The 72,089-nt window shown below is 37.6% G+C and overlaps 1 protein-coding gene across 12 annotated transcripts; it reads right to left on the reverse strand.

Annotated features, from left to right (window-relative positions):
* Positions 1-12,769: 12,769 nt before the first annotated feature.
* Positions 12,770-30,706, reverse strand: LOC114259392 (uncharacterized). 12 transcript variants are annotated; one of them, XM_028199402.2, is made up of 10 exons: positions 30,334-30,686; positions 25,361-25,477; positions 24,828-24,891; positions 23,730-23,820; positions 23,561-23,657; positions 22,479-22,595; positions 21,081-21,129; positions 19,480-20,080; positions 13,164-13,281; positions 12,770-13,077 (listed from the first exon to the last, which is right to left on the reverse strand). In XM_028199402.2, the coding sequence occupies exons 2-8, from the start codon at positions 25,454-25,456 to the stop codon at positions 19,494-19,496; spliced, it is 1,101 nt and encodes a 366-aa protein (XP_028055203.2). In that variant the 5' UTR covers positions 25,457-25,477; positions 30,334-30,686; the 3' UTR covers positions 12,770-13,077; positions 13,164-13,281; positions 19,480-19,493. The 12 variants fall into 12 exon arrangements, with proteins under 12 accessions (XP_028055203.2, XP_082731678.1, XP_082731677.1 ...); XM_082875552.1 differs by having other exon boundaries at positions 12,770-13,067; positions 19,480-20,071; positions 30,334-30,684; XM_082875551.1 differs by having other exon boundaries at positions 19,480-20,071; positions 30,334-30,684.
* Positions 30,707-72,089: the final 41,383 nt, after the last annotated feature.

The raw sequence follows: 72,089 nt of genomic DNA on the forward strand, positions 1-72,089 counted from the left end.
CGCCAATAGCACCACCACTACTATCATTCACTACAACAAAAACATACTTTAGTGGCATTACACTAGTGGCATATTTTTATAAAATGCCACAAAAAATGATATTTAGTGGCACGTTTTTGAAAAATGCCACAAAACGACAAACATAAAAGGCTCTAGTGACATTTGAATGAACAAGTGTCACAAAACTACAACAAAAACATATTTTAGTGGCACTACACTAGTGGCATATTTTTAGAAAATGCCACAAAAATGATTTTAGTGGCACGTTTTTGAAAAATGCCACAAAACGATAAACATAAAAGGCTCTAGTGACATTTCAATGAACAAGTGTCACAAAACTATAACAAAAACACACTTTAGTGACACTATACTAGTGACATGTTCTTAGAAAATGCCACAAAAATAATATTTGGTGACACATTTAGATAAATGCCACAAAGCCAGAAACATATAAGGCTCTAGTGGCATTTCAATAGAGAAATGTCACATCAATTTTTTGGTATTTTATAAAATAATGACACAAAAAATTATGTTCGTGACATTTACCAACAGATGCCACTAAACTTTAGTAGCAATGGCATTTTTTAAAAAATGTCAGGACACTAGGTAGGTGCAAATTACTTTTTATGGCACTTAGGTGAAAAGTTTCATAAACAAATATTTTATAGCATTTTGAGAAATGCCATTAAGTCAAAAACTTTCCAAGCTTATAATGGCATTTTTGAAAAAACAAAAAATGTCAATATATTTTTAAAATTTTTACAATGCAGTAAATGATTAAAAATAAATAAATTAAACTCAATATACACTACAGGAAAAAGCATATTCGGCGACTAAATTTCCTGACCAAAAAAAATTTGGTCGCTGAAAGTATAGTTTTCAGCAACCAAAACAGCATTAGTAGTCAAAAGTAAAGCTTTTTGGCGACTAAACAATTTTAATAACCAAAAGTGTACAATTGGCGACCAAAACTAAGTTTCGTCGCTGATTATATGGGTTTTAGTGACCAAAAAAAATTTTAGTAGCCCAAGGTAAAGCTTTTTGGCAACTAAAAAAATTTAGTAGCCAAAAGTCAACAATTGGCGACTAAAAATAAGTTTGGTCACTGATTATATGAGTTTTACCGACTAAAAAAATTTTAGTAGCCAAAAGTAAAGATTTTTGGTGACTAAAAAAATTTTAGTAGCCAAAAGTCTATAATTGGCGACTAAAAAATAAGTTTAGTCGCCAAAAGCGGTTATTTTTAGCGCGGGAGAGCTAAAATCCTAAGGCGGGAATTAAATTTTTTGGCGATCAAAATTTTGGTAGCTGAAAGTGCATCTTCGGTGACCAAATCCGATTTTGGTCGGCAAAAGTTAAGTTTTTTAGCAACTAAAAAACAATTAGTAGCCAAAAATATAGAATTGGCGACCAAAAAATATTTTTAGTCGCCAAAAGTGGTCTTTTTTTATTTTACTAGTAAATAGTTTATTTTACATAAATTATGTTCAATAAAATAATTATGTTTATACATATACTTTTATATTAATATAGATGTATGTACTATATAAATAATATATGTTGCATATATAATCATATGGTGCTATAGAGGTGTAGTGGGAAGAGTGTGGTGTATAAGGTTTATGGTGCGGGAGGTTGGCGGTTCGAGTCTCTGCAAGAGCGGATCAAATTGTTCTACAACGAATTATCGTCACGAATGGCACTTGATAACGTCACGAATAGTGCCTACCATGACATTAAAGTGTCACTGAAAGGTTTTAGTCTTGATGGTGTAATGACACTTATAAGTGTCACTAACTCTTTTTGTAATGGCGCTTGATAGTGCCACAAATAATAGCTACCATGACATTAAAATGTCATTGAAAGTTTTTAGCCATGATGGTGCAGTGACACTTGCAAGTATATACCGTGGCACTCGTATCTACCGTGGCACCGATAGAAGTGGCACTTGTTCAAAATGCCACAAGACCAAAAAATGTCATTAGAAGAATAGTTTTGTGACACTTTCAAATGTCACTAAACTAAGAAAATGTTGTAGTGATTATTGTTACCACCACCAGTCCACCACCACCTACCACTACCATTACCACCATCCTGCCACCGCTACTATTACTATTTCTACCACCGTTACTGTCAGTACCTTCATCACAATTGTCATTATTGCCATAAGTATCACCACATTAAAATATCACTACTATCGTCACCTCTACCACCACCATGCCACCATCACCACCACCATACCATCACCACAACTATCACCAATACCAGCACAATACAAGAATTGAAATATACAATTTGAAAATAATAAATTTTAAATTTGATTTTATACATATCAAATAATTTATTTTTAGTTCAGAACTTAAATTTTTGTCAAACAGCTTTTCAATTTAAAAAATTGAATTTAATTAATGCTTAATTTTCAATCTTCATACTAATTTTCAACTTTATCAAACCTTACCTCATCCTTACACTTTTTGATATTTATAATTTATCACTTTATTCTCAAACACTACTGTATGTGGGAGCGAGAAAAAAAAAAAAAAAAAAAAAAAAAAAATTTCAACTTATTGGGGTTAACCCAAACAAGGTCTGACAATAGGCCTTACCCAAACAAGCAAGCCCACCAAACAAAGATCTACCAAGCAAATAGCATACCCCACATTTATATAAAATGAGGGCATCCCAAGGAGTAAGGAATGCCTCATCTCTCTGCCAGACAGCACACAAACACTCTTCATTTTTTTCATCTTCCTTCTCTGATTCTAGTAGCTAACTTTATCATCGGAATGCCTCATCTCTTTTGCAAATCTACAGGGGCAAAGCTCATCTCTTCGTTGGATCTCTACAATCCATGTGAGAGGATTTTCCTAGTCTTACAATTGGCGCCATCTATGAGAATCGTCTAAGAGAGCTCAATAAAGTAAAAAGCAAACATGTTACTGTTACTGTAAGTAAAAATTCAACTAACAACACTGTAATGGTGATCTATTTTCTCTTTAATTAAACTTATTATAAAACCACTTTACAATTTGTTCTTGATTTATATATACATATGTGCCTACTTACAAACTCTGTGAAAACTTTTGTTCATGGTGAATATTGATGGAAAAACTTTTAAACAAAACATAATTCATAAATCTCCTTTTGTGTCTTCATTTTCTCTCTTTAAAAATGGGGTTTACACTTTTTTGTATGAGAGCAGCTTTTCAGGAATATAACGTGAGTTGCTAGGCCAAACCCACCCTGGGACTTTCTTGGTTAATCTATTGCCTCACAAAATTTATTTTAAAGTTGATTCTTGAAACATGTGCATGTGCTAACAATTAACAGGAAATAAAGAATTGTGTTGTGGTTCAACAACTGAATGGTCGACTTGCCCCAACTTCAGTTCGACAACCCTGTAGCCATCCTTATGGTGACGTCGTCGTCCATATGAAACGGCTTAAGAACAACATGCATGGCCAATTCAAGGATCAACAATTAGGTCTTGCTCCTCAGAGAAGGGTTATCGGCAAGTAACAAAAAGTGTGATCGGCAAATGATTTTTAATGCATGCCAATCGAATGCCAAGTGTAGACACCCCATTTTTGACCGACCTTAAGACTTGGACGTCATCGACTGAGAGCTCAGTGATGGTGCATATTGTGCTCGTTCTGAGGTTACAGAGTCTCGACTGAGAGCCTTGCCTCCGGACTTCGGGACTCTTTTGTGCTTCGCCTCGGTTTGTGAATCAGGTTCTGTTTTATCTTCCCGAAGGGAGGGAGAGGTCTCGTAGACCATCTCTCAATGGCCGTAGGCTACGTTTCGTGATCGTAAACCATTGTTCCCGTTTGGACACCAATTTTCGGTTTTCGGAGCCGTCGACCGTGCACCTCGGTTCGGGACCGCTTAACTTTCTTCGTTTGCTCCGATTTTTGGCACACACCTTGTTTCCTCTCCCTAGATGGACACTATGGCCCGGGAGACCACCTTCGTGGTCGCACGCCATTTTCGGTGCTTGATAGTCAGTTTTCGGGGTAGCCGGCTGCGCGTTTTGACCCCCGAACCCTCGTTTTGCATCGGTGTGGGTTCATTTTTGGCATGGACCCTATTTTCATTGTTAAGAATGTGGTACAAGGGTGGGAGACCACATTTTCTTCTTGGAGACCACCTTTCTTTTTGCCGCCCGATTTTCTTGTTAGAGAGCTGGTCTCCCTCACTTTTGAGCCACATTTACTGGTCTCCCACCACACCACTAGCTTTGTTTCAGTGTGGAGACCACCAATTACCCTTGGAGACCAGCTTTCTCCTTGGAGACCACTTTTCTCTCTCCTCCAGCCAGTTTTCTTGTCGGGAAACTGGTCTCCCTCACTTTTAGGCCACAATTACTGGTCTCCCATATCACCACTGAGTTGTATTCACCTGGAAGATCACCAATATGGGCTGCTGACCACCTAGTTTTGAGTTGGACCTTTTGACCTGGCTGGCCAACCACAAAAAGTGGCTGGCCGACTACCTGGCCTGGTCGGCCGACCACTTGAACTGGTCGGCCTACTCCCTCTTATTTTGTCTTCTTGAGTTGCTTCCAGCTGTGCCAACTGGGAGGCATTTGCTGCATCCTCCATGTATGGAGGATCTTTAATCTTACTTCCAAGATTCCAAGAGAAGCTTTAGACCTCTTTGGCTATAAGAGAGACCCTCTCCCTCATTAGTAAGGGTTGAGAACCTGGTTTGAGGCATACATACACCTTTCCCTATATCTCTCTATTTCAAGCTCCAAAGACCTTTGTTCTTGGCCCATTTCCACTACACCTCTTAGCCTAACACCTCCAACACCAACCTAAGCTTCTTGGAAGGTCTTGAGAGGTCCTAAGGTCTGAGTTTTTGGTCTCAAAGCTGCTGGAGTTACTGAGCTTCAAGGGTAACGCTTCTTTCCCTCTTTTTAACATTATTTTGCTTCATATCTTAGCTCCATTTGTAAGCATATTTGGGCTTTGTCATAAACTGAAAAAATTCTTATTTTGAGCTTCTTAACATATTTGTTTAAGGTTTTTTTTTCTATTTGGGGTCATCTACCCCCTTACATGCTTCATTCCATCTTGTTTTGAGCTATGCCTTAGGGCCTTTGTGTTGAGATTTGTTGGCCTTTTTGACCACTGAAATCCAGCGGATTTTCAGTGGTTATTATGTGTTTTGAGCATCAAAATCAGAGAGGGGTGACCCTCTCACCCCTTGTCTTGTTTACTAGCTTTCTTGGCCTTACCAGGGAGCCCCTATTTGCATGTTTTCAAGCCATGTTTCAGGCCATTATTTGTGAGTTTTATGACCTGCATGAACTCTTTCCAGAGGTAGTTTTGCCATATAAAGTGTCTCTCTTGCATGTGTAGAGTAACCCTCTTCATGGCCTTTCAAAGGAGCCTTTACTTGTATGCTTCCTAGCCTCATTTCAGACCCTTTTTAGTGTGTTTTAGGGCCTTCATAACCTCTTTCCAGAGGTGGTTTTGCCATTGTGGGTGTCTATCATGCATGTGTAGAACAACCCTCTTTATAGCCCATCAAAGGAGCCTATCATTCTTGCATGTGTAGACCATGTTTCAGTAGGTTTTTGGGGTTTATTTGGCATTTTATACTTCTGAATTTTGCTGGTTTGGTGGCCACTTGATTGCCTCATATACTTGTAGTGCAAATCCTCTTTACTAGCTTGTGTTGCATGCTATGTTGGCTCTTGATTCTAGCACTTGTTTGGCCATGCCTTAAACTAATCTTGTGCATGTTTTGGACTGCCTTAGTTCTGTTTTTGGGTCTCATGGTCGAATGATGCCTGTTTTGCATGCTTATAGTTCAATATCCATGCCTAGCTTTGAGTTTTGAGGTCAATTGCATGCATATATTGAGGTGCTTTCATGTTTTAGGGCCATTGCATATTATATTTCAGAGCTTATATGAATGTCATATTCTCATATTTTCCACTCTTTAAATGCGTTTGAGAGTTGGGCTTGTATGCCTCATTTACCAACCATTGAATGAGCTCCATTTCTTTGCATGTTGAGCCATCATTTTAGGCCATTTTCCCATTGTCTTGGACCTGCCTAGGGTTTGTTTAGGGTTGGTTTTGCCGTATGTGCATTGCTTTGTATACCTGAAGTGTAATCCACTTCACTAGTTTTGGTATCCGGGTCATCTAGTATGCATTGTGTGACATATCTGCATGATTCGAGACCATCTTTTATGCCATTTCAGAGCTGGATCATGTGCCATTCTATGTCATATTTCATTCTTTGCCATGCTTTGTTAGAGTTGCATGTTGTGCCTTAGGATCGGTCCTTTGCATCCGTGCATGTTTGCATGTATTTCGGTTGTCTCATTTTCATCATTTGGCCACTGATTTGGGTGTGGTTGAGGCCCATTCATTTTAGTTTAAGTCCATCTTGCATTATGTATGCCATGTTCGTATTGTCGCATGGTTGATCGTCACATTGTGTATGCCTTGATTATGCCTTTGTGTATGTCCATCTTCATATATGTGCATTGCGTATGCCATATAGTCCTCATGTGCATTGAGTATGCCTTTGATCATTTCATAGTATTGTGTATGCTAGTAGCATGTTTGCGTATCATTACTTGCATGTTTGCATCATTTAGTGGCATTGCATTTAGGTTGCATGTTAAAGTTACATTCCTGCATGCCATGTATGTTGCATTGTGTTTGGAGTAGGGTTTAGTCCAAACACGAGAAACGAGGGACATTTCGTACTCCAAGTGACGAAACGTGTCTCAATTCTCGGTCGCCGACACTTTGGATTACCTATGATGGAGTCTAGGCCTTGTTGTGTTTATATGTACATTCGTTTCACATCGAGTCGTGCAATTCAATTCCTCGGCCATCATGTATCGAAATACGTGATATATGGCACGAGGATCGAGGACTACATTCCCTAGAGCTTGTGCAATGATAGGGAGAGTAGTCGTGCACACATATGTTGAAAATACTTTGTCATGCCCCTTTCTTGCTCTCTGTTGCAGTAAACCAGAAATCAGCAGCTTTCTAGAGCGTTGTACAGTGTTCCGGGATCAATTGCAAACAGAGGCAAATCGGGGCATCGCAAGGAATTTCCCGACAAGGCGACTTGAGCATGCATGCATCTTTCATCATTCAGAACAAAGCTGAGGCAGTCCATTACTTGTAGTATTACATGCTAGTTTATTCATTTTCCTAGTTAATTTGTTAATTAATTAGAGTTTTGTAATATTTAATTAGCTAGAGTAGTTAATTATTTATTCGGACTGTATTGTTTATTCGGACCCTCCGAGAGAGGGCCAATTGCTGTAACAAGTGTGCGTGTGTGTGATGTATGTCTTTCAACCCCACGTCTTTCTCTCTTTTATTTACTAGCTTATGATTGTTAGTTTAGGACATGTTTCAATTAGCATACTTATGATAGCATGTTTGCATTCACTCATCTGTTTTGCATGCATCGGGCTCGGCACATCATACTAACTGCATCGTATTTCAATTCCAAGTTGAATACGTGTATCAATTGTTGCATTTCATATGCCATCTTAAAATAGCCGAGCCTATCTTAGTTGCATTTTTACATGTGTTGCATTAGGTATTTCAGCATAGTTAGGATTCATGCATGATTTCTAATTAGTTTCTTTCTTTGGCTCGGAGTACTTGGTAAGTGTTTATGCTTTAGTATCCTTGCATGTGTGTGAGTGACTACCATGATAGCATGCTTACCATGAGGCTAACTGCTTATGTGATATAACTGCCTGAATGCTTGTGGGTGAAGGTTGGATTACTTGGATTGGAACAATTCATTGATTGCAAGTTTTAAACCCACTAGATAGTGGCAAAACCATGTTTTCTAAGCCCACCCGAGGGTGGCAAAATCTGCATTTTAAGCCTACTTGCGAGTAGCAAACCGCTTTCAAAAACAAACTTGAAATGTTTTGTTCCAATTCAGGCGATCCGGTCTATACTTGTATGCTGCACGCATCACATAGTAATTCTAGGCTAATAAACTGGAATAAGAACACATATGTTTTCAAAACTCGATATTATGGTTAGTAGAGGCCGATCTTTGATCGGGCGAGCTGGGGTGCTCACGAAGTGACCTTCCCCAATCGTACCCAAGTTCCCAAGCCGAGGCAACTTTGGTGATGACGGACACGTGGCCTTAGGCAACGAGTTAGGGTTTCCTAAATTTTCCAAAATAAAACATTTAGGTGGCGACTCTGTATCTGGCAAAGCAGTCCATGTTTGGCACTTCTTTCTTAAAAATCAGTTTTCAAAAACGATTTGCCGGATTTGGACTATTTTGTGTTCATCGGTCTTGCATTGCACTCTGCGAGATTAGATACAGGACCGTGACATTGAGTCTGAACTGTACTGAGCCCAAATGAACAGAACGGGATTTCCCTCCCGAGACGTTCGGGGACGTCTACACTGAGTAACTCTCACCTGGGGTGATCAAGGAGTTATGTGCCAAAAACACATAAGACCATCGTGGCGAAGATAGCGCAAAAGCAAAGTCACAAAACTTGAGCGCTCCGAATTCGCCAGGACCCCTCGCCGAAAAAAACGTCTGGGTTCTTCAGCGGAGCTCCGGACTTCTACATAGCAAATGGGTACACTGGAAGATCTATGGATATGAACAATCCACAAGGTTTGTACCCACTTTCCTCGGCTTCTCCGATCCTTCATCGCTGCCACTAATTGATCGGCAACCAATCTCTCACCGAGTTCCAATCTGATCAACAATAATTCAACAACTCCGACCCCAACCCATCATTCCTCAGTTTGTTACTCAATCGCACGACATGCCGCATAAGCACGATCCCAGGGAAACCCGCTTCTAAAATGGAACCTCTATTCTTTTCTCTTTGAATAACTATTGTCTTTAGTATGATTTCTATATACATATATGCCTATAACCTTCAATTTAATTAAAAATATTATGCCTTGCTAGAAGATGTTCACAAATAGAGTTCAGTAACCATCTCTCTGATGGCCGACTGCTGACCAATTGTTTCAACAAGCTAAGAAACTAATAGACGTCGTGTTTCGGCAAGCTAAAAGGAGTGTCGATCGGCACCAATTTATAGTTAGGTCAAGCTCAGCAAGCACCAAGAGGATGGTCGTGGAAACCGAAGTAATGTCAACACAACTAATCCACTTACCGACCGCAAAGCAGTTTGACAACACCATTGCCATGTGTAGTCGAAGAACAAGAAGACCCAAGTCTGGGCCTAGATTCTCTCTCTAGAAAGCTCATCAGCAACATCACTCAACAAGAAACTTGAACCCGAGCAGTCAGTGGTCGGGGTTGATCATCAAACTCATCCACAAAAACGAAAGCCCGAAGTTCATAGGCCATTACGTTCATGTGTTTAAAAACAAATGAAGCTGGTCGGCAACTCAACAAGGCTGATCGGCAGCATTACAGCCCCCATTTATATTCGGCGTTCGAGCCCATGCATATGTATTTCGACAGTGTCACGACTCATAGCAAATTGCTCGGCAAAGCTACACAACTACTCGATAGCCCTATAACCCCAAGCTCTATTCTTTGGCAGCGAGAACGGCCTCAATTATTCGTCGCCGAGTGCATATTCAACAATGTGTAACACCAAACTCTTTTGCCGAGCATATTCCCCCATCAAGCACATTCTTCCACTGACCACACTTTAGCAGAGGACAATCCGGAAAATAATAACAATAATTACTAGAACAATCTTATTTTTGGTCAACTTTTAGAGATACGACAGCATCCAAACAAAAATGGAATGAGGCATCTAAATGATGGAATGAATACTAGGTCGAGACATGAATCTGACGCTGCAAAAATTAAGCCAATCAAACTTATAAAGAGGGAGATACAAGGGCTCAAAGTCAGGAGTTTGAACCTAAAAATTCTACATTTCACGACCTGCTGCATGAAGAAGATGGCATTAGGATTTATTGCGCGCTTTTCAGCGTAAGTTGCTCCGTTACATCTTGGCGCGTTCGAGTTAATCGAGTGGTTCGATACCTTCAAGGATGTCTACCCTCGCATTTTTCACGGTTTAGAATTCATTTTTAGGGTCCAATTTTGCCAATTCTAAGTCTCGTATTGGGATATATAAACCGACCAATCGAGAACATTAAATGATATATCAACAGTTAGATTGTGTCTGATCAGCATGCAATTTTGACAACAGGCTCCTGGAGCTAGGCCACAATCATCCATCTTCACCGATCATTCATTCATCTCTCAGTCATCGACCGCCACCTGGGGCAAGACCCACAACTTGAATTTCTTTTGCATTCGGCTTCACACCATTTGTCATCTTAAAAATAATATTAAAAAAAAAAAGAAGAAGAAAGACACAATAGCTCAAGTACATTTAAAATTATTAATTCATCTATCTCTTCTATAACAATCTCATGATTTAATTCTCGAAAGTGCAGGAATATTGATCAGCGCTACTGTCTCGTCATCAAACTAGCATTTCGGCTTCAAATTTGTCAACATTTCGGAGGTGCCAAAATCAACATCCGAATATACCTGAGGATTCATATCAACTAAAAGAGTCCAACCCCACCAATCCAAGGAGTCAAGAAGTAACCAAAGTTCGCCAATAGTTGCAAAACGGACCACATTAGGTATTTTGGCCAAAATCAATTTTATTCCTTCCGAACAACAAATCTTATTTGCAAGCAATGGGGCAAATATACATTATATACAATATAGTACTAGCTTACTCCGACTTGGTACAACCATGATTTATACTAGCTCAAGGGTAAGAAATCAACTTAACAATCTGCTTCAACTTGCTCCACTCGGCAATTCCTTACAACGGAGTGTCTCTGGCCGGCAACCCCGATTGGGTAGCGCCGACTATGTTCATCTTTGCAGATCTACAGGGACAAAGCTCATCTCTTCGTTGAATCTCTACAATCCATGTGAGAGGATTTTCATGGTTTCACACTGCAACCACCACTACCACAGCCAACAGCGACCAACGGCGGTAATAGAAAATAAATAATAGAAGTGATATAATTTTTCAAATTATTTTTATCTTATGATCCAAAAGTTTTAAAATTGAACTTTTAATCGAGTAGCTTAAATATTTTTTTTTATTATTTTTTTCTTTAAATCCTTCGATGTATTGTCTCTGTGTTACTTTCTTCTCTTAGCCTCAATCCCGTGTGCTTTGTTCTGTTGAAATCATGTATTGCCAAGGCTGAGAGTTACACACACCCAAATTGACTCATGAGCTCAATCACCACCCAGCCATCCTACACTGAAATCAGCTTCTCATTTCATCAAACACCTCCTCGATAAAATCGATTACATGAAAGAAACAACCCTAGCTTCCTTACAAAACCTTTAAAAAAAAAAAAAAAAAAAAAAAACACAATTACGATGAATCACAATCCATTGATTGATATGTCTCGATGAAACAAATCTCTGAATTGCCATTGCAGCAATAGAGGGAAGGGGAGATCCCACATTGATTCTACGATATAAAGATCAAGTCTTTAATGGTGTGTTTGGTTGGAAGATTTGGGGAGGGATTTGGAAAGGGAAAGGGAAAAGGTGTGTGAAACTATGTGAAATTTAGGCATGTTTTATTTATATTTCACCTACCTTTTCCATTTCCATTTCCAAATCCCTCCTCAAATCCCTCAACCAAACACAACATAAGTGACCAATTTGAGGGTGCGGGAGTCATACCGTGAGGGATGGGAGACTGGTGATTTCGCGTGTATTGCGAAATCCTAAACCCTCTCTTGTACAAGAGATAATGTTACCGGCAAAGGATATACAATTCAAATATCCAAATCTAAAATAAAATATTTATTAAATATTATGTACTAATCAAGCGATAAGAATTTTATTTAGATTTAATTAAAAAATAAAAGATACGTGATAGAAAGAGAAACTACTAAATACTTGAACACCAAGCCCAGTACTCGCATTTGTAATAATATAGATAAATAAATATCATTTTATTTATCAATATAAATAATTATTATCAACTTTAGGTACAATATTATTTTTTTTTAAGATAAAAAATTTAGATACGACTTAATGTGCAACCTATTTCACGTGTCATTCATAATTTGAAGATTATCACTGTAGCATTATTGCTAAATTTAAGAAATGCACCATAATTAACAGAATTCAGGAGTTTTCATCATGGGAATAATGTGTATTTTCCAAAAAAAAAAAATAATTAAAATATGTAAAATTCATATTGATCTTCTCTCGACTATAAAGTGATTCTTTTTTACTTACACACAATTTTATTATTATTATTATTATTATTTTTATTTATTTTTATTTTTTGAGAAATTTCTTGGCCCACACTTTCAAAGTCCTAAAAAAAATGAAAGTACATAATGAATGCAGTGATCTGAATTTACCTCTTCGTGGAGCACATGATCCGTTCCATTAAATTTGTCTAAATAAATAAATAAAAATTGAATTTAAAAAAAAAAAAAAAGTAAATGGAATAAAAAAAAAATTCTCATAGGCAGTATTAAACAAACACCCAATGCTGTAATATGCTTTGAAACTGGAGAGAGATTTTAGCATCTCTTCAAGCCGGCACTACAATGCCAACCCCCTATAGATTGTGGACATCCAAACAAAAGAATGTACTGACCAGAGCTGGTGCAGCTTAACACATATTTTTATAATTTTTTTTATTTATAAAAATAAAAAAACTCATTAAATTTGTGCGAAAATGTGGGGAAGAAGGAAAGCACCACCACCACATGAAAACACAAGAAGCAAGATTTTTACAAGTTCACTCAAAAGAGTTATGACCAAGGAATAAAATGTCAGTTTCATGTCAGTTTCTCTAGCCCCTCAGAACTAACATTGCAATTTTGAACATACATGTGGAGCGACAAAAACAAAAAATACAAAGCCAATTGACTGGAGCTAGCACTGGGACAAATAGAACCCTAGCAGATCAGATGGCAGATATTACACGGTGTTCGCTTTTTCCATACAAGATCATATATCTGTAAGGTTTGCGCCACCACAACAAAAACCGTCTTGCAGTAAGACAGTAATGCATCCACCAGCCTCCTGCAACACACTAAAATGACAACAATGTCTGAACCTCTATATCCCTCCGTGTACATTTGAAACAGGTAAGAGAATGGGAGGGACTAAAACTTTTACCTTCCTTCACATTGGAAAAGCATCACACAAGAATGTTGAAGAAATATCAATCAGCACACACTAAGAAGAAGAGAATACGTCCCTTGTTTGACTGGAGATCCAAGATATTATTCGAGGCCTGAAATAATTTCATTTATATTCAATTACAAAACATATTGAAGACGGTCATTGGAGTGGTGATTAACATATATAAATTAAAGGGGGAATATCAAAAAAGTGGAGGGTAGAAAGAATAATTTCAAAATGATGATGGTACAAGTTTTTATGGCATAAATTTATGCGTGAACCACTTGTACTTCCATCATTTTCAAATACTTGTTCTTCCATCATTTTCAAATTATTCCCTAAACTAAATCATTACAGCATATAACATCAAACTCAAAAGCACAAGAAGTGGGGTTCAGTGAACATCGTGAAGAGAAAATAGAAGCAAGAAGACAAGTTCAGATACCACAGTTGCTGAAACTGGTGCAAAATTTTCAGGTGAAATTATCATTGCAATGCTTGCAAATAATTACACTACAAAAACCATAGAATAATTTTAAAAAATTATATCCCAATTCTAGAATTTCATCAAAGAGAACAGAGTGAACACTAGGCCAAACAAAGTTACTCCAAAACCAACCACTGAAATCTTTCGACTTTCTTCAAAAGAAGATCCCCAACTGATGAAGAATAGTGATTTTGCATTTATCTCATGAAATTGGGAGATAAACACGGGTCTTCACAAACAAGTGCTTTCCCATAAACAGAATAGAGGCCGGTAAGAGACTCGGTCTCACCAACAAAGCACGGAAAAGCATTCCTTTCTGTAAAATAAATTGATAAATTGATGTATTATTGATTGATTGTGTATATTACAAGATTGATGTGTTGTTATTTGTATCTGTATATTACAAGTCCTATATATAGAGAGGTTTTGGGAGTAGTAGGTGTAGAGTGGGTGGTGGTAGTAGGTAAAGTGGAGGTGGTAGGTGGAGTGGGTGAGGAGTAGTGGAGGTGTGTAGTGGTAGTGGTAGGTTTTAGTGGTGTAGGAGGTGTACATTAACAGCCCCCCTCAAACTCAAGGAGGATAGGACTAACCAACTTGAGTTTGAAGAGAGTAACAAAACAGAAAAATAAACTGATAAATAAAACAGGATAGGAGACACGGTATGGTCGTGTCAGACCGATGTAGCAGACAGTTTATGGGGTCATGTCGGACCGTTGTAGCAGACACTGTGTGGTCGTGTCAGACCGATGTAGAAGACAGTTTACGTGGTCATGTCGGACCGTTGTAGCAGGACAGTTTACGGGGTCATGTCGGACCGTTGTAGAAGACAGTTTACGGGGTCATGTCGGACCGATGTAGCAGGACAATTTACGGGGTCATGTCGGACCGATGTAGAAGACAGTTTACGGGGTCATGTTGGACCGTTGTAGAAGCTGACCGGAATCAATGTCGGGACAGTTTATGGGGTCATGTCGGACCGTTGTAGAAGCTGACCGGAATCAATGTCGGGACAGTTTATGGGGTCATGTCGGACCGTTGTAGAAGCTGACCGGAATCAATGTCGGGACAGTTTATGGGGTCATGTCGGACCGTTGTAGAAGCTTGTGGTGGTGCACCAAGGGGGCGACTTAGGGAGTGCGCCATGGGGTGGCTTGGGTGGTTCGCAGGGTGTGTAACTGTGCTCACCATGATATATGTATAACCCCCCCTCAAACTCAAATAGGTGTGAAGATAGAAACCTATTTGAGGTTGAAACAAAGGGATTGATAAAGCTGGCCGGTGTAGAAGACACTGCATGAGTGTGTATAGAGGCTGCCCAAAAGATATACATGGATGTAGATATCGAGCCCTCAAAAGTCGTGCCCTCAAAAGGTGTGCCCTCAAAAGGTGTGCCCAATCTGTCAAAAGGCGTGCCATCAAAAGGCGTGCCCGATGCATCAAAAGGCGTGCCAGATATGATGGCGAGGCACGTGAGTGCCTTGGCTGGCGTGCCCGGTTTGTCTGGCGTCAAGAGGCGCGCGATGCGCGTGGCTGCCTCGGCTATATAACCAAGACTGAACCTGAGGCTGAGGCAAAGGCTGAGACAAAAAACCTGCGAATTTCTCTGAAAAACTCTTCGTTGTGCTGAGAGAGAGAGTCCGTAACACTCTGTTGCGAGAGATAGTCTGTAATACTCTGTTGCCCAGAAAATGGCCTCGTCTTCCCGGAGTCTGCTCACTCTCTTTCCAGACCTCAACGAGTCAACAAGAGAGAAAACTGGTGCGGTGTCCCGTGAACCTCAACCAAACACCACGGGGTTTGCTCCGTTGAACTTTCCGATGCAGTCGGTGGAGCAAAAAATGGCAGTGCAAACGGATGTGGAGGCGAATCAGTATACTTTGAAGGCATGTGTGGAGTCCATGACGGCGGTCACAAACTTGTCACACCGGCTGCAGAGTAGGACAAATGAGGTGCAGCAGTTAAACTCCCAGCTGGCTCTGCTCCAACGCATGTATAAGGATGCGCGAGCAGAGATAAGCGTGCTAAGGGCAGAAAACAAGGAGCTGAAGCGGAAGGCCACCGTGATGTTCCGATTTGGAGGGCCGCCATATGCTGCAGTGGAGGAGTATGGGGGAGTGAACGTGCTCGGCGGCGTGGAAAATACGGAGGCAGCACCGTCAAGGGCCGCCCAGGACGGAGGCAAAAAGAAAAGACCGGCGGCAGAGTAGAGAAGAAAAATCCCACCTGTGAATGTGGTTGTTTGGTTGTATTGTTTTTTTTTTTTTTTTTTTTTTGTATTTTTTTTTTTTGTATTTTTTTTTATTTTTTTTTTTTTTTTTTTTTTGTTGTTGTTGTGTGTAAAATTGTGATCGGGGTTGATCACTATATGAATAAAATGAGGTGATTGGACAAATCCGAATGGCTTGAAGGTACAAGACTGATCAGAAAAAAAAAAATAGAGGGAAGGAATAGAAGGTTTTTGTTTTGTTTGTTTGTTTTTTTGTTTTTTTTTTTTTTTTTTTTTTTTTGTGAAAGATATATATATATATATAAGATAAAGAATTGTGGGCGGTGGAAAAGGTGATGTTTTAATAAAGAAACCATGGTGGGTTTGCTTTGAGTAATAGATTAAAATATACATATATATATTAAAAACAAAATAAAATAGAAAAAAGGAAGTTGAGTGGGCTGGGTGGGTGAAAAGGAAATGCCATCTTGTTGGTGAGAGTGCCAGATGGGTGTGATTTTCCCATTTGATCAAATCCAAGGCCATAACCGGCAATGGAAGGGTTTGCAGAGCAAGCCGAGAGTGTGGAAAAAGATATGTCTGAGGTGGTGATGAACGGGTTCAGACCGGAGTTAGTGCCGGTTTATAAGGAGTTGGTGATGGAGTTTGCGGTCTGTGATCGGTGGTTCGCGTCGATACCGATTTTGACGCAGCCGAACCGGCTGTATGTGCACTCAACGACGTCGTATGGTGCGACTGAGAATGATAATAAAATGATGGTGGAAGGGTATCCGCAGAAGACTATATTTGAGTCAATGGAGGAAGGTGGGTTTTCTTTTGGGATGTATTATCAGTACCCTCCTTCCACACTTTTCTACAGGGTATCCGCCAGTAGTATTTGATGTGGGATCGGCCGGTGGCGGAGATGTGGGAGTACAAGGGCGGCGACGCCCTCTGTCGGGAAGATCTTCATCCCAACCGAGATGAGACCCGCCTTCGGCGGCGGCGGCGGTACCGGAATGTGGAGGTTGCTAGGGGCGGAGACGGCGGTGAAGTTGAAAGCAAAAGCAGGGCGAAGAGAGTGACTGCGGAAGCTGTGAACCGAGATGAGACCCGCTTTGTTGAGGGAGGTATTGCTTCTGTAAATGTGTGTGTATGCCGAGAGGGAGAGGTGATGGGTGTGTGTTCTTTGGTCTCTAGAGAGAGAGATGTGTGAGTCATGGTCTGAGAGAGCCGAGAGGTAAGAGAGAGGAAGATGAAGTTACAGTCTGGGTATGTGTAGAGGTCCGGCGGGCGGCCAAGGCGAGGCTGCCGCCCGCCGGTGAAGCAGAATGAATAGGTTCTTAACCTAGCTCTGATACCATGTAAAATAAATTGATAAATTGATGTATTATTGATTGATTGTGTATATTACAAGATTGATGTGTTGTTATTTGTATCTGTATATTACAAGTCCTATATATAGAGAGGTTTTGGGAGTAGTAGGTGTAGAGTGGGTGGTGGTAGTAGGTAAAGTGGAGGTGGTAGGTGGAGTGGGTGAGGAGTAGTGGAGGTGTGTAGTGGTAGTGGTAGGTTTTAGTGGTGTAGGAGGTGTACATTAACACTTTCTTGCTTTCAATACAAAGCTAGGGGGCGAGTTTCGGCTTTGGCACATAGGAAGCTAACTACACACACAACACAGTAATTGAACAAGCAAGCATTCATTGTGATATATGTCTCTACCAAATAAAGAAAACTAATTACTCTAGAAGTTAACATATCATAGGATTTTAAAAAAAGAAGTCTAAATATGTTTTCATAGCATCTGTTTCATGAACACATAAGAAGTCATGTACATCAAAGCATGACCATATATGAGTATAGATAATCAAGGCATAATACATGGCATTCATATTTTCTATATCTAATTATTTTACAGCATCAAGACACAAAATATAAAGGATTCAAACAACTGAGAACATAGGAAGAAAGCAAAAACTTGGTAATATTTGTTTGTTTCTTTAGATTAGAGATGTTCCCCTCTATTTGTCAACGTGAAGACAAATAACAATTAAGGCACCTAGATTCATGATAAAAAATGGAAGTGCCACTTTTCTAATTGATGTAGACTATCGGGAACTGCCTAATGAAAGAGATTTCCCTAACAAAAAAGCATTTAAAGCTGCCCAATATCCTTTCCTTTTCCAAATATTTTTACAAATACGCTTTTTTTATATATTAGTACATTTTTTTTTCCAACTGCCATTTAAAATCTAGAGGTTACTCATTATTCTAGTTGGATGTGAAAGACATTGTTCAAAAGGACTCATTCTTTACTATTTATTACCTATTTGTTTTTTAGACAGCATCCTCTTCATTAAAAAGAGGGGATAATTTTCTAGTAATTGGTCAAAACTGAGGAAAGAAAACGCCTAATTGAACTTTTCAAATTCAAATAAAACTAGTAATTAAAGTATACATGACTTGATAAATGAAAGTACTATAATTTTTTATTAATTTTATTTTTTTAAAAAATAGAAAATTAACTTAAATTTCAATAAAATGACGGGTATATAGTCCTTCATATAAATGTCTTTGATTGAAATGGAAATCAATCAATTCCATAGGGCACTGGTTCATTATGGAATAAACTAACTAAAAGGTGAGTACTTATTTCATCAGGGCAAGTTATTGACCTTAGTTGATCTTATGGTTCATATCAGAATGAACTAGCTACAGATACAAATTGTTGCAATAATAATTGAAAATTTTATTTTTGGCATCTTCATAAATATATTAGTTAAGAACTAAGTTCTCACTTTTTACTAGTAACTTCTTCTTTTTTTTCTTTTTTTGATAAATTACTTTTTACTAGTAATTTAGTCATATTATTTGACTAATTGTGACTTCTTGATTTGAACATTTGAAGTATTTAGGAAAGACTCAGAATAAGTAAGAATAAAAAATTCTTAAATTCTACTTTAGTACAATTTGTTTCACTTCAAGTTCCTGTGTAATAGGAGTGGGACTTATTTTTCCCAGGGCAACAAAAAAAAAATTCATCATACGTGGGGTTTTTAGAGTGTTTTATTGTTAAGTACAGCCATGATTTTTTAATGCGAGATTTAAAAACAAATCTCTCTATGGCACCAGCAGTAAGTACTCTATAGTTATGGTCTTTAGCAGGTTTTCTGATAAAGATTAATTGTTGTTATTTTAATATATAATGGTTACTACATATATGATCAGATGCATATGTAGTTAAGGGACACTAGTTACACATAATCTGTAATTCAACTTGAAATGCACAATGATCTTTTGTTTAGATATTAACTGTTGGAAATATATATATATATATATATATTATATGCAAATATCTCTAAAATGCTGAAACAGATGGTGATTCTAGTCTTCCAGGTATTACAATGAAGATATTGAAAGATATTAAAGGTCTGGAGAAAATACACAATCAAGGTGCATGTATACAAAAGACATGGACACATCATGTATTCTCCATATCAGTAATGTGTGTTTTCCTGACAAATACAACAACGTTTCCCAAAGCAACCAAAATTTATGTACATATAGGTCTTGCAATTTATTTAGAAATCACATCTTAAAAGGAAAAGAAAGCTTACACTATTTGAAGCACTCATTTTGGTCTGGATGATGCACGGTGCTCCATAAACTTCCATGAAGGCCTCCCAGCGTGAGATAAGGGAACTCCAAAATTTAAGATGCCCTTCAGCCATTTGACCCTGTTAACAAGTTCCTCCAAATCCAAAATTGCAGCTTCTAATGTGTCCGAGCACATGGAATTTAAAGAGATACTTTCATCAGTTCTCATTTTCTTTGAGGACCCACTACAATAGTACTGGTCTTCCCCAGCTGGATGCCCCGGAGTTTCAGCTGAAGCGTCTCTAACATGTGAACTAGAGACGCTGTCTGAACAACTTGTTTTGCCAATGGCATCATTCGTATTTGCTTCTAACCATTGTGTTGGTCCCTTGGGAATAACAACGCTCAAAGGTTGTCCTGTCGTCTCTTTCATTATAGAGTGCTTCGATTTATATGTAGGTGACAATTTATTTTTTTCGATAAATTTATATGTAGGTGATAATGAGTTTGCTGAAATCTGAGAAGAGAGGGAAGCATCAAATGGTGATCCAGCTGTTGCCGAAACATCTTTTATTCCTTCATCCACTGCATACATCTCCAAGTTCGGTAGGCCTGATGCAGCTACAAAGATTCAAACTTTAAACAACTGAAGTTGATGCAAAAATCAACTAAATAAACAAAAGATATGGGCATAGCCAAAGATATTGTTCATTGCATTATTTTTTCTTTTTTATATATTTTTTAGAAAACAACTGATTGAAGCACAGGTTCAGTGAAAACAGATGATAACAATGGTTGGGTTATCAACTCAAAATTGGAAACACATCTAATCTGGTGCTATGACGATTCAACACTCCACCTACAGGGCAATTGACAGTTTGAGACAATAAGTAGACTTTAAATTTTGCTCCAGCTGCTGCTGTTTTTTCAGCAGAAATGAACTGAAACAAAGAAGCCTACTCCAGTGCCATACATTTTTAATCTGTTGATTGCCCTGATTATAGAAATTCAAACTTGCATTTATCAACCTACTATATCATTGACTTTGACCACCAAGTAAAATATATAAACATTCATTATATGAAAAAACAGTCTATTTCCACTTTCATGCATCCACTTACGAGACCAAGTAATAGATCCTTCCATGTATGCAGAACAATTTAGAAACTCATTATAATTTTCACAAATTAATAATATGATAACTCTCAGTTATCACCACATCTCCAAAGCACAAGAAAGTGCATCCAGTGAGAGTTATCAAGAGTATCCAGTTACTATGTCCCTTGTCTAATGCGGCTACAAAATACAAAAAGATGCCCTAGACTGTAAAATTAACTAGATTTCAAACACAATTTAAACAATTAGATGACCTATTTAGTGTTAACAACTTTCCTTGCTTCCAATCCATGAATATTTCTAAACACACAATGTGCCACAAGTAGTTGATCCTATCATATGAATTCATGTGATAGAATAAAATTAGCACCAAGGACAAAATGCACTGAAACGTCTGCAATTGCATTCATTCAAGAAGGAACCTGAATTCCTATTGAACAAAAACGTAACTTGAAAATTTCCTCAAACACTAAGCCACAAATGTTCAGCCTGCTGCAGCTCTTACCTTGATTCACTGGTTTAATTAGTCGAGCACAGTGACAGTTTTCTCCTTCCTGTACCATGCAAATGCAAGCAGATGAGTAATGATGGGACAAAATCAGCATTTATGACTGAAGATATGGCTTCCAGATTTTAAGAACGACGGAGCATCTAACTTACATATCAGATGAACATAGAAATATATAAAGGAAAACAATAAATAGGTCAAATATTTAGGTTTGGATCAGCAATCACTGGATCCAACATAAAGAGTTATCAGCAACAATTGAAACAGAGCAAAAAAAAAAAATTTATTTGTAAAATAACATATTGAAAATCCGCCCAATGCTTAAAATCCTTTGAAGACTTCTTCCTAAGAACAAACAGTTTACAAAATAGTTTGGCATCTTAAATTGGAAAGGTGGATAAAAGAGCCATTCATAATAAACAAGTAACAAAAGAGGAAACATTAATGCCACCAAGGGGACACCCCATTGACTTGGGTCACATTCCCCTGATAAACAGACACAGGTTCCAGTCTCCTTAACTAACCTATTTAAAAAAATAAAGTGAGAGAGAGAGAGAGAGAGAGAGAGAGAGAGAGAGAGGGAAACATTTATATCTTTAGTTGATTATTGAGAAAAATTACAAATCAGTGGCATTCAGGTCAAATTATTACAAATCAATGGGGAAAAAATATGGGTATGTTTGGTTTGTGTTTGAGAGATGTGTTTTAGAAATAAAAAGTACGAAAAGTTGTTTGGTTTGGTTTTTTTCAAAAGATGTTTTGGAAAATTATTTTGAGAGAAAGTTTTAGAAAAAGTGATTGATTTGATGTGTGTGAGAGAGAGATTTGTTTGGAAAACTTGTTTGGTTTACAAGTTTTGAGAAATTTTTTTGGAAAAATTTGTTTGGTTTGATTACTTTTAAAAATTTATTTGTAGAGAAAATTTTCCAAAAATTTATCACAAATACAAACCAAACGAACCCTATATGTTTTGGGGTTTTACAACAATTTGAAGTACATTACATGATATAACAAAATGCTATTGAATGTAAGTTATTAACTTCTGCTTGCTCCTGACAGGAATGAGTATAAAATATTTTAAAACCAGATACAGAGTAAAAAAATACACTCTGCCAATAACAAAAAAGAATGAGAAGTTTTAATCTGTCGTGTCAAACACCAATACCTAACATTAAGCTGCAGGAGAATTATTAGTACTGTTTTATGCCCTTCCTTCAATGAGTATACATATCCATATAGATTGATTTTAGGAAAGAGAAGATAGTGATCATAGGAATTTGCGCGAATAACAGAATATCAGATTAGCCACCAAAAAAAAAAACCTGAGGGATAAAAGAAAAGGGAAAAAAAAACAGCTAGATACAAATATACAGATGGATGAGCAGAGGGAGGCACCTTAGAAGTAGGAACACTCCAACCTTCTTCTGGAGACCAATCTAAGGATGGCCGCAGATCTTTGCAGAAAACTTTATAAGCTTTACCTTCACCGACTGGAGGTGGAGGCAACTCAATCTAGAGAAAGAAAATAAAAATAGAATATATATGAACAAAACATGAACAAATCTATCAACATGTATATGATGTCACAAAAGCATTAACAAAATCCAGAATATCATTTGATCAATAGAAAATGTTCAATGGAGAAAAATTCATTTATAAATATTTGTTGTCCAAAGCTTAATTCTCCATGACAATTAGTCTGTGAGCAGCTGCAGCTACAGGCCAGGGATTGTTTATGTGCACATCTCATAACCACATTGTCCAAGACCATCACCACCATCAAATCACAGTTATTTCAGTGTGGAGATGGAGTCTCAGTAGACTAGTGAAGGGAGGCTTCGAGGAAATAAGGCAGTCATTGAAATGGTGTTGACTCACCTGTATCAACTCAGTGAGAGCACAAATGGTCTTAGAGAGTGAGAGAGCAATGAGGTTTTTCGGTAATGGAGAACCATAGCCTCTAGAATTAAGGGATGGAGAACATCATAGGAGGGTCAGGCCATACAGGCAAAGCTCATTTGGTCATGTATTTGCAGAGGCGTTGTGGGATAGGGCGGGATATTTGGCGTCCTTTGGGGCATTTGTGCCGCCTCCTTTTAAAGGAGTTCCATTTTTCTTGATCTCTAGGGATCGGGCTGCTGTTTGCCATTTCCAGTGCTAGGATTTTGTGCTTTTTGTTTTGACTGTTATGACTGTTTTCCTTTCCTTTGTCCTTTTCTTTGTTTGAGGACTTCTTGTCCTCTCCCCTTCTTTCTTTTTATTATTAATAAATTTCTTTGTTGATGCTCAAAAAAAAACAAAAAACAAAAAAGGTGGCCTCCTTTGCTTAACTGATAGAAACTTTTTCCAGACATCATGGAATCTTTAAATCATTGTTAAACACCACATCTACATGGTTACAGGCATTAATAACACAACAAAGTCAAACTAGGTAATTTGATAATTGTGAAGGAGTGACAAAGACGAAAAAATATTACCTGAACCTTGTCGTTGTCCAATATTTGAGTCACTCTTCCAGACCAATAACAACCATCAGTAAACCAATCTACCAAATCCCCCACCTTCCAGACACCACTGATAACAACTGTTACTTCAGAAATTGCATTACCATGAGGCATTTGACTTTCAAGATAGATAGGAGGATACCCTGGACGCACCATCAGCTGCCTTGGTATATTCTTCTCCTTTGGCCTCCTACTCGTTGGAGGCACTTGGTATATTCTGGTCGACTTGATTTCTGCAGATGTGCGATTCAACTACTAATTAAGATATACTTTGAATAAAAACCTTAACTACAAGAACTCTTCTAGGACTTCAGTTCAAAAACAAAGAAAGCTGATGGCACCTTTTAAATGTAAAGACATAAACCTCGGGGTAGACTATATTGACTTAAACTTCAGTTGCATCCCATTCACCCTTCATAAACTCTTCTGTTTGTTTTATGACATGTACCAAATGCTAAAAATGTAGATTAATGAAGGCTGCTGAAATTTTATTCAAATATGCTCAATACTGCTTCGCAGTTGCATAACCATGAAACTTCACAGCAACTTAAATCCATCATTTATTTGATTAAATTATATTAAGGGAGTCATAAAAAGTATATATATGTATTTAAAATAAATTAAATTAAAAAAAGGTGCTACTTATTCTGTTCATTAAATGCATAACATGTATGACGTAGGTGCTGTATTATGACTTGTTAGTTCTACAGATTATGAGTTTTATTATATTGATAAGCTATATATTTATTTTTGTGCGAAAGCGTTAACAAAGATGTAATCCATCTGCTCATACTTCTGTGCACTATAGCCGACTTTGTCAAAAGAAGATAAATTAAGTAAAATTTAATAAATATAACTCCAGATTCAACTATAAAAATTGTAATTTTATATCAGTGATGTTCACTACTATACCACTTAATAGGTGCAACATGAATACAGAGATACAACCACACAAACGTACAACTATTCATTATTTGCAATTTTATTCCAATGAAATGTTGACTACCATAACACTCAATAGTTGTATTTGTAACATGATTACAGAGATACAACTGTAGAAAAACACAATTTCAAGAAAACACTAATTATTTGGTCATTGAACATGAAGGCGAATGGAAAGATCACAGTACAATTTTGAATGGCTAAAGCTATATCATGGATAAGCTAAGAAAATACATCATCAATTCTTGAGGAGCAACTCGAGCTCCTAAAAATTTATACAAAAACAGATGTTACTTACTTTCATCAGGAAAATCAAAATATTCCAAGGAATACTCCCCTCTGCTGCACCTAATTTCTTTTATCTGAAAGAATATATAGATATGGTGTAAGTTCACATAAAACTCTTCCACTCAAAGATCAACGGAAGAAAGGATGAGGTTTCTCCAAATTCTAAATACAAGCCAAGATATAACTCTGGTCAATGTTACATGGACCCTTCAATTCTCCCTAGTGTACCTGTGTCCACACTATGTGACAAGGACAAGGGTGTGGGAGCGTCCAACCCCATAACCAAATTAGATATTTGGAAAAAGAAGCAGCAGCAGCTTACATTTGATAATAAACTATAAATAATTGTCATCTCACCCAAGTGGGAGAGATAAATTCCCTTTGTCCCCTAAATCTCACTTAATTTCCAGTACATTGTCACATAAAAACATCTTATGCCATAACATTATGTACTACACAATATACTTAAATGTTCGGGACATGTCTACATCAATAGAAGGTTATAAAAAGAGCATCAAATCAAAATGTAGTGCTCAATGATACCTTGCATCGGAACCATGCACCACGGTACCCTGGCAGGAAAGATATTGACTCAGCCAATTGTCCAACTTTAAAAGGCAGCAGATCTTGCTTGTCCATGATGTTTCATCAGACTATAAACTGCACCATAGGTATCAGCTTTTAAAAGCAACATCGCAAAAAGGAATTCAATGGACTATGATTCAAGAATATAACAGTAATCAGTTAAATGAAGACCAACACAACAATTCACTCCTTTTCCTAAATGCAAGTAATTTATACTTGTCAATGGAATTGAATATCATCTTCAACTCAATAACCAGCAATTCTTTATACTCGCCAATGGAATTCAATATCATCTTCAACTCATAAGTATAAAACATTTTCAGATGATTTTGGACACACTTCTCGTATCATATACTAATAATTACTAATTAGAACATATTCATGTATTAATCATTTAAATGGGCTATGTTTGGATGACGAAAAAATATTAAAAACAATCAGTTTTCTGATTTATTTCCAAAAATTGAAAGAAGATTTTCCATGGGCTTTTAAATTAATAATTCCTTATGAAATTTGGAGGGAGGGGGGGGGGGGGGGACATTGGCTAAAAAGCTGGAACTAGAGAATCTAAGTTTTATCAACTAAGGGAGATTGAGGTGAAATTTGCATTAACGAAGATGGAATCTGATAAGGCATTATGACCATATTGTATCCCTATAGTATCAAGGCTTAAAAGGCTTAGGTAAGGAAGGAGTGTCTTGGTTAACGAAATTCTTTAATAAGATTTTATTGATTATGAAATTTTCTGAATAGTCAAGAAGAAAGTATTTTAGTACCTATATAAAAAAATAAAAAGGGGCAAATTTCACTTTGTTTCAACTCGAAAAAAAAGAGAAAAAGATTGGCTAAAAAAGCTGGAACTAGAGAATATAAGTTTTATCAACTAAGGGAGATAGAGGTGAAATTTGCATTAACGAAGATGGAATCTCATGAGGCATCATGACCATATTGTATCCGTATAGTATCGAGGCTTAAAATGCTTAGGTAAGGAAGGGGTGTCTTGGTTAACGAAATTCTTTAATAAGATTTTATTGATTATGAAATTTTCTGATTAGTCAAGAAAAAAGTATTTTACTACCTATATAAAAAATAAAAAGGGGCAAATTTTACTTTACTTTCTTGTGGTTTCAACTCGGACCAATCTCGATGGTTAAATTACAAGAAGAGAACCCCCTTGTGGTTTCAAATCCCATTCAAACTCTAACCCGTAGTTGTCAAATCAAGACTCGAATAGTGAATTGAAATGGCCTTGTACCAAAGCGAGAATCAAATCGAATAGTTAATCATAAAGATTCGGTCACTTTTTCTAATATATTACACACTTAGATATTAAATATAGATATATCTTATAAGTATGAAATATTTAGACTCAAATCAATGAAAATGTTGTTTTGACTGATGATGACGTGAGCTAATAATTAAGAAGTTAACACAAGTTTTCATGTAAGATCATCACCTTATGTTATCCTTTTTTAGATATTTCTTATCAACTATTCTTAATAAATAAAGTAAACAAAGACAAACTTTCAAGTTCCAAGTAATAATAACTTAACAATTTGGAAACTAAGCATACATACCTTTCTAAGTAACAATGACTCAATAACAAGAAAGAATTACTTGGAATCCTTTATTTTAAAAGGTATATATGCTTGTTCAAAAAATAAATAAATAACTTGTGGAACCACTAGGTTTAATTGACCTCACCAATATAATATTAAACTAAGTTTATTTTAATGATTCGATATGAGTTTTAACAAAAATGTTTCAAATCGTGCTATTGAATCAGAAATTGAGTGAATCATACAATTCAATTAACGATTCATTGTGATTCACTACGACTCACACGATTCACTGCGATTAAGGCTAAGTTTGGAAAGACTAAATAAGTGTACTTTTTGACTTTTTATGAAATATGGGTTGGATTTGGGTTGGATTTGAAGTGATGTGTTAAAGAGGTGATATGACTTAAATAAGATGATGTGACTTAAATAAGATAGTGACTTTTTGACTTTTTAACTTTTTTGGAGGATGCCAAACTTGGCCTAAGTTCTATTTCTATTTTTGTTTACAGAATGCATGAAAAACATTGTTTTCGCCAAACTATGAATATATATAAAATAATTCGTTATATTGCTATACATGATTTTATATGTATATACATATATATAATTTAGTTATGTTGATAATTTACTTTATTTTAAACACGGTATATATTTTTATATGTATATATAAAATAATATATCATATTAAATAAAATGAATCTTACGATTCATAATTCACTATTTTAGCAAAACGATTCACTATTTGATTGGCGATTTGACAATAATGGGTAACTTAATCTAATTGGATTCTATTAAAAGTTCACCGATCACCAAAATAATATGAAATCATATATATTGGTTATTTTCATACTAAACACTTTTATTAAAAAGATGGGGGAAAAAATAATCGACATATGTCGGCCACAATAGTTTCAAAAACTACATGAACCGTACAAATTGAATCGAATCGTGAATTGTGCAATTCATTATAGATTCACTTCCAAAATAGAATCATATAAATGTTGTATACATTATGAATCGAATTGCGAATTGTAAGATTATGATAAAAGAGCTCCAACCCTCTAAACGAGTATGGGCAAGATCTAGTCCATCAAATTGCACCTCAAATGAAGGTGAAGGGTTCAACTTGCCATAGATAAGACTCTTCGTCCCACGGTACAACCTCCGATGTACCAAAAAAGAAAAAGAACAAGGGTAATTTATGGTCTCTCAAGTTTAAGTGAAGTTTCACTTTAGTCCACGTAAGAACATCTCAAATCCTTCATCAAATTTAAATTTGATGAAAATTTTGGTGAAAATGAGGTCCAATCCTTTCAACAAACTTGTATTAACTCAAGGGAGAAGCAAATTTTTCATCAAATCAAAAATGAACCAAATCTTTCACCATATTTCCAACAACCCTTTTTCCACTTGTTTGATGAAATTATTACAAGATGAATTGGAGCTCGATTTTTTTCACCAATATTGATGAAAAGTGAAATTTAGGATGAAAAAGTAATTTTTTAAAAGATTTTTGATAAAACTTTGATGAGAGGATTGGAGTAGTTGATATCAAATCAAACTTTTTACTCAGATTTGGAATCAAATTGGATGAAAAATTTGGTGAATAATTGGAAATGATCTAACACACGGTTTCAATTTTATTGTCGCTAGCATTTTGAATGAAAAAAATTACATGCAAAATTAAAAGGATTAAAGTGGAATTCAAAACAAACTATATGGACGATGGGTGTAATCCTATAGTTTGTTTTGAATTACACTTTAGTCCCTCTAAAATGTAACAAACTATAGGGATGATGGGTGTAATCCTATAGAGATGGGATTCAAAACAAACTACAAGGACGATGGGTGTAATCGTATAGAGGTACCATATTATAACAAAATTAAAAATATAGGAATCAAATTGTTCAAATTGAAAATGCGACTAGTTAGGCAAGCAAAAAAAACAAAACAAATCAATTGCACCTCACATTGAGGATGGATCTATATCTACTGCTCCGTTTGTTTGGACAGAAAACATTTTTTATCGAAAAAAATTTCAAAAAATGTTTTTTGGTGAAAATATTTTTCTATGTTTGGTTGTGGTGGTGGTGAAACGAAGGTGGAGGGGGAGGTGGTGACATGGTGGTGGGGCGGTGATAGTGACGTTGATGGTGGTGGGGACTGCGGTGATGGTGGTGTGGTTGGTGGAGGTGAAAGTGGCGGTGATAATATGGTGACATTGGTAAGATTTTAGTGCGGAAAACGTTTTCTAACTTTTAAAAGTAGAAAATATTTTTTGTCCATATAGGCTTATTTTTTGTTAATTATAAAAAATATTTTTGGTTGACTTTCATTTTCTATTACACTAAACACTAGAGAATACAGAAAACATTTCCGCCCAAACAATGGAGCGTAAATAATCAACCTCTCTCCTCAATAATATAGATATCAATTTTTTTGGGAGGACATACTAAAATATAAATTCCAACCCATCAAGACTTATGTTGTGTTTAGATCGTAAATTTGGATAAGGATCGAAAGAGATAAAGGAAAAATAACAAAAAATTAGTTTCCGAGTGTGTTTGGTTTGTATTTTGAGATAAACTTTTAGTTTGTATTTTGAGATAAATTTTTGGTAAAAATTTTTGAGGAGAGAGTTTAGAAATTTTTTGGATTTGTTTCATTGTATATTTTGAAAATAATTTTGAAATTTGAGAGCTTAGAATGATTTGATATTTTGTTGTAATTGAGGAGATATGTGCAAGAGAAAAAATATTGAGAATGAGAGAAGAGAGAGAAAAATTGATTAATTAATACGTCGAAGAGAAAGTGATTTTAAAATTTAAAAATTTTTCTCAAAAATTATTGGTATGTTTGGTTTGTGTTTGAGAGATGTGTTTTAGAGATAAAAAGTACGAAAAGTTGTTTGGTTTGATTTTTTTCAAAAGATGTTTTAGAAAATTATTTTGAGAGAGAATTTTGGAAAAAGTAATTGATTTGATGTGTGTAAGAGAGAGATTTGTTTGGAAAACTTGTTTGGTTTACAAGTTTTGAGAAATTTTTTTAGAAAAATTTGTTTGGTTTGATTATTTTTAAAAACTTATTTGTAGAGAAAATTTTCCAAAAATTTTTCAGAAATACAAACTAAACGAACCCTATATCTTGAAATACAAACCAAACAAATCCTACAATTTTTTACAATTTTTCCTTCTCATTTCACTTCTCTCCGTATATCCATACTCAAATTCATGATCCAAACACAATTCAACGCAAATAAAAAAACTAGATCAAAAATAAATTTACATCCATTGGCAACCCCCACAAAATTGTTAGGGATACATCGCCATTCAATGGATAAAACACAATAAAATCTAAATTAACACTTACTTCCCAATATATGAAGAAATCCAATTCTCCAATTCTACATAATACACCGGCATCATCTGGATCTCAAGCGCATACAGGCAGGAATGTCACCACATCGATCACCGAATCTATTCTCCGACTCTACGGAATACACCACCAAACATATGTCAAGTAGTTTAGCTTCCCGATCTCCATCGCATGCACCGCAAGAACGTCACCACAATCGTCACCTAATGTAAAGATTGGATCCTGGGGCTAGATTATATCAAAGATAGGGATTAGCATCATCTACAAAACCCTAATCTGATTTCTTTTGAAACCTGGACCTTTGGTTTCTACTCAAACCTTTGGTCTTCTTTTTCCATTTAACCTAGTAGCCTGTTTGATAATTTACAATTTTAATTGAAAAATGTTTGATATTTTTAATAAAATTTTATGAATGTTAATTTTTAACTTGTTATATATTTTATTATTAAGAGTCTATTCGGTAACTATTTCATTTTCAGTTTTCAACTTATATTTATAAAAAATTTAAAAAAATTTATAAAAACTTATTTAATAATTTTTTTAGTTTATAAATAGTTGTCTCACTTTTTGTAAATTTGAAAAAAAAACATAAACTTAAAAAATAAGTTTTCGTTGGTTTTTAAATAGAAATTTGAAAATTTGACTAACAAATTTTTTTTTAATTAATTTTTTTTCAAATAATTTTTCTTTCAATTAATTTTTTTTTCAATTATAATGTGTATAATTCCATGAAAAATTTACCCATAAATCCTATTTTCTGAAAAATTGAACTATTTTGTCCTAAAAGTTTTCTTATGCACCATTTAGTCTCATTTTATTTTGGTAATGTTGTTTATTTAATAATCATCATCAGCACCAACATTAGTCATCAAACAAAGATCGAACATCACCAACATATATACCCATTTGAATGTTAAGACCTATTTATCAACATTATTCATCAAACATTGATAATCATTATTCATCAAACATTAAGATCCAACGAGCATCAAACATCATCGCCAACATCAACATTATCAAACATCATCATCAACATTAACATCACAACAAAAACATTAAGATCCAACGAACATTAACATCATCGCCAACATTAAGATCGGCCTTTTCCCAACAAACGTTGCAGGCGATTGCAAACCACGAAGGCAGAGAGCTCACGAGCTCACGGCAGTGGTACTGGATCAGTGTGGATTGGCGCTGATATTGACGATGTTGATCGGTGTGGTACTGGATTAGTGTTCTCAACAACTACAAAGCTTTCGACGTTGTTTCTAACCCTAAGAAATGGAGCCAACAAAAAGAGAAATCTGTGGAGCATTAAGGAATGGAGATAGAGCAAAGACAAAAAACAAACAGAGAGAGAGAGAGCTACGTACCACAAGTAAAGAGCAGCACCGGCGACGAGCGAAGAGCGGTGGTGGCGCGGTGGCAGCAAGGCTAGTGACGCCGATCAGGGAGGTGAAGAGCAACAGACGATGAATGAAATGAGATGGATTGAGAGTGTGAATTAGGTTTAATGAGAAATGATTGTGCGTGGACATTTTGATAGATTCAATCCAATGGCTGAAGAGTGGTATTATATCCATTAATTAGTGTATTAATATTATATCCAATGATGTTGTTGTGATGTTTGATGTTGTGTTGTTGATGATGTGATGACGTTTGATGTTGATGATGATGATGTTTAATGATGATGTTGTGATGTTTGATGTTGTTTTGATTATGATGCTTGTGATGTTTGATGTTATTTTGATGATGTTGTTTGATGATGATGTTGTGATGTTTGATGTTGTTTTGATGATGATGTTTGATGTTGTTTTGATGATGATGATGTTTGATGTATATACCCTCTATGGTCAATTTCCCTATAATAGGACTTTTCAGTCTATAAAAAAAAATTTAGGACTAAACAGTGTATAAGTTGTTAATTTGGGATTTATTGATGCATCACCCTAATTCCATTGTCATAAATAATAAAAAAATAAATATAAATATTTTAGGCCTAAACAAACAAATTTTTTAGTTTATATTTTTAAAATTTTTCAAACATTTTGTTCAAACCAAACGTGTTTGTTGTTTATGTTTTTCTAAAAATAAACAAAAATATGTTTATAAAATTTTTATTAACATAAACAAAAAACGTAAACGTTACCAAATGCTACCTAAGGTTCAATTCTCTTAACATGTTAATGTCTGTTAATTTATATGTCAAGTAGGTGGGTCTCTAATATTATGTTTTTTTTTATTTTTTTGAAAATAGACATAAAAAAATAGACAGAGTCCTATAATAATTTATAATACTAACTTTCTGATTATATTTTACCAATTTTTTTTTAAAAAAAATTGACTATTTTTATCGTTCCTAAAAATAAAACCTAAGTGGCATGTGCCACTTGATATTGTTAAATTGATAAAATATAATTTTTTTTAAATATATATATATATATATATATATGATATATGCTTTAAAATGTTTGTAACTTAGGCCTCGTTTGGGATGCTATCTTTTTAGCCAATTAGTCAAAAAGTTATTAAATTAACCAATTAGCCAATTAGTCATACCAAAAAGTCAACAATTACGGCTTCTCTCTACTTTTTACACAGCTTTTCGTAATTAGTCAAAAAGTCATCCCAAACATACAAGTTTTTTTTACCTACATTTTTAGCCAATTAGCCAAAAAGTTACTAAATTAGCCTGTTCCCAAACGAGGCCTTATGCATCTTATAATTAAATAATAAGATGATATAATTTTTATATTTTGAATCATTATATATAAAAAAAAAAGTAACAATAAAACTTTATATAAAATATAATGAAAAATCTCATTAGTTATAACTAAAAAAAAGTTAGTCATAATTACAACAACAAAAAAAATGCATAATTAGAGCAGCATGTGATACACCTCTTGTGGACACTCAATTTTTGACCGCCTTTAAGACTTGGGCGCCACCGATGGATCACTCAATGATTAATTTTTACGCTTGTCAAATACTTGATTTCCTCAATAGAAAACTCCGATTTTGAGCCTCAGAAACCTACAAACCTTGCACCATGTTTTTACCAAAACAACAGTTTTCCAAGCCTGACCATCCAGGGGCCTACAGGCCACTTGGTGGCCAACTGGCCACAAATGAGTGTACGGCCGTCCCCTTAGTGGCCGATTGGCCACTTATGTCAAAAAAGTCAGATATTTTTGCCAGCTTTGCCAACTATCTCCACAGGTGCATACATTGCACCAGCTATTTCTGTATTGATATTTCCGAGAACATAACATGTTTTTCTATATATGCTTGACCCCCTCTCATAAAATTAGGTTAGAAAAATTTTGGTCAAGCAAAATTCTTGAAAAAAATCTCTCTCTTTTTCTTGCAACCTATACACATCGATACATACCTTACCTAAGCTTCTTAAACCAAGCTTCTTAAGTTCTTGGCTAAGGTTATTGAGCTTGAATATTAGCTCTTGAGAGTGTGAAATTGGTGGTTTGTAACTCAAAGGGTCATCCCTCTTCAAGAGGTATTATTCCTAGCTTCTTTTCCTTATTTATTGACCATATTTATGTCACGACCCAAACCCACCCCTATAAGTTTAGCGTCGTAACCGGCCAGTAATCGTTGGATTACCAAAGGCCTCTTAACAGAATGACATATAATAAGCGGCTGTGGAATCAAATATAAAAAATATATAATATCCATTGAGCTATGTAGACATGCATGAGACAGAAAACTTTTAAACTTATATAATGTCAAACATCCACAAGACTTATATCATTTTACATATAATGTCATGAGAGACTTAGCCCAGTGTACAGATAGCAAGACAACCAACAAAAACATCTTCACGAAGTTCACAGAACTTGACTTCTCAAAAATGAACCTCCCTGGAAGACATAGTAATTGGCTAACTCAAAACACTCCAAGCAGCAGCTTAAGCCTGGTCACACACCTACTCACCTACATACATAATATAACAGAGTGAGCGGAAGCCCAACGAATAATAACAGAGTAAAAGGTTTAAATGAATGATGTCCATAACAGATTCGGAAATTAGAAATTCATATAAAAAACAGATGTATATTCATTTTCTTGTTCAACTTCATACGGAAATTAAAGTTCATGCTTCATCATACATGGTACATCCAATAGCGTTTTCATGCTTTTCAGTTCCATAGGGAACCTCTGGTACCAGGAACTTGTAATATACTTGAGCCACGGTATTGTTACCCCCAAGCAAGGGACTTGCTTATCAACCACGATATTATTACCCCCGGGCAAGGGCCTTGTGCTAAGGATGCCACGAATACTTGTCAAAAACTGGACAATCGTTCATTGGATAGAATATAACATTTAATAAATCAGAACGTTTCTTGGCATATCATATCATATACGAAATTACTTAAACGTAAACATAGCTTTACAACGTTATTACTCACAGATGGTTTCACTTGCAGAACAGACAAATCAGATAACTTGTGGCGCGTGACCTACACACACATAGCAGAAACACATAATGAAACACACACTCGGTTGGTACTTTACTTCTTTCGTTTTATTCTTAGTGTATTTCAAAGTTTTAACCTCCTACTAAGTCTTGATTCTAAGTTTTAACCTCCTATTGAGTCTTGAACATGGCCTAGAAATGCATAGGATGCAATGTGGATGCCAAAATATATTTGAACATTTTTAACAAAACTTGCTAAAAACAGGGGTCTTGCTCGAGCGCAACTTCCTTCCCTCGAATGGACATAAAAAATGTGAGGAGTCACTCAAGCAGTCTATAAACTTTGCAAAAGTACTTGTTGCTTAATTTTTCCGCTCGACACTCGCTCGAGCGATCTACAAACATGTAAACTTCTGTGAGCAAAGATTTTACGCTCGAGCTAACCTTTGGTCGCTCAAGCAGAGATACAAAACATAGAGTGGTCGCTCGAGCGCAGGATTTGTCGCTCGAGTAGGGAGGCAGAATCTGGAATTTTTATCTACCAAGTGCAAAACTCAATTTCAAAGCTACAAATCATGGTCTTTTGGGCCAAAAACTTGAGGAAACTTGAGGAAATACTTGTAAATGGATAAAACATGGTGAATTCTAAATCATTTTACAAAATTAAAGCCCAAAGGCTTGCCAATTGCGCAAAACAAAACCCAATTCTTAGAAAACATAACATGCATGTTTTGCCTTGACTTCAAAACTTCCAAAACATGATCTAATGACACAAAATGACATGAAACTTGATGAATTCTAAAAATTAAGGTGAATTAGTAACATGCATGAGGAAATTCTTGGAAGACAACTTCAAAATGTTATGAAATATGCATGCATGCATGGTTTGAGTTCATTTCATCAATCCTAACTCAATTCTTGTATCATCCAACTTAATTCTTTAGAGTTCATGTCCTACACATCATAATTGTACAATCTAACGGTTGAATTCTTACCTAGGTTTTCCAAGGTGTGTACTAGAGGCTTTATTCTTGAGTTTCCAAGTCCAATGCCTTCAATTTCTAGCAAAATCTTCCAAATCTCAAGTGTTGATATCAACTCTCACTCTTGGTCTCTTTCTTTCTCTCCCTCACGTTGTATAGGCTCTAAATGATGAGTAGTAGGTGACTCAAGATGGTGTATAAGCCTTTTATAGGCTTGGATTAAAGGATTCTTTAATTAGACTTAATTGAGCATTAATTATTATAATTTAATCATTTCGAACTGAATTTTAATTAAACCTATCGTAAAATTCTAAAAATTCCAATTAACACAAAAACCAAGTCAATTTCATGATCGGATGCCGATAGGGCCTTCAGTTTACAGAATAAAACAAAAACTAGAGACAGATATTGTAATAACCCTCGTCACTGTTTACCGAATAACCATTGATTACCGTTAAACTGAAACTGATTATGACTGATAAGTAAACTGAATAAACTACTGAACTGACTGACTGAAATCTGAAATTGATTGGTAAACTGTATCTGTTTAAATGTGTTTTTATCTGTTTGACCGTTTGACTATCTGTTCATATTTTTGTGTTTAAATTGCGAATTAGAGGCCCTATCGGCGGCCGAACCGGAAACCGATTAGTGTTTTATGATCATCGTAATTAGTGTGATTTTATGGTATATTGATCTGAAAATTGATTTGGTATGATTAAATTAGATTAAATAGTGCTAAATTACAAGAGTTGTATTATTTACCAAACTAACCCCTAGTGGACCACTACACCAAACTTTGTTTAATCCTTAGCCTTGCATTACAAAACATTTCCTCAGCTTCTTTTGAGCACACTACCGAACTAGAGAGAGAGGAAGTGAGAGAGTTGAATTGTTCTAGAGAATTGGCTTGGAAGACTTGAAGGGATCATAGGAGAATTGCCTAATTGGACTTCTATACTTGTAATTGAAGCTCTAGGTGAGGAATTCAACCTCTCATTGTTGTGTTTAAGTGGATTCTTGCATTGTTCCTGTCTAAATTGATGAATTGAGTCATGTTCTAGTCCTAGCATGTCAAATTGAAGCTCATTCCATGCATGCATGTTTGAATTGTTGAGTTGTGAGTTGATTTCATAGTAAAATGTTACATGCATGTTCATATTGTGTTTAAGTCCATGATTTCATCCTGTCCTTGGGAGAATTGGCTCACTAGAGCATGAAATTGAAGCTTTGAATTGAGTTAAACTCATGCATGTCATGTTTGAAATATTGTTCATGAAAATTGGTTTCAAATGGAGTTTATCTGAAACACCCTTGGGCTTTGATTTTGCAAATTGAGCTTTGAATCATGTTAAAGTATGAGTTTTGATGTGTTTTCTGGAAAATTGGCCCAAGAGGATCGAATTTTTGGTTTGAAAACTTGGTTTTGAGCTTGAGGTTCAAATCTGGAATTTCCAGAATTTGGACTCACGCTCGAGCGGGGTGACTGGTGCTCGAGCGTAGAAATCGTGCTCCCAGCATTTTGTTCTGTTTTGCAGTCCGCTCGAGCGGAATAATTGACGCTCAAACGGGACATTGTGTCTTATGCTCGAGTGGGTGTCAAGCGCCCAATCGAGCGTGATTTTCACCTTTCCAGCACTTTTGACTGTTTTGCAGAATGCTCGAGCGGGTAAGTCTACGCTCGAGCGGAAACCTTTGTCTGCATATCCGCTCGAGCAGAGTAACCTACGCTCGAGCGGAGTAACCTAATTAATCATGGATTAACATTAATCAGAGGTCAGGTTGTTACACTTTACTTACTATTTTTGGATCATCTTTCAACTATTTCTATGGATTAAAACTTGTGGTTAAAAGTTATCCAAGGTAGAGGGCTGGATCACCCTTCTTTGTACCTTGTATTCCAAGCTCTTGCCCTTGTTTTCCTATCATTTCATCAACTTTTTTTTTGAGCTTTTTACCACTGAATTTTAGAGGTTTTCAGAGGTTAGAAATGTTGTTTTGAAGTCCCAAAAATAGAAGGGTTAGCCTTCCCTCCTTGTGCTTGTTTACTAACTTAATTTTCCTCAATATTACTAGCCTTTTCAAACTTTTTCATGTGAATTTCAGTGCTATTTTTTACTGTTTTAGAACTGTTTTACGTTGTTAGTTTTGTTTATGCTTTGTGTAGCATGCTTCTAGTGTAATAGTCCTCATAGGTTTGGTGTTTTAGGCATTAGACACCAACCTATTTGAGTTGATAGCATTTATTTAGTGTTTTCTATACTTGTATTCACCTCTAATCACCTTTGCAACCTTCCTCTTTTCTTGGCTTTTGCTTTGTTTTGAGAGTTGTTTCAAATGGTCATTGTTTAAGCTTGAGATAAAGATCCTTGTGCTTAATGGTTTAATCTATTCGGAGGTTCATTACCAAAGACATGACGTCTCTCTCATGCCCAAAACAACGCTTTATTTGACATTTCTCTTCATTAATGGACTTAATCTTCATTATTGGACTAAAATGACTAATGAATGGAAACGTATTTAAAAGAGGTACACAAATTGGGGCCAAGATGAAACAAGATAATAAAATGGTTTGGGGTTCAATCGGACGTCAATTGAACCTAATGAGTTTTGAGCCATTTCATACTCTCTTGTGATGATAATAGCTCAAAATATCAAGTCAACCACTTCTCTTGATCAATATCATGATAGGGATTTGTTGGTCTTTTTAGCTTCATTTATTAAGCTTTTATCCCTTGATTCATAAGTTATCATGCAATGAATTTGCATCGATTGATAGCTTGCAAATCGAGCCTACCCCTCCTTTGACCTGTTTGATGATAAGGAGAGGTAGAGTGGACAAACATCTCCTGAAAATAATCTATTTGTGCTCTGTTTTATGTCTGTTGCAGCAGGGCAGTAATAAACATTAGTGGCCAGCCGACCACCTTTACTATACAGCTGATCACTTCTTCTAGCCGGGCGGCTACCTTTTTCAACCAGGCAGTGTCTTTTTTCTTACAAAACAGAGCAGAGGTATGTTTAATAGTAGTATGTTGTACTTAAAGTAATGGACTTGTAATAATTAATTCCTTAGTTAATTAATTCCATTTTGTAACTAATTAGTTTGTTTAATTAATTAATTAATTAGTTAGCATAGCTAGTTAATTTTTTGTGTTGTAATTGAGTAATTAATTAGAATAGCTAGTTAGTTTTTGAGTTGTACTTAATTAATTAGCTAGAATAGTTAATTAGCTTGTGGTGTTGTAATAATTAGCTTAATTAGCTAGAACATTCATTTAAACCCTCCTGCGCAAGGGTAAACTTGTAATAATGTGTATGCCTTCCAACTCCACGTCTTTCTCCCGTTTATTTACCTGCTTATAATGGATAGCATAGAACATCATATTTCTTTTAGCATTTTCTGTGATTTGCATCCGTTTGTCTTGCATGCATAAGGTTTGGTTCATTATTCTAACGGCATTGTCATTCATTACTTTCTTGAATACGTGCGTTACCGCATGCTATCGAAGTGATTCACATAATATATTTGACAAACCGAACCTATTAGTTGCATTTTTGCATGTGTTGCATTATTCATTCGCATCGTTAGGATCATGCATTTTCTTAACTATTTTATCTATTTTGGCTTGTCTCAGAATACTAGGTGAGTATTTATTGCTTTAGCATACCACATGTGCGTGATTGTTGCCATATCAAGCATGATTACCATAAGGCTAAGTGCTTAAGTGATATACCTGTTTGAATGCTTGTGGATAAAGACTAATTGCTTGAATTGGGATAATTTTGATGAATGTACATATGAGATCACTTTTTTAAAGTGGTACATATTCAAACACTTTTCAAACAAACACGAAATCAAAGTGTTTCAATTTTTGCAAATTAGTCTATACTTGTGTGCATCACATAGTAACAATAGCCTACTAATCGGAACAAGAGCATATAACGTAAATAAAAATCACATCATGATTAGTACAAGCCGATCTTTGATCGGGCAAGTGGGGTGCTCAATTCATGACCTTTCTCTCTTGTACCTAAGTTCCTAAGCCAAAACACTTTGGTGATGACGAACATGTGGCTTTTGGCACTAGTCACGGGTTTCCTAAATTTTTCAAAAATATTTAAGTGACGACTCTGTAATTTGGCAAAGCAGTCCATTTTGGGCATTTTTTATTCAAATCGATTTTCCAAAAGATTTGTCAGATTTGGACTTTTTGTGTTTATCTATTTCATATTGCACTTGTGAGATCAGATTCAGAACCACGGGAGTTCGAACTATAGGGCTATCGTATCCGAAAGGAGCACGAAAATTAAGTTACAGTTTCTGGCGACTCTGCTGGAAAAATTAGAGAACTTGACTTGAAATTCATGATGTGACGTTTTATTTACACTTATATGTCCTTTGCATTTGGTCACTGTGTTTTTCATCTGTTATTCCTAGACGGTTTGCAGGATTCTTGCCCAAAAGCTTGCTAAAAGGCTAACCGGTTGTAGGCTTTACCATGTTGGAAACACAACCCTTGGATCTGGACTACCGCTATATCGTTTGATCTTCCTTTCACTTTTCGGTGTTAGGTGTGAGAGGTATATTAGGTAGTCTTGTTGAGGTACCCCCCTTGACCATTTGGCCTAGCTGGATGTAGTAAGCTATAGTGACTATTCCAAAATAGGACAGAATGCTCACCCGCGTGCAGGATTACGTGAAACCGCTTGATTGAAATAGCGAGGCCCTAGTTCCTGACAAAAACTAGGACAGGATAACCCTACCTCTCATAGGGGTGTTTTTGGCTCTCTTACCTGGTATATGCTTTATAGTGAAACTATACAAGAATGTGCATATCAGTTACAAGGTTGGTACCTGTTTGGGGGCAAAATTCAGTATGGAGTACAGTCCTACAACTTTGATCATATCTGTGTTAATAACATCTTAGCCGAAGTGTTGTGCAGTTTCTGATTACTGCCCTTTTACCTTATTTCTTTTGCTAGGTAGTTTAAAACCATAGCTTTAGAAGGTTCTGATATCCCCCAAGTACTCTGGACCCGCGTCGGAAGACTTTGCAAGGTCGGACATCTTATTCAAGGACAACCTGTGTTTGCTTCACTGTCACAACCCAAACCCGCCCCCATAGGTTCAGCGTCGTAACCGGCCAGTAATCATTGGATTACCAAAGGCCTCTTACCAGAATGATATATAATAAGGGGCTGCGGAAGCAAAACATAGAAAATATACAATGTCCATAGAGTTGTGTTAACGTATATGAGACAGAAAACTTCAAAACAACTTATATATATGTGACATCATAAATACATTAGTCTTATGTCACCCAAATACACAGATAATGCCAAAATGGAACTTGGCCCAATGTACAGATAAGCAAAACAAAGCAAAAATATCTGTAGCAAGGTTACAAAATTAAACATTTCAAAAGGGAACCTCCCCGGGAGACACAGTGGCTAGCTGACACAAGACACTCCAGGTAGCAACTTGGGCCTAGTCACGCGCCTGCTCATTTACATACATAAAATAAATAGTGAGCGGGAACCCAGTGAATAATAACAAAATAAAGGGTTTGAATGAATGATGTCCATAACAGATTCAAAAATCATAGTTCATATCAGAAACAGATTTATATTCATATTTTTGTTCAAATCATATACAGAAATCAGAGCTCATGTATAACGACCCCATCACGTATAATGATTAGCACTTAATTAATTAAGGAGATTTGAAATTTAATTGCCAATTATTCTAATTTAATCTGGATTTACAAAAATTATGGAGATTGATTCATATATGGTTCTATTGAGAATTTATTTTGGAATTAGAAATTGAAAGCCTAAATGGCTCAAGAAAGTACAAATGGTGAACTGAATTATTTAAATTTCGAGTATCGGACCATATGGGAGTTTAATTAAATATTCGATTCAAATCTATAAAATTGAGATTTGATTAATGGGGTCCGAATTGGAGTTAATTAAGTTATACGAATTATGAATTAAGATTATTATGAATTAAATTTATTTATGAGGTGTTCAATTGAATATGTAATTTATTGATGAAGATTTTGAAGATTAAGCTAAAATTGAAGGCCTTAATGATTTAAGAAATCAAAATTGAAGATGAAAATAAATTTAATTTAATATTTGGAGCCTTTTGGGAGTTCGATTAAAAATCTGATCCAGAATGGTAAATTTAAATATAATTAATTGGGCTCTAATAGAAGTAACATTAGATTAATTAATTATGTGAGATTGTGATTAGCCATAATTAATTTAATTATATGTTAATCAAGATTTATTAAAAATAAGTGTTATGTAATTAAATTAATCTTAACCATAAATTAAATTGTAGAATGATTTAAAGTTTAAGGATATATGTTGGTGTGTGTGCACTGAGATATATGTGTATGTGTAGAGAAATCTGTGTGTGCACGTGTGCCTATGGGTCAAGAACTGAAGGTGTGTATATAGGTACTAAGTTGAGGGATGCCTTCAATTCCTTGGCTGAAAGAAAGAAGAAAAAGCAAAGGAAGAAAGAGAGAAAACCGAGAGAGAGAGAGAGAGAGAGAGGTGCTGGAAATTGCTTCTAATTTCTGAATTTGAAGTCTTAGGCAAGAATTCTAAGCCTAAATTTTGTAGATAATCCTCCATGCATCATGAATTAAGAAAGTTATGGAATAAATTTCATGGAATTTGTAAGGAAATGGGTTTGAATAAGAAAATAAAACTAGGTTCATAGTTATGAAAATAAACATGGAAATTGATTATTTTTTGTTTGATGTTGAATATCTTGCATAAAGTTGGGTCTCATTTCTACATGCATGTAATTTGGAAGAATTAAGAATAATATGGGTTTTGATTTTAATTATTAACCCATGCATGTAATGTAATTTAAGAGTTTGACTCAAATTAAACATATTTTGGAACATCTATGATTTAAGGAAATAAGTTTGGAAAGTAGTTAGTTTGAGTTTGATTCTGTCATTCTTCATAAATTTGAAACTCAACCTTACATGTACTGTGGATTTTTAAGATTTTAGACTTTAATTCATGTTTTAAAAGTTTATGGGCTTAAATTAGGATTGATATGAAGAAAGTAATAAAAATCTAAATTAGAGCAATTCAAGAAGTAATAGTTAGTTTATGGGCTTAAATAGTTAGTTTTGATTTTAATTTCATACACGCAAATGATTATCTAAGAAGTTTATAATTTTAATTTCATGTCTTGAAGGAAAATAAAAAAGAGTTTGAAGTCAATTTTATGTAAACAAAAAAAAAAAAATTAGTAAAAAAATGAGTTAGATTCATGATTATGGAATTTAACTTAGAAATTAATTATTTTGGATTTGATTTCGAATATCTTATATGAATTTGAATCTTATTGTTACATGCATGTAATTTGGAGAAATTGAAGAATTAATTCGTGAACATAGTTAAGGTTAATCAATATGGAAATAATGACATGCACAATGAAGTTTTTAAGAATTGAGCCATACAATTTCATATTTTGGAGAGAATGAAGAATTATATATATATATATATATATATAAATAAGTCAAGTTTATGGAAATTTGGGGTTAGTCCTAAAGTTAGACAAGGTTTTGATTTTTATTATGAAAGATAGGAATTAGTTTAATTTTAAATTTGAATCCATGCACGTAATGTAATTTAAGAGTTTTATTTAATGTAAACGTGTTATGGAATATAATTAATTAGTTAGTTTCATTTGAATTACATATATGCAATGTTCGCTAGGAAAGTTGACAAGAAAATGAAGAATTAGAGTTAATATCAAATTTATGAAGTTTAATTAGAAATTAATTATTTTGCATTTGATTTTGGAAGTTGTAATTAAAATCTAGCTTCATAAATTATATGCAATTTTATTGTGCATTTGATTTTGAAAATGACTTTTAGAATCATGAGTTCATGGGTTTTGATTTAAATATTGTGTTTCAAGATTTTGAGCAAATAATTTATAAATAAATAAGTGTTTATGTTTTCTAAAGTATTTTCAAAGTTCTGATCAAAATTAGTATGGGTTTAAAAATTGAATATGCACTAGGAAACTATTTTTGAGAAATTTAGAATTTTGGAATTTTACAGACCGCTCGAGCGGACTAGCTACCACTCGAGTGTACATTGAAGACTTCCAGTACTTTTGCAGTCTTTTATAGACCACTCGAGCAACTAAAGGTTCGCTCGAGCGAACAATGATTTTTAGCATATTTTGAAAAATTACATTTAGCTCATATTTTTATTTTCATCTCTTCCCAAACATTTTAAACATGATTTATGACTTATTGAAGATTAATAAGCCAACAATCAACATAACTTAGTTGGTTAAAGAATAAGTCATTAACGTAGTAGTAATTGATTAAGAAACCAAGTAAGAAATTGATTTATTCAGAAAATAATGATTTAGTAATGAAAGAATATGTGAGATGAGAACCCGATTCATTTGACTAAAGAAGAATAAGTGTAGTAGACATTCGGATTATTTAGACAGAAGGCAGGAAAAGTTAAGTTTGATCAAGGAAATTGATATTATGTTTCAATGTGTACATGTTATGTGTTTGTGTAGGTTACGCGCTATTGTCTGTCTGATTTGTCTAATCTGCTTCTGCAGCTATCTGTGAGTAATAACTTTGTAAAATTATATTCAAGTTAAATTATTTTCTGTATATGAAATAAGATCTGTTTGATGAAATGTTATGTTTTGTACTATGAATGATGTCCAATTTTTGATAAGTATTTGTGACACGAGTATGTTATTTGTTCCCGGTCCAGAGGTTCTTTTATGGAACTGACAAGTTATCTGCACCCGGCTGGAGGTTTCTTTATAGAACTAACAAGTTATCTGTTCCCAATCCGGAGGTTCCTTTATGGAACTGACAAGTTATCTACACCCGGCTGGAGGTTCCTTTATGGAACTGACAAGTTATCCGTTCGCAATCTGGAGGTTCCTTTAAGGAACTGACAAGTTATCCGTACTCAGCCAGACTCGCTATGGAACTGACAAGTATAATATTTGATACTCTGTATGTGATCTATTAGCGCTAACGGTTGTACTATGTAAGATTAAGTATGAACTCTGATTTCTATATATGAATTGAATAAGAATATGAACGTGAATTTGTTTCTGACTGAAATCTGAATATGCATACGACTTTGTTTTTTATATAAACTCTGATTTCTAACTCTGTGATGGACATCATTCATTAAAACCCTTTACTTTGTTATTATTTACTAAGTTCTAGCTCACTGTATTATTTATGTATGTAGGTGATCAAGCGCATGACCAGGCTTAGAGGCGTCTGCTTGGAATCTGTTTTGTCAGCCAACCTATGTGCCTCCCGTGGAGGTTCCGGATATGTCAAGTGGTTATGGCTATGTGATTAAGTTCAAGTTTTGTCTTCTTGTTTGGTTAAACAAGTCTTTGTTATTTTGTAAATAGGGTTAAGTCCCTTTTTGTCTAATCTGTATATATATAATGACGTAGGGATGATGTGTAGATATGTATATAAAAAGTTTTTTTTTATCTCATATAAGTCTGCACAGCTCAATGGATGTTATACATTTGTTATTTACTTCTGCTAGCCACTAATATTATGTTAATCTGTCTCAGAAGCCTTCGGTAATACTAAGATTACTGACCGGTTACGATGCTAAACTTATAGGGGCGGGTTTGGGTCATGACATCATGCTTAATCATATATGGTACATCCATTAGCATCATTATGCTTGTCAATTCCATTAAGGAACCTTTGGTACTGGGAAACTTGTAATGTACTTGAGCCACGGTATTATTACCCCCGGGAAAAGGCCTTGAGACCACGGTATTGTTACCCTCAGGCAAGGGCCATGAGACCACAGTATTGTTACCCCCGAGCAAGGGCCTTGTACTTATAGACCACAGTATTATTACCCATGGGCAAGGACCTTGTGCTAAGGATGCCACGAATATATTTCATAAACTTGGACAATCATTCATTGTACAGAATATAACATTGCATAAAACAGATCTTAATTCATATCATTTAGAAAATAATTAAAGTTAAACATAGCTTTACTAAGCTATTACTCACAGATGGTTCTACTTGCAGAACAGACAAATCAGATAACTTGTGGCGCATGACCTACACACACATAATAGAAACACACACTCAGTTGGTACTTAACTTCTTTCGTTTCATTCTTAGTGTGTTTCTAAGTCTTAACCTCTTATTGAGTCCTAATCATGGCCTAGGAATGCCTAGGATACAATGTGGATGCCAAAATGCACTTTGGAACTCTTAACAAAACTTGCTGAAAATAGGGGTCCCACTCGAGCGCAACTTCCTTCGCTTGAGCGGACATGCAAACATGTGAGAGGCCGCTCGATCGTAACTTCCTTCGCTATAGTGGTCTGCAAACTTTGAAAAAGTACTCGTTGCGTGATTTTCACGCTCGACGGACGCTCAGCAGTCGCTCGAGCGTGAGACTCAGGTCCTCGCTCGAGCGCAACTATTGTTACCCGAGCGGTCTGTAAAAACATGAAACTTCTGGGAGCTCACATTTCACACTCGAGCGGACTTCTGGTCACTCGAGCGGAAGTGTCAGATCACAAAGTGGTTGCTCAAGCGCAGCTTCTGCCGCTCGAGCGGAAGTGTAGAATTTGGAATTTCGAGATTGCACTCCCAAGCTCCAAACTCAAATTACACACCTTAAAACTCATCTTTTTGGGTCAAAACTCCAGATAACATTTAGAAACTTGTAAAATACCATGGTTTGAAGATCATTTCACTAAATCAAGATCCAAAAGCATGCTAATTGATCAAAATTCCAACTTGTAATTTATGAATATGCCATGAACATGACATGCATGAATTACTTTGGACTAAGGCTTTCCAAAACATGATTAATTAAGGTCAAATGATAAGAAATGTGATGAATTCTCAAAACCAAGTCAAGTTAGACACATGCATGTGACAATGCTTTAGAAATCTACTAAAAATGCCATGATATATGCATGCATGAATGATTTAGGTTACAATTCTATAATCCTAGCTTCATTCTTATGTCATTCCACCTCTTTCACTAGAATTCTTGCAAAATTAATTCAATTACATAACTAAGGGTTGGATTTCTTACCTTAGATGCTTAACTGTGCTCTCTCAAGAGTTAATTAATTACCTCTTTAAAAAGTTTGGTCCTCCAAACTCGGATTACCTTTATTTTGGAGAAACATCGGATCCAAAGGAAACAAATCAGGGTACCTCCTTATCATATCTTCTTCCGTCTCCTAAGTCGCATAGGTCCCTCTGTGGTTTTGCCAATCAACCTTTACTAAGGGGATCTCCTTATTCCTCAGTCTTTTGATTCTTCGGCTCAATGTATCATAGGTCCCTCCGTGTAGTCATCCTTTAGCAGTATGTGTATCGGCTCAATCACATGTAACGGGTCTCTAAAATAATCCTGAAGCATAGAGACATAAAAAATATTGTGCATATGTTCCATTACCGGAGGTAAGGCCACTCGGTATGTTACTGAGTTGATTTTCTCTAAAACTTCATACGGGCCAATGTATCTTGGTGCTAGCTTTCCTTTTACCACAAATCTTATCTGGCCTTTCATTGGAGTCACTTTGATAAACACATGATCTCCGACTTCATATTCTCTATCACGCTTTCGGATATCAGCGTAACTCTTTTGGCGGCTTTGTGCAGTTTTCAAACGTTGATGGTTCAATTTCACTTTTTCAATTGTTTCTTGCACAAGCTCCGATCCTAACAACGGTCTTTTACCTACCTCAACCCAATAAATCGGAGAGTGGCACTTTTTACCACGAAGCTGTACTAATACTCGAATGGTAACTGTTGTTATTCACAAACTCGGGTAGCGATAAGTAGGTTTCCCAATTTCCTTAGAAATTTAGGGCACACATCCGTAACATATCTTCTAAAGTCTGATTAGTTCATTCAGATTGGCTGTCTGTCAGTGGGTGATAAGCACTACTCAGTTGTAGTTCAGTTCCCAAAGCCTGTTGTAAACTTTGCCAAAACCTCGATGTAAACTTCGAATCTCTATCAGATACAATAGATACTGGTACACCATGCAATCTCACAATCTCATTTATATAAATATTGGCCAACTTATCCGCATTATAAATAGTTTTAACAGGCAAAAAATGGGCAGACTTAGTCAGTTGGTCAACAATGACCTAAATAGAATCCATACCTCGAAAAGAGCGAGGCAAACTCACAATGAAGTCCATAGTGATATGCTCCCATTTCCATTCCGGTATTGGGAGTGGCTGTAGCAATCCAGCAGGTCGTTGATGTTCAGCTTTGACTTGTTAGCAATGCAAATACTTAGCCACGTAGTTAGCAATACTTTTCTTCATTCCAAGCCACCAGAAATTCTGTTTCATGTCATGGTACATCTTTGTATTTCCCAGATGCATAGCAAATTTTGAATTGTGGGCCTCGGTCATAACATGTTTCCTTAAATCAGAACAATCCGGTACACAGTCTATTCTGAAATTTTAACACACCCTCTTCAATCACAAACTCGAGCCTCGATTTTGAGTCAATTTCATTGAAAATATTTTTCAAGAACTTATCTTCATGTTGTTTCTCTTTAATTTCTTCAATGAGTGCGGGTTGAGCAGAAATGGCGGCTAAGATCCCGTCTTGTTCATGTAATACAATTTCAATTTCATTCTTTTCTAGATCATATATTAATTCCTTCTGACCGGTGAGTAAACATGACAAATTACCCATGGATTTCTGGCTTAAGGCATCTGCAACGGTATTGGCTTTTCCCGAATGATACAAAATTTGCAAGTCGTAATACTTGATCAACTCAAGCCATCGTTTCTATCGCATGTTCAGTTCCTTTTGGGTGAAAAAATATTTGAGGCTTTTATGATCAGTGTACACTCCACAAGTCACACCGTATAGATAATGTCGCCAAATTTTCAAAGCAAATACCACAACCGCTAATTCAAGATCATGAGTTGGATAGTTCTTTTCATGAGGGTGAAGTTGTCGATAAGCATAAGCAATCACTTTTCCATTTTGCAGTAACACACACCCTAAGCCTTTGTAGGAAGCATCACTGTAAATTTGAAACCCATCAATACCATTAGGCAAAGTCAAAATTGGTGCAGTTACTAACCTGGTCTTTAACTCTTGGAAGGTAGTCTCTTTTTGATCAGTCTAACAAAATGATATAGCTTTCTGTGTTAGTTGAGTGAGTGGAAAAACAAGTTTGGAAAAATCTTTTACAAATCTGCGATAATAGCTTGTAAGTCCCAAAAAATTTTGAACTTCTGATACATTTGTCAGTCTAGGTCAGTCCATAATAGCTTCAATTTTCTATAGGTCAAAGGAGATACCATCCTTGTCGATTACATGCCCCAAAAATACCACGCTGTCGAGCCAAAATTCATATTTGGAAAATTTTGCATATAACTTCTTTTCTGTTAGGGTCTGTAAAGCAATTTTCAAATGATTTTCATGTTCTTCTCTACATTTAGAATAAATTAATATATCATCAATGAACACAACAATAAACTCATCAAGGAATTGTTTGAGCACTCTATTCATTAAGTCCATGAATGCTGCAGGTGCATTAGTTACCCTAAATGGCATGACTAAGAATTCATAATGTCCATATGTAGTCTGGAAATCGGTTTTCTCAATGTCTTCTGCTTTCACCTTTAGCTGGTGATATCCGGATCTAAGATCTATCTTAGAGAACACTTGTGCTCCTTGAAGTTGATCAAACAGGTCATCTATTCGAGGTAGTGGGTACTTGTTCTTGACAGTTACTTTGTTCAATTCACCGTAGTCAATACATAGCCTCAAAGACCCGCCTTTCTTTTTGGCAAATAACACTGGAGCACCCCAAGGTGAGGTGCTTAGGTGAATAAACTTCTTGTCTAACAGTTCCTGAAGTTGAGTTTTTAATTCTTTCAATTCAGAGGTGGACACTCTGTATGGGGTTTTAGAAATTGGTTGTGTCCCGGGTACTACATCAATGGTGAACTCAAGTTCCCTATCAATTAACTCCCCAGGTAGGTCAGTAGGAAACACATCAAAAAATTCACAGGCCACAGGAATATTTTCCACACCAACACTATTCAATGACACAATCAACACACAACACAAATAGCCTCGACAACCTTTTCTCAACAATTTCTTAGCTTTCATAAATGAAATCAAGTATGGTGGAGGAACTACCCCATTTCCAGTAAAAACAAATTTAGGCATACCGGGTGGTTTGAACACAACAGATTTACTCGCACAGTCAATGGTGGCATAGTATTTAGTCAACCAATCCATACCTAGAATACAATCAAAATGATCAATGCTCAAGGGTAGCAAATCAACATACAATGTCATATCACCAATCATAATATCACATGCCGGACAAATATAAGCACATATCATAGAACTCCCAGATGGTGTAGACACAGATAGTAAACAATTCATAAGTTTTAATGGTCTAGTTAATTTCTAAGAAAAACCATACGATACAAATGAATACGTGGAACCAGAATCAATCAGCACATAGGCATTCTGAGCACAGATAGAGATTATACCTGACACCATTGACTCAATATTCTGCACATCCCAGGTACTAATGCAAAAACCTAACCTTGTCTCAAAGTTTCACCCCTAATATTGGCTCTTACATTCGTTCTTGGTACAGAAGCAAATGGCCTGTCTTGCCGCATAAAAAGCAAGCACCAATTGCATGGTGAAACGTGCCCTTATGCTTCCTTCCACATTCTGAACAAACTGGCATAGACCCACTGCTTTGGCTTGAGCTACTTGACGATCCAATATTTTGCCTTTTCTGGACAAACCAGCCTTTTTACCTCTCCATTCAGTTGTTGGAGTTGTAGCTTGTTTCTTTGCTGCTAGTATGGCCTCTGCCATCAATGCCTTATCACGCACTTCCATATAAGTAGGCAATTTCAAGATGCCTACTCGGTCAAATACTTTCAGATCTAGTCCTCCCTCAAACTTTCATGTTTTCTTATAATCTGTGTCCACCATATGAGTAGTAAATCTGGCCAACTCGGTGAATTTAGCCTTGTACTCAGCCACGAACATCTTTCCTTGCTTAAGTTCTTGGAATTCAGAAACTTTTCGGTCTCTAAAGCATTGGGAAAATTACTTGTTGTTGAAGATATCATTAAATTGAGCACAGGTCATATTCCCATTACTATTTCGGATCAATAACCACCATCTCCGAGCTTCATCTTTAAGAGTGTAGGTGGCTAATAAAACCTTCTGAGTCTCAGTACAGGGGAACACTTCAAATAACTTCTCCATTTCAAGTGACCATGTCTCCGCTTTCAACGGTTCAATACCACCCAAGAAAGTTGGTGGTTTCGTCTTCAGGAATTTCTGCGTTAGGTTGATGATGTCATTATTATCCAACTCAACTTGGACCGAAGGGGACGGATGAGGCATCAGTTGTTGTCTTTGTTGCTGTGCTATTGTTTTAATTAGAGCGGTAATCATTTGTTCCATTCGGATCACACAAGCCTCTGAGGATTTACTTGTATCATTAGTTCTTGCATCCTCCATTAGCTATAGGTAAACAAAAGCATAGTAAACACATGCAAATAGTTCTTTTCACAGTGTTCAGAACATTCACTTTCAGTTCATTCGTTTCAATTTCATGTGTTCATGTTCTAATACAATTTTCTCGTGCAAATAAATTAATACACACTCATACATGCAAATAGAATGCCCCTAACTCTCACTAGTACATCTTATAGCTCATATGGACTCGCGTGTGCGGTATAACGCGTGCTTGTAGACACCCCATTTTTGACCGACCTTAAGACTCAGACATCACCGATTGAGCGCTTGGTGATGTTGCATATTGTGCTCGTTCAGAGGTTTCAGAGTCTCGGCTGCGAGCCTTGCCTCCGGACTTCCGGACTCTTTCATGCTTTGCCTCGATTTGCGAACCAGGCTCTGTTTTCTCTGTTTTCTCTTCTCGAAGAGAGGGAGAGGTCTCGTAGATCATCTCTCAGTGGCCGTAGGCTACGTTTCGTGGTCGTAGGCCATTTTGCCCACTTGGAGTCCGGTTTCGGGTTTTTCGGAGTCATTGGCCGTGTGCCTCGGTTTGGGACCGCTTAACCACCTCCGTTTGCTCCAGTTTTTGGCATGCATCTTATTTGCTCCCTTTTGAGGGACACTGTGGCTCAAAAAACCAACTTCGTGGTCGAACACCACTTTTGGTGCCTAACAGTCAATTTTCGGGGCCTCGGGCTGCGCGTGTTGGCCCCCGAACCTTCATTTTGCATCGGTTTGGGTTCATTTTTGGCAGAGACCTCTGTTTCATTGTTAGAAAGGTCATAGAAGGGTGGGAGGCCAGTAATTGTTCTGACAACCAGTTTTATCCCTCCATCGCCCGTTTTTCTCACTTGAAAGCCAAAGTTGACCACCCTAAGGCCACTTTTTCTTGCCCCAAACCACATATTTGTGTTGTACACACCTGGGAGGCCACCAATATCACATGGTCGGCCAGTAATTTTGTGTGACCCTTTTGAACCCCTCATAAAAGTGGCATTTTCTCTCTCCTGGTTCACTTTCTCCAGTTTTTGACCACATGATTGTGTTGTGCACACATGGGAGGCCCTCTTTTTGGCATGGCCGGCCACTAATCATGATTAACCCTTTTGACCCTTGGCCGGCCGGCCATGGGGAGAGCCAGCCGGCCACCTGCAACCTCAATAACCAGCCGGCCATGATCCTCTCTCCAGGTACATTACATATATACATTCTGTTTCCCCCCAGATTTTGTATCTGGGAGGCTGCACTTTTGGGGGGAAACTTGAATTCTTTCCCCCCCATTTTTCCCTCATTTTCTCCCCTTCTTTTGCCTATATAACAGCAACTCCAGCTCTAGGTTGAGGGTTACAAAAAATTGCTCTTAGCCTCCTATATTGTATCTCCCTCTCCTTCTCTTCCAAACACCAAAACCTCTCCAAACCCTACACCATTTACCCTACACCCCTTAGCACAAGGCCTCCACCCTCCATTCCAGTAGTTTCAAGGTCATTTCCAGAGCTTAGGAGCACCCAAACTTGGTCCAAAAGGCTGTCAAAGATTGGTCTTCAAAGGTAAGCCTCATTCTCCTCATTTTGGCTCTATTTTTGCATACAATCTAAGCCATACTTTCTTGCATATTTGGGCCCCGACCCTAACTGAAAATAGCATTATTTTGAAGTATTTTTCATGTTTGTTTAAGGCTTCCTTTTTATACTTGCTTCTTTACCTCTCTTGTATGCCTATTTCTTGAATGGTATTTTAGACCTATTTTTAAACTGTTTTGAACTTTTCTATAAACTATGAGTTGGCTTATTTTGAGCCCTTCTTCAACATTGTTGAAGGGCTCTTCACTGTTTGAGGCTTCCTTTTGGCACTTGCCTCTTTATCCCTCTTTTGGCCTTATTTTTGCATGTTTTGTTAGCCCCTTGTGCTTGTATTTTTGGGCTCTGACCCGAACTGCAAATAGTCATATTGTTACCCCCTCTTCATGTTTTATCAAGGGTCTTTTGTTGTTTGAGGCTCCCTTTTTACACTTTGTGTTTAAATCTTCTTTTAGGCCTATTTCTTGCATAGTATTTTAAGCTTACTTGTGCACTGTTTTGGACTCGGCCATAAACTGTAAAATACCTTTTTTTGAGCCCCTATTCAACTTTTTTGAAGGGATCTTCATTGTTTGGGGCCATCAGCTGCTACTTGCTTCTTTATCTCTCTTTCAGGGCCATTTTTGCATGCTAACTTAGCCCTATTTGTGTCTATTGTTTGGCCTTGCTTAAAACTATAAACATGCTTGTTTTGGGACTGTCTTGCTTTTGTCTTCATACTTCATGTTCAAATAATGCATGCTTTGCATAGCCATAGGTCATTCCATGTACCTCGTTTCATGTTTCGGGTCCCATTCCATACATCGGGAGCCATGTTTCCAAGTTTCGGGATCATTTCGCATCGCATTTTAGTGCTGAAACTTGCATGTTTATATGTCGTTTTCCATGCCTTGCCATGTCTTGTTAGAGTGACATTTGTGCCTTAGGGTCGGTCCTCGGTTTGCGTGCATGTGTGCGTGCATTTCGAGTGTCTCATTTTCCATCTCATGGCCTCTTATGTGAGTGTGGCTGAGGTCCATTCATGTTGGTGTAAGTCCATTGTGCATTGTGCATGCCATTTCATTTCATAGCATTGCGTATGCTAGGTTGTATGTTAGCGCATTGTGTATGCCATGTTATCTCGTGCATCGTGTATGCCATTTCATAGCATTGTGTATGTTAGGTTGTATCTTAGTTGCATTTCATGCATATCATGCATATTGCATCGTGCTTGGGATAGGAGTTAGCCCGAGCACGGGAAACGAGGAACGTTTCGTACTTCGAGTGATGGAACGTGTCTCAATTCCCAATCACCGACACTCCAGATTTCCCATGATGGAGTTTAGGTTTTGTTATGTTTATATGTGCATTCATTTCATATTGAGTCGTGCAATTCGACTCCTCGGCCATCATGCATCGATATGCGTGATTGGTGGCACGAGGATCGAAGCATGCATACATTTGCGAAAATACATTGCCATGCTCCTTTCCTACTCTCTGTTGCAGTAAATCAAGAATCAGCAGTCTTCCGGGGCTTGGCGCGCTTTCCAAAAAATTATTGCAAAACAGAGGCTAACCGGGGCATCGCAGTGGATTTCCGCACAAAGTAACCCGGACATGCATCATTCGTCATCCGAAGCAGCGTCGAGGCAGTCCCTGGCTTGCATGCCAGTTTATTGTTTTCTTAGTTAATTTGGTAATTAATTAGGATTTTTGTACATATTTGGACTGTATTATTTATTCGGATTGTATTATTTGGGACTGTATGTTATTTTATTCGGACCCTCTGCGCGAGGGCATAATTGTAATAAGTGTGCGTGTGTGTGATGTATGTCTTCCAATCCCACGTCTTTCTCCCTTTTATTTACCAGCTTATGATGGTTAGATTAGGGCATATTTCAGTTAGCATACAGTATGATAGCATGTTTGCATTCATTCATCTGTATTGCATGCACCGGGCTCGGCGCATCATACTAACTGCATTGTATTTTCAATTCCAAGTTGAATATGTGTTAGCTGTAGCATTTCATATACCATGTTTAGAATAGCCGAGCCTGCTGTAGTTGCATTTTTGCATGTGTTGCATTAGGCATCTTTGTATAGTTAGGATCATGCATGGATTTCTAATTAGTTTCTGTTTTGGCTTGGAGTACTCGGTAAGTTTTATGCTTTAGCATCCTTGCATGCGTGTGAGTGACTGCCATGATAGCATGTTTACCATGAGGCTATTTGCTTATGTGATATAACTGTCTGAATGCCTGTGGGTGAAGGTTGGGTTATTTGGGTTGGAACAATTCATCAAATGTGTGTTTTAAGCCCACTAGATAGTGGCAAAATCATGTTTTCTAAGCCCACCCGAGGGTGGCAAATCCACGTCTTAGCCTACTTGCGGGTAGCACCATCAAACCATTTTCAAACAAACAAACATGAAATATTTTGTTCCAATTCAGGCGATCCAGTCTATACTTGTATGTTGTGCGCATCACATAGTAAATCTAGGCTAATAACCGGAATAAGAACACATAATGTTTTCAAAACTCGATATCATGGTTAGTAGAGGCCGATCTTTGATCGGGCGAGCGGGGGTGCTCACGAAGTGACCTTCCCCAATCGTACCCAAGTTCCCGAGCTGAGGCAACTTTGGTGATGACGGACACGTAGCCTTAGGCAAACGAGTCAGGGTTTCCTAAATTTCTCCAAAATAAAACATTTAGGTGGCGACTCTGTATCTGGCAAAGCAGTCCATGTTTGGCACTTCTTTTCTAAAAAAAATCTGTTTTCTCAAAAACGATTTGCCGGATTTGGACTCTTTGGTTCAGACTTAGAACCGTGACAATTTGAGAATCCTGAACTGTAGTGAGCCCAATATCGAACGGAACGGGGGGACTCGTTCCTCCCGGGGCGTTCGGGGACGTCTACAGTGCTCTGATACCACTCTGTCATGACCTAAACCTACCCCCATAGGTTTAGCGTTGTTACCGGCCAGTAATCATTGGATTACCAAAGGCCTCTTACTAGAATAATATATAATAAGGGGTTGCGGAAGCAAAACATAGAAAATATACAATGTCTATAGAGTTGTGTTAATGTATATGAGACAGAAAACTTCAAAACAACTTATATATATGTGACGTCATAAATACATTAGTCTTACGTCACCCAAATACACAGATAATACCAAAAGGGAACTTGGCTCAATGTACAGATAAGCAAAACAAAGCAAAAACATCTGTAGCAAGGTTACAAAATTAAACATTTTAAAAGAAAACCTCCCCGGGAGGCACAGTGGCTGGCTGACACAAGATATTCCAGGCAGCAACTTAGGTTTGGTCACGCGCCTGCTCACCTACATATGTAAAATAAATAGTGAGCGGGAACCCAGTGAATAATAACAGAATAAAGGATTTAAATGAATGATGTCCATAACAGATTCAAAAATCATAGTTCATATCAGAAAAAGATTTATATTCATATTCTTGTTCAAATTATATGCAGAAATTAGAGCTCATGCTTAATCATACATGGTACATCCATTAGCGTCATCATGCTTGTCAGTTCTACTAAGGAACCTTCGGTACTGGGAAACTTGTAATATACTTGAGCCACGGTATTATTATCCCCAAGAAAGGGCCTTAAGACCACGGTATTGTTACCCCCAGGCAAGGGTCGTGAGACCACCGTATTCTTACCCTCGGGCAAGGGCCTTGTACTTATAGACCACGGTATTATTATCCCCAGGCAAGGGTCCTGTGCTAAGGATGCCACGAATACATTTTAGAAACTTGGACAATCATTCATTGTATAGAATATACCATTGCATAAAACAGATCTTAATTCATATCATTTAGAAAATAATTAAAATTAAACATAGTTTTACTAAGTTATTACTCACAGATGGCTCCGCCTGCAGAACGGACAAATCAGATAACTTGTGGCGCGTGACTTACACACATATAACAGAAACACATAATGAAACACACACTCGGTTGGTACTTAACTTCTTTCGTTTCATTTTTAGTGTGCTTCTAAGTCTTAACCTCATATTGAGTCCTAATCATGGCCTAGGAATGCCTAGGATGCAATGTGGATGCCAAAATGCACTTTGAAACTCTTAACAAAACTTGCTGAAAACAGGGGTCCTGCTCGAGCGCAACTTCCTTCGCTCGAGTGAACATGCAAATATATGAGGGGCCACTCGAGCGCAACTTCCTTCACTTTAGCGGTCTGCAAATTTTGAAAAAGTACTGGTTGTCAGATTTTTACCCTCGACGGTCGCTCGAGCGTGAGACTCAGGTCTTCGCTCGAGCGCAACTCTTATCGCTCGAGCGGTTTACAAAAACATGAAACATTTGGGAGCTCACATTTCACGCTCGAGCGGACTTCTGGTCGCTCGAGCGGAAGTGTAAGATCACAGAGTAGTTGCTCGAGCGCAGCTTCTACCGCTCGAGCAGAAGTGCAAAATCTGAAATTTCCAGATTGCACTCCCAAGCTCCAAACTCGAATTACACATCTTAAAACTCATCTTTTTGGGCCAAAACTCCAGATAACATTTAGAAACTTGTAAAATACCATGGTTTGAAGATCATTTCACTAAATCAAGGCCCAAAAGCATGCCAATTGATCAAAATTCCAACTTGTAATTTATGAATATGCCATGAACATGAAATACATGAATTACTTTGGACTAAGGCTTTCCAAAACATGATTAATTAAGGTCAAATAGTAAGAAATGTGATGAATTCTCAAAACCAAGTCAAGTTAGACACATGCATGTGACAATGCTTTAGAAATCTACTAAAAATGCCATGATATATGCATGCATGCATGATTTGGGTTACAATTCTATAATCAAAGCTTCATTCTCATGTCATTCCACCTCTTTCACTAGAATTCTTACAAAACTAATTCAATTATACAACTAAGGGTTAGATTTCTTACCTTAGATGCTCAACTATGCTCTCTCAAGAGTTAATTGATTAAAGTTCCTAGCCAAATCTCCAAATTCTCAAGCAATTCCTTTGTTTGAAGTCACTTCTCCCTAGCCTCTCTCTTTCTCTCTACACGTTTTTGGGCTCAAACAAGAGGAAATGAGAGTGCAAAAGTCTATAAGGGATATTGAGGTGGCCTTAAATAGGCTTGATTAAAGAAATTAATCAATTAGCTTACCACTAATCTAATGGACATTAATTTATTCTAGTTTAATCGTTCCGAACCGAATTTTAATTAAACCTACCATAAAGTTCCTAAAATTCCAACCAACACGTAATTCAAGTCAATTTCACGATCGGATGCTAATAAGCCCTTCAATTCGCAGTACAAAACAAAAACAGAAATAGATATTCCTACAATAGACAGATAGAAACTCATATAGCACATAACACATGCAATTAACTCAGGATTTCTTCTTGATTACTTATTAGGCATAATTAATCATGGTTAATCAGTTAATCACAGGTTGGGATTGTTACACTCGCTGTCACTAATTGCAAAGTGGAGGAGGATCAAGCAGAATTCACCAGTCCAATTTTTATAGCAGTCACCTCTCAGTTCACTTGTATTCAGTCCGATTCAAGAACAGTTAGCTACTTCCAGTTTAGCTCAAGAACAATCATCTATTCCAATGGCACAATATCCCCCGGTAAATATGGAGGACTTAATATGGCACAATTACTTACAACATAATGCAGCCCGTCAAGCTGAGGTTATAACTAGGCTACAGTAACAACAACCACAACTGGCTGCGGCCTTTACGTCCCATGTACCCATCGCGGCTATCCCTGTGTCCGGTGCCACTGCTAATACTGCAACTACTCAAGATCCACAAACTCAGGGTAATACGGTTTTTCCAGTCCCAACAGAACCCATCCTGGCTCAAGCTTCCAAGACCTCGGTTTATTAGACAGAGGCACCGTTCGAAGCTGTTCAAAAAGCGCAAGGAGTCAATTCCATTCCAGACATAGTGGATGGATACACCGAATTTGCGGTTACATTACTAGAGCGGTTCAAGATGCCACATATTGATCGTTTTGATGGTTCTGGGGACCCCATGGTTCACTTACGGTTGTTTTCAAATATCTTGCGGTTAATGGGTTTGACTAGAGTGCAGAAGTTATCCCTCTTTGGTCGCACTATGTCAGGTTTAGCGTCCATCCGGTACGCCAAGTTAGAAGATTCTGTAAAATAGAGCTGGGAGGAGTTAGCCGAGTCTTTCGTCACTCAGTACTCTCATAACACGTAAATTGAGGTCACAACTTTTGATCTCGAGACAACGCGTCAAGAGCCAAAGGAAGGTTTTTCTGAATTTGTGACAAGATGGAGGGCTAAAGCATCCATGATGACTGTTTGAATTTTAGAGAAAGATCAGATCAGAATGGTTGTCCGAAATCTGCATGGGAAGTTGTTGCAGAAAATGATTTGTTCTCCCTCTATTTACATTCAAAGAGCTTCATGAGATGGGGGTTCAAATCGAGAATGCTATGAAGTAGGGGATCATTAATGATGATAAGGAACCGGCTAAAAGGCCGTTTGTTTGTAGTTCCAATGCTTCCAGTGGTAGCACAACTGCGAGGCCATCGGACGTAAGTGTTGTCACCACAACAAAAACTGTCGACCCCTTCGCTAATATAAGCCTACAAACGTCATCCAACCTTACCTGACCTTAGGGTAGAACTTTTAACCAACTATACATGACCTTATCCAAAGCTATGCAGGTGCTGGTCAAGAAAGGGCACCTAAAACCCTTAGAACCTTGCCCACTTCCTGACCCTCTCCCATCCAAGCATAACCTCGCAAAAGTACTATGCTTTTCACCAGCAGCACGATCATGGCACTGACCAGTGCTTTCGCTTGCGTCATGAGATTCCGGATCTCATTGACAACAAGGTCATTGGTCTACCTCAGAAACCAAATGTAATCACAATTTTGCTCCCGGTCCATAATCAAGTCTCCCTACCTCGAAAAGTTAACCTTATCCATACACTGGCCACCTCTTATGACCCCAGCGTATATATTACCCTTTTCCACTTACAAAAACCGATGTTGTTCATTCTTGAGGACACAGATTTGTGCATGATGGGCACATCTAATCCACAATATAAGCCTCACAATGTGGTGACAATATCGGCAGTAAATGAGGTTTTAATCTTGGAGGGAGGTACTGGCCTATTGTCGGAGTGTTTCGAGGACCGATTGGATATGGCATATGATCCAAGTTGCTATATCATGCCAACCACTCAACTTAAGCCTGAGGTGGTGCTACCAACCTCGGAGAACATTAATGTGGTCAGAAAGGATGGCTCGAGCCAAGAGTTGGACGACCTAGCAGATCTCGAAGAAGATCTAGATAACCTGTAGCTCTTTAATAAGCATGATCAGGGAGATGTACAGATCGGGGTGGTTTGACCTAAAGGGATCGACTGATAATACCAAATGGCTGAGTGATGAACCAGATAAGGAAGAAGAAATGAGATAAAACTGGAAGAAAAGGAAACACAGGTAGCTGCAGTGGCCGGAAAGGCTGATGAGAAAGGAAAATTGCTAGAGAGCGTATGTGCTGGATACCCAGCCCAAGAAGTGGGTGCTGTAAACATTGTGGATACTGAATAGGAAGTTGCACTGAGGCAGTTCGAAAGAGAAAGAATTGAAGACAGCCAGAAACTGCAACTGCGTGTTGCCCTGATGGGGCACTTATGCTGTAAAAATGATTTAAGTAGAGCTAGACAATTGTTTGTCGACAGTCGAAGACGAGTGGTGGGACGACAATGACTTGCATCTGGCCCATATTGACGAAGACTGGGGGGACTGTATCCCTGATAATACATGGTATGCTGAGAAGATAAACCATCTTACTTGAAGTGGATGGTACTTTAAGTCGCCACACCTAGATCAAGAAGAGCTATCAGGAAAGGACAAGGAGGTCGAGAAACAGAAAGAGAAGCAACTAGAAGAGCAGTTAGTTTTGAAGTAGCTCAAGAAAATCCAAGCTGATATCTCTATCTGGGGGCTCCTTATGGCTTCATGGGTGCACCGGCAGACAGTATTGTCGGTGATAGTCAAGGCTAAATTGTTCGTTGATACTACGCCCAAGTAACTTGTTGGCCTGACCTTTCCAAGTGATGCCAAGCCAATACTCACTTTCTCTAACAAAGAGCTACCGCTGGAAGGGTCGGCTCACAACAAGCCATTATACATATCTGTGGAATGTAAAGAGAAGTGGGTGCCAGTGGTGTTGGTAGATACTGGTTCTGCCAGTAATGTTTGTCCTTCCCGTACTGCCTATGTGGTTGGTCTCAAACTGGCAGACTTCATTCCTACAGTCCAGGTGATACGGGCGTATAACAGTACAAGTAAAGAAGTCATGGAAATAATGAAAGTGCTAGTGCAGGTGGGCCCATTTGAGTAAGAGATTGAGTTTCACGTATTGGATGTGTTGGCTACCTTTAACATACTATTAGGGAGGCATATATGTCAGTGCCTAGTCCATCTACTTCATGAACAAGCTACGGCATGTTCCAGGAATAAGACTTGGACAGAGCGGTCAGAAGGGTGTTGTCACATTGGTAGAGGTGCCACACAACCTGCATGCCTTTGGACCAGGCTATGTACCCACCAAAGAGGATTGAATCAGAAATGAGAAAGAGATGAGGGGCAGAGCCAAAGCCAAGAGAGTTGGAAAGCATTATGAGCTCGTCCACAGGCCAATCCAGGAGACATTGAATGGCCGTTTTGTTCGAGAATGAGAGGATTTCCCCTTTTGCGACTTTCCTAAGCCTTGGGTAAATTCCTCAAAGAAGCGCGTCCTCGGGTTCGAGGTTTTCTTTGATTTACAGCTACAGGACAGTGATGAGGAAAAGGCTAAACCAAACATTAACACTGACCAGAGCAAAGAGGATGACTCAGACAATAGTGAGGTTGACATAGGGGCAACACTAGTTGATTTCTTGATAGATCTCGTGGTTGACACAGAGAACTTAGGGGATAACATTACTGTCTCTATGATCGAAGAGGAACCGGGTGTGGATCTCACCAGTGGTATTTTGGATGCATCAAGGGCACCATGTCTTACTTGGCAGCTGGAGACAGGCTTTCTTTCCAGTTCTGAATCGAGTGATAAGCCTAAATCTGATTCCACTGAGTCTGTGGAGTTGGAGTCAGAATCAAGTCAGTCCGGGAAGTCTCAGTCTGGCATTCCTAGGGGCGGTAACCCGGATGCCAAGGTCTTATCGTGGTCTTCTTTTTCTTTTGATTTTGAGTCTGTTGTAACTGAAGAGCCAGAACTTATGAATAAGAACATTGAAGATTTTGTGTAGTACTCTGTGCCGTTGATTTATTGTATTGACCAAGATTTTCAAAATTTTAACGAAAACGAAGATGAAAAAATTCCTCTGGATTTGAAAAACTTGATTAATCGAGAGGAGGAGAGGCGTGCTAAGTCTTGTTTTGATGAAATCATTGCCATTAATGTTTGTACTGAGAAGGCTCCGCGCTTGGTCCAGATCGGGTCCACATTGTCTTTAGGGGAACACGAGCATTTAATCGCTTTGTTAAATGATTTTAAAGATGTTTTTGCATGGTCCTACGAAGACATGCCTGGAATCGACCCTGAGATCGTACAGCACTAGATCCCTCTTGACCTTGAGGCCCGACCAGTCAAACAGAAACTGCGCAGGGTTCGTCCGAATTGGGCATTGAAAATCAAATAAGAGGTCACCAAGCAGATTGATGCAAGATTCTTGTTAGCATCCGAGTATCTGACTTGGTTGGTCAATATCGTCCTAGTTTCGAAGAAAGATGACAAAATTCAGGTTTGTGTCGACTTTAGAGACCTGAACAAAGCGAGCTTGAATGACGACTTTTCACTGCTGCACATTAATGAGTTAGTAGACTTCATTGTTGGCCATGCATTGCTTTCGTTTTATATATGGGCTTTCTGGGTCCAATCAAATTCTGATGGCGCCAGATGACAGCGAAAAGACTGCTTTCATCACACCATGGAATACGTACTGCTACCGAGTTATGCCTTTTAGGTTGAAGAATGCTGAGGCTACCTATCAGAGGGCTGCAACCACCATTTTGCATGACATGATTGTCAAATCCAAAGAGCAAGAAGGCCACTACATCGCACTCAAAAAATTCTTTTAATGGATCAGGGAATACAGATTGAGGTTAAATCTGCAAAAATGCACCTTCGGCGTAACGGCAGGAAAAATGCTAAGGTTTCTGAGCACGTAGAGGGGAATTAAAGTAGATCATTCTAAAATTAATGCCATTTTAGAAATGCCACCACCAAAGATTGAAAAGGAGGTGCGCGACTTTCTAGGTAAAGTGCAATTCATAAGACAATTTAGATCTCATCAAATATCTCTTTGAGAAACTAGTGCTTATGGGTAGGCTAGCTCGTCGGTTGCTTCTTCTCTTTGAATTTGATCTTAAATATGTCACGCGCAAATTTGTTAAAGGGAGAGTTGTAGCAGAATTCCTGGCAAGTCATCCAGTAGAGGGAGATTAGGCGGTGGAGTACCTGTTCCTAGATGAAGATATTCTGCAAGTGGAAGAGAAAACATGAACGATGTACATTAACGGAGTGTTTAATCAATACGGTTATAAGATAAGTGTGTTACTAATAGCACCCAATGATTCCCATATACCCCTAACGTTCAAACTCTAGTTCAAAGTGTCCAATAACGAAGCAGAATATGAGGCGTGTATTGTTGGTTTAGAAGCTGCCTCAGAACTAGGGGCAATAAGGTTAGATATTATAGGAGACTCAAACTTGGTTGTTTCTCAAGCAAACAGAAACGGGAAAGTCAAAGAGAAGAAAATGAAGGTTTACCATCAGGCCCTGGATATTCTGATTTCGAGGTTTGAAAAACTGACATTTACGCATGTACTGAGAGAGAACAACAGGTTCGCTGATGCTTTGGTAACTCTATCTTCTATGGTAGACATCCTGTTGGGAATGAAGATGCGTCCGATTATTGTTGAACATAAATACACGTCGGCCTATGAGACTATTGCCGCAATAGATGAAGTTCAACACAAAAACCCTTGGTATTACGATATTTGGAACTTTCTAGAAAATTAGACGTATCTACCACGGGAAAATGCCAAAGACAAACAGGGAATATGGCGTTTGGCTTTCCAATTTATCATCTGCGGAAATAAGCTGTATAAAATAGGTCATCTGGGAATGCACAAGCTGTGTATGGAGAATGAGGAATCAAAATGCCTCATGGAGGCTATCCATGGAGGAGAGTGTAGGGCATATATGAATGGTGTGATGTTAGCCCAGAAGATCCTCAGACAAGGTTATTATTGGTCAACCATGAATGAGGATTCTATTGTTTTGTACGGCAATGCCACAAATGCCAAATTTATACCAATCGCATGAACATCCCGCCGTTTAAGCTTTACAATATAACTTCGCCATGGCATTTCTCAGTCTGGGGAATCGACGTTATTGGTGCAGTCTCGCCAAAGGGGTCAAATGGACATGAGTTCATTTTGGTGGCGATTGACTACTTCACAAAGTAGGTGAAAGCTCAGTCTTATGCGGTGTTAAAAGTGTCGCATGTAACCAAATTCATCAAAAATAACATCATTTGTCGGTATGGAGTTCCGAACGAGATCATATCAGACAACGAATCATATTTCAAGAAAGATGTAGTGGATCTGCTTTAGAAATGTAACATGGCTTTTTACAAGTTATCAACATATAGACCATAGACTAATGGGGCTGTTGAGGCCACCAACAACAACGTTAAGAATATTCTACGGAAGATGGTTGAGACCTACAAGGACTGGTCAAATAAATTACCGTTTGCTCTCTGGGACTATAGAACGTCAATTTAGACATCCATATGGGCCACTCTCTACTCTCTGGTGTACGAGATGGAAGCCGTTCTGCCAATTAAAATTGAAGTACCGTCCCTACAAATTATAGCTGAGTGTCAGATAACAGAGGCAGATTGGCAATAGAGCAGGTTTGAGGAGTTGATGTTGTTTGACCAAAGGAGGTTGAAGGCATTATATCACATTCAGGGCTACCAACACAGAATTGCTAGGGCTTTTAACAAGAAAGTTAAGTCTAGGAATCTCAAGGAAAGAGACATAGTTTCGAAAGACAACCGAGCTCCTATCCATGACCCTAGGGGCAAGTTCCGACTCAATTGGACTGGTTTTTACATCATCAAATCTATTTGGTCAAGAGGGACGATCATTCTCATGGACCTAGATGGCCTGGAGTTTTCTCAACCGATCAATATGGACAAATTGAAGAAATACTATCCTTGAGAGGCTCGCTAGGCCGAAAACCTGGAAGGGCAACATGGGCAAAAGTTAAAGCCTAAAAAATTAAAAATGAAGAAAAATTAAGCTCACAAGGTTGAAAACCCTAAAGGGCGACTTTGGTAAAAGTTAGAGCGTAAAAGGAGAGAGTTAATACTCGAGTGAACCTGAATCGAACTACGTAAGGCCTGATTCCCATCTTTAGGATACCAAGGAAACTTCATCCCGAAGTTCGACCATAACCATCTCCAACTCAACTGTCTTATTTATTCATTTTGATCGAGCCATCTTTCTCTATTATCAGTTAGCTCAGTTGCGTGATCTTCATTTCGGTAGAAGGGCCGGTATGGTGGCTGCAGTTATAGACAGTTGTGACCTGATGATTCGGGGCTGTACATGACTAATTTCGTGTATGTCAGGCAGTGATTATTTTTTAAAACAGTTTTGAAAAGTTTTAATAAAAGTTAATTTTTTTCAAAATTTACCTTTTACAATTTAGACCATTTTGGGACCAAAAGAAAAAAATTTAGTGCTCACAACTTTAATTCCATTAATTTCAACACAAAAGTACATTCTCCAACTTTCTTATTTAAATCAAAGTTGTTTTGACATCACAAAACTTGAAAAGAAATGTGAAAGCAATAAACTAGGGGCATAGGTGAGTCAGGTGTTCTTGCGTCCCCTGCTCGTGCTCGCGGAAGTCTCTGCAGTCAAAGTAGGCATGATCTGTGCCTCGTTCACAAGGCAAGCCAAGCACTCGCCAGAAAAAGCATAACTGAAGCCAGGGGTAGGGGCCAAAAACTCTCTCGTCCTCAAGGAAACAAGGTACCAAGTCAAGTTAGAAGCACTGTAAAGTCCCGGTGCCCCACATCGGAAATGGAGGGAGAGTTCTTGGGCTATAAAAGTAAAAACCTGGACCCTTATATGGTATCGAGACCTTTTCTTGGGTGGTGAAATTCCCAACAAAACTCCTTAGTTAAGCGTGCTTAGGCTGGAGTAGTTTTGGGATGGGTGACCCACTTGGAAGAAAATATCTGTACGGATGTAGCCCTAAGCGGACAATATCGATGACATGTGAAGGGTTGGGGTGTTACAAATAGTATCAGAGTCGACTCTCCGGAGTACCGAGTATGGGCCCTTGGCATCTCTCGGTGCATGTGGGCGGGCTTATAAACTGGCAAACTACTACACGGGGACGTGCAGCCTTAAGAGGGGTAAATTGTAAGGTCCCAATGTCCCACATCGAGAATGGAGGGAGAGTTCTTAGGCTATAAAAGTAAAAACATGGACCCTTTTATGGTATCGAGGCCTTTCCTTGGGTAGTGAAATTCTTAGCAAAACTTCCCAGTTAAGCGTGCTTAGGCTGGAGTAGTTCTGAGATCGGTGACCCACTGGGAAGAACAAATCCGTATAGATGTGGCCCAAAACAAACAATATCGATGACATGTGAAGGGTTGAGGTGTTACAAGCACAAATTGGGAATGGGGCCGGGTATTTTGCCTCATTCATCTAGACGGGTCTGATCATGCTCAAACTAGTGTCTGAACCGAAAGGGGAAGTAGAACACGCAATATGTAAGGCCAATCAACTATAGGCCCGGTTGTCGGGACATGTTATAGCTTATCTCAGCCAAATTAAGCTAGGGCAATGCTAGACGATGTCGGCTGCAGATCTACTGCACATCGAGTTGCACCACCATCCCTTTACGGGAAAGTCCACTAGTCGTTGGTGAAAAAAGCAAGCTCTGGCTGAACACGCGGGGTAAGGGTCCACTACTTTCGGCTTATCTATTAGTCATACCTAGGAAGGGATGAAAAATAAAAGAGATTAAAGAATAGAGAGATGTACGTTGAGAGAAAAGTAAAGAAAAGGGCTTAGAGAAAAAAAAAAGAGCAAGAGTGCCAAGTGATATAGGAGCTATATATAAGAAATGGTGGGAAATAATACCTGAAGAAGCAATAGACTCCTTACAAATCCAGTAGTCTCTTGCTTATGAAAAGCATTTGAACCCATCAAAGTTTCGGCCAAAGCTAAATCAATGTAGCTTTTACCCTCTGTCAGACACTAGGCCGCTTCGATTAGCTTATGTTGGCTTTATCACAACTAAGGGCAAGAAGGAAGTACGCGAACATATATAAATAGAAAGCACGTTGTCAATAACCTCGCCAAAGGAGGTCACCTCTATCGCCGATGTCAAAAAATCGATAAGTCAAGCTGGGTATATTTAGCTCTCCGTCGTGAGCCAAAGATCGAGCTTCGTGTAAAGTGAGCTTACACATCCATCCCAAAGTCTGGGCATGGCCAAAATGGAGCTGATGTATGATTTTCTCATCATGCTGGGACTCCATCAGTGCTTGAAACTCTTCAAGATTTGGACACATTTCTTGTGCCCTGAAGCGAAATACATGTGTAATTGGGTCCCAACATCGAATCGCAGCATAGAGGAATGGGAAACAAAGTGAAGTACGACTCAACGGAAAAAGTGCGTTTATGCCAAAACCTCAGAAATTTATCTTTTCCATGCCATCCAAAGTGGTTATCCAATCTTTAAGCTTCTCGACAAGGAATATCTCCATTTGTGGAAGAAACAGCAGCAAAAATGAGGTTCCGTTGAAGAATTTGCGGATGAAGACCTTTTGTAGAAGATAAGGCTATGAGTGGATGCCAACTATCAGCCAGCTGAAGGATCACTACAACTGGGCGCCCGGCCACCTTTATTGGCCGACCGTCCATTATTAGTGGCTTGGTAGTTAGGCATTATGTTTCTATTCTAGGCGTTGTGTATTGAGGTCTTGTTTTGAGTCTCTTGTTTTGAGCAAGTGTTAATAATTGTGTTTAGATTGTTTTTACTTTGTTTTTTGTTTATTGAGTTGTATTTTGTTTTTTAGTCATTAGGCAGCTTGATACCTGGTTGAGAACATTATTCAAATACAACCAGTTTCAGTTTCAAATTCAATTCCATTTTCATTTTTTCTGCAAGTGTGGTGCTCATGATACAAAAACTAGAGCTTTTTATATAAAACGCGGGATACAAGTTGTTAAGTGCGGTCCATACCTGAGGTGCGCCCAGGGCTCTAACATAGCTATGCTCCGCTACCGGTGGCTCTATCGGGATCTGATAGGTTGTCTTGCTTGGTCGCTCGCAGAGAATCATGGTAGGAATCGCCGACCAACCGGCTGTATACACAATGGAAGGGGCCTCTCCAACATCAGCCTTGGCCTCCTAGGCAGTCTCCTCAGCAGAGGGGACACTGGCAGCATCACCGGCGCGAACTCTGGTCAGGGGTGGCATGAGGTGAGTCTTGATGAAAGCCGTGTAGTCTCCGTCTCGCCGGAAGTAGTCCGTATCCTGCCACTCCATGAACTGAATAATAGCCTCAACTAAGAGGCTATCGACTGACCTCATAGATGCTGGAGGTAGAACAGGAATAACTGGGGCAGGTAGGCCTATGGTCTAGCATACGAAACGCTTGCCCAGAAACCAAGCTCGGCAGAACGGGCCCTCCTGCAAGATTTGGTACCGAGAGGTAGCCCAAGCCCTAGCGTACTGGTCCCTGACTCTAACCGGCATCATCGCCCATGGCTGCCACTAGGGCTGTAAACGAGCCGAGCCAAGCCGAGCTTTAGTATGTTTGGGCTTGTTATTAAGATTTTAACGAGCTCGAGCTGAATAAAAATTTAACGAACCGAGGTCAAGCCGAGCTGGCTTAGACTCGACTCAAGCTAGAGCCAGTTCACGAGCCTTAACGAGCTAAAAAATTTATAAATTCATACTTACATGTGAGACTAAAGTTACAATTAAAATTTTGATTATACAATTATATATACAATATATATAAACATACTAAAAAAATTCATATTTTACTAAAATAATAATATTTACTACCATTATTATATAAATGTACTCTCTATAGTTAACTATTATTTACATTTATATTTTTTAAGCATATTTCTCTTATTTTTTATACATACTTTTATATTATTTAATATATAAATAATAAATATTAAACAAGCTAGCTAACGAGCCGAGCTTACGAGCCGAACTTTAGAATGTTTGAGCTTGTTTATTAAAAATTTAACAAGCTCGAGCTCGAACGCAAAAAAAAATTTAATGAACCGAGTTCGAACGAGCTCTTACCGAGCTGAGTTCGAGCCTGTTCACGAATGACTCTGTTCATTTGCAGCCCTAACTGCCACGTGATCTATAAAGGAAGAATTTACAAGTTATTAGTTGCTGTCAATTATCAGAGTATGGATTAGAACAAGAGCCCTAGAAAGAATAAATGATTATGGGTTTCGGATTACCTCACGGGCTACCACCGTGTCAAAGTATCGGCGAAAGTAAGTGAATGTCATGTCATCGCAGAACCGGCGCCAGCACCTGTCATCATACCACCGTAAGTAGGGCACGACCGATGCTATCTCCTCTACTGGTATTGGGGCGAGGGCCGGGAAATAAGCATAGACCTAGAGTTGTAAGGCAAAGATAAAGTGTGTATCCATATGTGCGAACAGATGGTAAACAAAAAGTGCACAACAGAAGGCATAGTGTATGTAACTCCCGCATCCTTTAATCCTTTGGAGAGTGTGTTTAATATCTTTATTTTTATCATTGGGAGTCTTTGGAGTTGTAGTCTATTGGTTTTGAAGGAGTACAATCCGATTTAAATTCGTTGAGTTTGATCATTCGCGTTTGTTCTTGTCTAAGTTCCTTGGAAACTTAGAAATTTTGCCTTGGGGTCGACACTAGCCTTCCTAAGGGTCGACCCTTGCATGTTGTCATGTTTCTATAAGTGTTGCTGGAATATAGGGTCGACACTAGCCTTGGCGGTGTCGACACCTGCCTCTTGTTGCTGTCCACAAGGGTCGACACCAGTCTGGAAAGGGTCGACCCTTATATATTGCAAAGTCTGTGTGTTGGTTGCTGGAAAATAGGGTCGACCCCCTTCTGTCTAAGGGTCAACCCTCCTACATGTTGTCAAACAGAAGTTCCTCCATAGGGTCGACCCCTGTGTTACAAGGGTCGGCCCCTGCAGATTTTTTTCCCAGATTTCAGTCTGGTTTTTGGGCCCTACTTTTGGGGGTTTTGGGCTTGTTCTTTGCAATGACCTTAGGGCTACTTCTCTACTATTATAAATAGGCTCCAAACATATTTTATTTCATTTTTTCTCCTCTTTCCTCTCTCTCGAACTGTGAGTGCTCTTATCTCTCTCTCTCTAAAACTCAAACTTTTTCACTAAGATCTCTATATCTACTTACCTAGAGTGATCTTCTCATCATGGTCCTTTGAGAAAAAGTGTAGATCTCGTCAAGGGCATCCTTTTGGTCCGAAGAGTTCGTGGTTTCAACGCCATTGAGGTTTGGGTTGTTATCTCTTGGCTTCAAAAGGTAAGGGTTTCTAGTTCTCTTTCAACACCCTTATTTATGGATAGTTTTGTGGTATTTTCTTTATCTAAATACAAAACTTCACATTTTTATGCATATTGTAATGAATCATGAGATTGGGGGTTAGGGTTTGAAGAGAGTTGGGTTTATTTGTTGGGTTATTATCTTGGGTCTTGAGTTTGGGTTTAAAGGTAATAGAAGGGTTAGAATAAAATGTGTTTTGTGAAAAGCTTTAACTTCTCTTAAAAACCCTAGTTTGGATCATGAAGATGGTTAATGGTTTTGCTTCAATTGATAATAGAATCATGAAATTGAAGTGTTAAATTACGCATGTACAAGTTTAATTGAAATTTTAAAGAGTTTGCAAATTTATGTAAGAGTTGCTATTGAACCCTCAATGTTGATGTTTTAAATTATGTTATAATGTGAACTAAACTTGGAGGAAAAAAAATTACTAATGTTATTGATGATAGGAGCTTTGTGTTGAAATGGTTGTGTTGAATCTTATTGTGTGTATGTGAGTTATATTAGGTTATGTGGTATTAAGTTGGTTGAGTTGTGTTGTATGGAAATTGAGTTGTGTTGTGTTCGGTTGAGTTGAGTTGTGTTGTGGTTTGTACCCGTGCGGGGAGTTGAAAAATGATTTTTTGGTGCCCACAACTGTCCGTATAACAACCAATAAATGTGGGGGTGGTTTGAATTCAAGGTGCCCAATTGCCCTATCTAGGCTTATTGCTAAACGAATGTGGGAAAAGTATTTTTGAGTGTCCACACAGTCCTGCCGTATTGTAGCCGGCAAAAGTGGAAAAACGGATGGTTTTCGAAAATGTTTTGGGTGCCCATGTCTTGCCGTATAATAACCAGCAAATGTGGGAGATGGTTTTAAAAAGTTGAAAATGGTTTTCGGAAAAAAATATGGATTTTGATAAAATGATTTTTGGGAGGTCACTTCCCGCCGCATAATAGCCAGCAAAAAGTGGAATGTGCTATGAATTGGGTGCTAGCTATCCCGCCGTATCAAACCGGCAAAAGGTGGATTGTGTTGTGAAGTGTGTTGAGGTCGGTGACGATGTATGTGACATGTGATGAACTTGTGAAATTACCATTTGATGTGTAAACTGGTATGGAATGGAAATGCTTATGGGAATTATTTGAAAAGAATGGATAATGAAATGGTAATTGGATGAGGGTTAGTGATAAAGAACTCACCGGATTATTTGCATCTATAAAAAAAAATTAAGAGTTTTGTTTTGTGATTAATTGAGAAATTGAATTAAAAAGGGTTATTGTCCTTGTGATATGTTGAATTATGATTGATAACACATATGTGGATGTGATGTAGTTGTTAGGTAAGTAGGAGTTGGGTGTAGGATAACAATTATTGACTATAAAAGAGATTTGGATTTTTACATTGAGGAGTTACAGCAAATATGAATAGATGGATGAGAATAGCATGTATATGGAATGTTTGGAGTGTTAAGGGAACTTGAACTTGAGGTTAAGGCGTTATAATAAA

The sequence above is a fragment of the Camellia sinensis genome, chromosome 6 (genome assembly GCF_055761805.1).
Source record: "Camellia sinensis isolate YWXY chromosome 6, ASM5576180v1, whole genome shotgun sequence".
Lineage (NCBI taxonomy): Eukaryota > Viridiplantae > Streptophyta > Magnoliopsida > Ericales > Theaceae > Camellia > Camellia sinensis.

What these genes read in the sequence shown, in the direction of transcription:
- LOC114259392 (XM_028199399.2), bottom strand. Translation starts at nt 25,456, where the DNA reads ATGGACAAGCAAGATCTGCTGCCTTTTAAAGTTGGACAATTGGCTGAG. An exon ending in GTGCATGGTTCCGATGCAAG is followed by an intron (nt 24,892 to 25,360) that starts GTATCATTGAGC and finishes ATATTCTTTCAG; the next exon opens with ATAAAAGAAATTAGGTGCAG. An exon ending in GGAGTGTTCCTACTTCTAAG is followed by an intron (nt 21,130 to 22,478) that starts GTGCCTCCCTCT and finishes TGCATGGTACAG; the next exon opens with GAAGGAGAAAACTGTCACTG.